The sequence below is a fragment of the Balaenoptera ricei genome, chromosome 8 (assembly GCF_028023285.1).
Source record: "Balaenoptera ricei isolate mBalRic1 chromosome 8, mBalRic1.hap2, whole genome shotgun sequence".
NCBI classification, from domain to species: Eukaryota; Metazoa; Chordata; class Mammalia; order Artiodactyla; family Balaenopteridae; genus Balaenoptera; species Balaenoptera ricei.
Genome location: NC_082646.1, coordinates 63,977,322 through 64,049,204, shown reverse-complemented (window position 1 = coordinate 64,049,204; position 71,883 = coordinate 63,977,322). Strand labels below are relative to the sequence as shown.

Below are 71,883 nucleotides of genomic sequence, written 5' to 3'. Positions count from 1 at the left end.
GTGCAGGATAATAGAAACAAACTGAAGCTGATGACACCAAAAGAAGCTCATAGAACAAAAGTGTGTTTGGGTTCTTAACCAGGGAGAAAGCGTGATAGATCAAGGTTTTTCTTGGTTAACTTTCACCCGAGTGGAGCCAGTTCTAAATCAGCAGTCTAAAAAATACTGCCAGATATGAAGTAATACATAAATTATGATATGATGCAATGGGTTAGAGACAGAGGATCTAATACAAATACACAAATGAGGATGCAATGGGGAACTAAAACCTGCGTTACTCTCTGAGCAAATAACAATAATATATTGGAAAATGAAATTCTTTCATAATGGCTTACTTAAATTACTATATAGATTTAAGGCATATCTTCATAGATACTCAGACATAGATCTCTGAGAAGAAACACATAGAACTGAAAAAAAAAGCCTATATTTGATTCTCTCCCTCAAGTGAAATTGTTGAATGAATTACCCTTTTCAATTTATAAAAACAAAATCAACAAATCATCTCTAAGATCTAAGAGACTTTATACTGCTCTGCTCATGTGTATTTGTGTGTGTGTGTGTGTGTGTGTGTGTGTGTGTGCGCACATATGAAACAATGATAAATCTATCAATGTTTTCTCCTATGAATAATTTCTGATCTCAAAACTTTCTTAAGTTTCACAATAAATTTAATGAAGTAGAATGAATGTACTGAATTATTTTTATTGTGGTTTTTTTTTAGTTTGGTTTATATGTAGTTTATATATTATGATATATATGCAGATTATATAAAATTTGCCATTTTAACAGTTTTTGAGTGTACAATTCCATGAACCTAATTACATTCACGATGCTGTTCAACCATTGCCCCTATTTCCAAAACGTTTTCATTATCCCAAGCAGAAACTCTGTATCCATTAATCCACAACTCCCCATTCTACCCTCCTCCCAAGCCCTGGTTACCTCTAATCTGTTTTGTGTCTCTATGAATTGGCCTATTCTATATATTTCATATGAATGGGATCATACAATATTCTCTTGTGTCTGACTTATTTCGCTTAGCATGACCTTTCCAAGTTTCCTCCGTGTTGAAGCACGTATCATGACTTCATTCCTTTTACGGCTGAATAATATTCTGTTGTATGTACATATTACATTTAAAAATCGATTTCTCTGTTATAGGCATACTATTACTTCCAGATTGTTTATTTTTGGCAGCTGGCTAGCCAGGTGCCTTCCCCCTCCCTCACCCCCCCCCCCCTCAACTTGCCTCCTCCCCAAACTCCCCAGCTGGGCAGTAGGAAGGAAGGAAGGAAATACCGATGGAGTTACTAGACTAAGATGGGTGGAGCCTCCATATGGGGGGAGTGTTGAAGGGGGTCTCTTGATTGAAGGTGGGTGCCCCCACCTTGCAGAGAGAAGGTATCTGGGTACCTCTCCCAGCTTCCCTTTTCCCCGGTAATGTCCCCTGAGATAATGGCTAATAGTAAAGCAAGGGATAGTAAAACATCACCTTGCATTTTCAAAATGTCACAGACCTTCAAAATGATTTTAGATATTAATCTGTCTTTATTTATTCCAGGATTTCAGAAAGGACAATATTACCTTCAGTTTAACGTAATGGAAAGAGCTTTTTCAAGAGGTACACAAATATTGAATCTCTTTCCTCACCCCTCTGTTCCTCTTTCCCTCTCTCCCTCTCCACCACAGCTTCCCTCACCCCATATATCAGAAGTATATTCTGCAAAGATTCACACCAGACTGCTAAGGCTGGTTTCCTTTAGGGAGAGGAATGAGATTAGGAAGGTAGGGTTGCATAAGAACTTTCAATTTTTAATTTTTATGCATTTGTATTGCTAGAGTATTCTATAAATGAAATTATTTTCTAGCTATACAATGCTTAAATATTTTATTGCATATTCTGAGTTATACTTTACTCACTTGGAAAAGGGGGATAAATGCTTGCTGCATAGTTTATTAATGACTCAGTGAGATATTGCATGTAAAGTTCAGATCAGTAAATGATATGCTGAAGGTGCTTAAAATATATATATTAAAAGGTAATATTTATAAGGTTCTTACTTTATGCTAGTCACTATAATAAGTATGTCGATGCATTAGATAATTAAGGTCTAATTTAAACACTAGATGGGAGACACTATTATACCAGTTTCATGCTGAAGATCTCTGGACTCATACAAGTTAATTAAATTTCTCAATGTCATATGTATGTTTCAAAGACTGAACTCAAACTGCAGTTTGTCTAATTTTGGATAATGCCCTCCTACACATTACACTCTTCTGATATTTTGAAAATTATTATTCTGTGGTTATTATGAGGATATTAAAACACAAAGAAGGCAGGGTTTACTCCCCCCAAAGCATCTCAAAGTTAAGCTAAGCCATTAACAGAGATTTGCAAGGTAGTCTGGGGACCACAGGGGGGCAGCAGAGTTGTACTTCCACTTTAGTTCAACCCTGAACACACATATCAACACACACACACACACACACACACACACACGGAGACCTGAGCACTTACATGCTATTCTACATGCTAAGCTTTTTGCTTACATTTATGAATGAATGAATATGATAGATGATAGATAGATAGATGAATAGATGAATGGGTAGATGAAGTAAATGCTTCCCTTCCTGATTGTCTCCTTACCCTGTTTAAAAAGCCCAGGTCTCACACTTACCTGGCAAGGGAGATACCATGATCACAAAGGTGGTTTTCCGAGGGCAAGGCTTATCCATTGCACTCTGGATGTGCTGACCCCTGCAATTTCCCCAAATGTGGGAAACTCGACTGCATAATTTGTGCTAATGGGGGCAGGACAGGAGGAAAGCCCCAGGTCTCAGATCTGAGATACCGGCCTTATTTAATTCATCAGTGCCTAGGTTAAATTCTGATGTCAAAGAAAATCAAAAGATTTGGAAAAAAAAAACAATTTCTGACCGACAACTCATGCTTCATAGATGATTGAACTAAAAAGTTTCAGGAGCATTTAATAAGTAACGAATGGTATGAGATCACTTGTATGTGGAATCTAAAAAAATAATTCAAATGAGTGTATATGCAAAACAAAAAGAGACTCACAGATATAGAAAACAAACCAGAGGTTACCAAAGGGAAGAGGGAAGGGGGCACAAATTAGGAATACAGGATTAAGAGATACAAACTACTATGTATGAAATAGATAAGCAACAAGGACATACAGAACAGCAGAGGGAATTACACCCATTATCTTGTAATAACTTTGAATGTAGTATAATCCACAAAAATACTGAATCACTATGCTGTACATCTGAAACTAATATAATCTTAGAAATCAACTATGGTTCAATAAAAAAAAAAAAAGAAAAAAATAGGGCATGAATTCTAACGACTCTTCTTTCCCTGAATCTGAGATCCCAGGTTCTCAACACTTTCAGTCTCTCTCCTACTGTGTCAGCCGCGGAAGTAGACAGGAGAGTTGAACCTGGTAGACAAAGAACAGTATGTCAACCCCCAAAGTCACAGTCCTAAACTCTTCAAGTCTTTCCTCACCCTGAAGGTGGGCCAGGGTCACTCTCTGCTGACTTTAAAGGACAGGAAAAGGACTTGTTTGCACTTTTTGTATGAGAAAAAATATTACCTCCAGGCAGTGGTTTTTTGGGGACCACTAATTCTTCACAGAGATTCCTACCTGAGGATGGCTAAACAGGAACTACAGGACCTCAGACTACTCATTCCATCCAGTCCTCACTGTTAGAAAGACCCAAGCTCCTGTTTTTGACTTAAGCTCTTTTTGATTATTAACAATTAAATTCTGACCTCCATCCCGACCCTGCTCTAGTCACTTTTTTTGGAACATTAACTATGTATTGTCTACTGGTTACTATCCTATAGTCAGGGTCAGGAGGTTGTCACTGGAAAACTCTGCAATGCCTTTCCTTGATTTTTTGCCTTGTGTCAGGCACTGGATTAGGTGCTATATATACATTATCACATAACTGTGTTCGTTTTATAATATTTATATTATTGATAAAAAAACTAAGGCCTAGTGATGATAGCTTTTATTTTCTGAACTTGTACGGCTTTCTCTTTTATTCACCATAACGTAACTTTCCCAGACACTAACAATTAAAAGCTATTGTGAATTTACACAAACACAACAAAGTTGTTGTGAAACTAAATCTATTGTCAATTTATGGGGAAAAATTTATGCACTTTCCCCACTAAGTCACTGAAGCAAGAGAAACAAGAAAAAATTGAAATAGTAAATTTTTCAGTGATTCCTTTACTATCATGTAAAGACAAGCATGTGGACCTGGGAGGAAAGGTATGGTCCATGTCGGGTGTGGGGTGAGACAAGGGTTTGTATGGTATGGCATATAGTGCAAAGACCTCACCATCGCTCTGAGAGCAGAGAGCTCTTTAAGGGCTAAGGCACACAAAAAGGGATGCAAGGTATATACAGACCTCTGCGTGTCATTCCTTTTCTTAGGGGGAGAAGAGTCATAGCCTGAGTTTGTGGACTATGAGCCCTTTCTCCTCTCTCCCACTTAGCATCCAGGTCAGAATGATACGGCTTGTCCTGCCCCTGTGCTAGGCTGACTCACTTCAAGGCCCAGGCACGGGAGGGGCTCTATGAGGTCTCCGATAACACTATCTGTAGGGCCAGGACCCAGGACAGGGCAGCTTCTCCCTCCCAGCCCCTGAGCAGGGTTTGCTTATTTCTGTATTCAAATGCCATATTTAATTTTAAGGAGCTAACCAGGAGCCCACCCAGCCTGGTTGTGGCATGGAAACTACCTAAGATATTTTAGATTCCATCTGTTCATTCTCTCAGAAAGACCACAGTTCAAGGCAAAAGGGCTCAGGGAAAGTGCATTGGAGAGCAAGTCAGGAGCTTCGAGTCCTAGCCTGGGCATTTCTATGACAAATTATATCATACTGAGAAAGTCCTCATCTTTCTCTGTGCTTCAGATTTCTCTTTTGTAAACAACAGGCTAGAGTAAATGGCCCTTCTGCCAGGAGAGAATTTCTGTTGATTAAATTCAGAAGTTCCCTCAACTCTTAACCCAGTACTTCTTTGAACCCAATACTAGCAAAACATCCTCAGGTCCTCTCATCCTTCTTTAACCAGGCCCACTGGTTACTAGCTGTGTGTGTGCTGGCTCACTTGTGCATGTGGAGAAGAGAGAATGCCCTTCTTCCCTCTCTTCTCATACCTTTAGGAAAGAACATGACACCCTTCCCACTTAACCATCATCACTAACTCATTTCAGAGATTCAACCCTTTACTGGAGGGAAGTCTTAGGCGGTAGAGAGCAGTGGTTAAGAGAACAGACTGTGGAGCCAGATGGCCTGAGTGGCTGAATTCAGCAGCTCTTTGTATCTATATGACTCAGTTCTCTCACCTGTAAAATGGGGTTTTAACATCCTCATAAGATTGTTCTGACATTGAGAGAGTTAATATATGCAAAGTAGTGGCTTATATATGCTAAGTACTCTTAGAGACCTTTGCTATTTTTTTTTTTAATTTATTAATTTATTTATTTATGGCTGTGTTGGGTCTTCATTTCTGTGCGAGGGCCTTCTCCAGTTGCGGCAAGCGGGGGCCACTCTTCACCGCGGTGCGCGGGCCTCTCACTATCGCGGCCTCTCCCGTTGCGGAGCACAGGCTCCAGACGCGCAGGCTCAGCAACTGTGGCTCACGGGCCCAGCCGCTCTGCGGCATGTGGGATCTTCCCAGACCAGGGCTCGAACCCGTGTCCCCTGCATTGGCAGGCAGACTCTCAACCACTGCGCCACCAGGGAAGCCCGACCTTTGCTATTTTTATTGTGCCGAACGTGCTACAGCAGACCACTATTTTATTCTGCCCTTTACATCAGTTCATTTATAACAGTAATAATAAAATAACTGACGTTTATTGAAGGCTTACTAATGTGCCAGACATTGCAGTAAGGATTTTGCATAACATATCATTTAACTTATTTCTCTGAGGTCAGGGAAGAGTATACCAAGTAGAGAAAGGGTGGTGATTATGATTATTGTCTTCGTTTAAGTAGTTGGCTTTGTGAAGTCAAGGATGTGACTCTCTGGTTCACTGTTATGTCACCAGCACATGTTGCAAAGCATGCAATTTGGGTTTAACAAATGTATGAATACTCCAATATGGAAGGGTTATCTTCTGAAACAGGGATTTGAGTTATACTATGTGACAAAGGGTTAAAGGATTTTCATTTGCATAAGAACTTTGTAAATATTATGTTGTCTAACAAAAACAGGGGCTCAGTGGAAAAGCCATGAGTGGCTCCTCATGTTAGAAAGTGCTTCACCCATGATAGTATGAAACAGGGATGTTTCAGAGGGGATTCCTGCCCTAAGCAGAAGGTAGTTCTTGATGAATGCCTAGACTCACATAGCTCTGTGAAGGCCTATGCCATTACATTTTATTCTGTTTCCCCATCATATACACGATGATGGATGCACATGAGAAAAGGCTCTCCCCACGCTTCTTTTTTTTTTCACAAATTTATTTATTTATTCAGTTATTTAATTTTTGGCTGCATTGGGTCTTCGCTGCTGCACATGGGTTTTCTTTAGTTGCTGAGAGCGGGGGCTACTCTTTGTTGCGGTGCGTGGGCTTCTCATTGCGGTGGCTTCTCTTGTTGCAGAGCACAGGCTCTAGGTGCACGAGCTTCAGTAGTTGTGGCATGCAGGCTTCAGTAGCTGTGGCTCGTGGGCTCCAGAGCGCAGGCTTAGTAGTTGTGGCACATGGGCTTAGTTGCTCCGCAGCATGTGGGATCTTCCCGGACCAGGGCTGGAACCTGTGTCCCCTGCATTGGCAGGAGGATTCTTAACCACTGCGCCACCAGGGAAGTCCTCCCCACACTTCTTGATTGGATGAATCAAACTATCAAGGGGATGTCTTGAGGCAAATTGGGAACCAGAGTTAGAAAGAGTTCCAAGTGAAGTGAAAACCACAACATTCTCTCCCCCTTCAGGGCTCCAGCAGATGGGAAATTAGGGCTTTGTGAAGCCTGGCTGAAAATCAGGAACCCCATAGGACATGCATAGGAAAGAGACCCAGTGCCCACATGGAGCTGGTTTCCTTCATGTGACAGGGAGCCCCCTGCTCCAAACCTCCAGAGCCCTTCTCTTCAATCTGTCCTATCAGAATGTCCTCACCTCCATCCAGAAACTGTTTTTCCCAGTCTGTGCCCCTCTTAGTTGAAGGAGTTTCCCATGAGGAGACCCTCCCAGCATCCAGAGACTGGTCCTCAGCTTCCTACTCTCAGTTTCCCGAATCCAGTTGCCCAGGGTTCCTTCCTTGGCTCCTGCTGTTGACCTTGATCCTCCCTCCTGCTCCTGAACCCTGCTGAGATGATCCATTGGATGAGTATGGCTCCTTCAAGAAATATTTCACTTGTTAACGGCTTATCCCCAAATCCCATTCTAAATATCCAACATCACTATAAGTAAGAGAGAATGAAGAGGAATATGGGGGAATAAGGAGAGAGAGAGTGAATAGGAGAGTGTGGGAGAAACTGGACAGGATTAATGGATGATAAAATCTACTACTATTTATTAAGAACTTTTCTAAAGTCTAATTAAATAAGCTACTGCTTCACAGTGTGTCATATTTCTTTCCAACCTCATACTAACTCCATAAGATGGATACAATTATTATCCCTGTTTTTAGATGACAAGACTAAGCTCAGAGGAATCAAAGAATTTGCCTAAGGTCAGACATGTAAGAGACAATGCTAGTTCTTGGACCCAAAGTCAGACACTGGATCTACTGCTCACAAGCCCTTTGCTGCACTGTTGAGGAGCATTAGATGGATAGGCCAAGGAAAGCAGGGAATGGGGCTCTGGTTGAAGGAAGCAGGCATGGAGAAGTCCGTGACTATAACTTTGGGAGCAGGAGTTTCTTAGGGCTTGAACTTCAGCGAACTTTGACTCAGCAAACCCGAGGTCCTCATGGGGACACTGGGAGCTGGGGTGCAAGATGTGTCTATCAGAGGTCACAGAGAGGGCAGGGCCAAGGCTAGCTGCCAGCTATCAGAGTCCAGAAGGGCTACAGGTCTGTGGGCTCAGATAGGTGGTTAGGGCAGGTTGGCGGCTCTGGGTGGAGCCCTGAGTCTCAGGGCAGATAGACTGAGTACAGAAGCGAGCACGGGAAAGGGGAGGGAGGCACAGCATAGCAGCAATTTACATTTTACCACCACGTGAGACTCCCCATCCCCTCAACTAGGGGCAAAGAACTTAGTCCTGACATCTGTAAAATAAGAGTAATAATTACATCCATCTTATGGGGTTATGGAGGATCAAAAGAGATACACACTGTCTGGACCAATAACAGCAATTCAGGCCAGAGCTATGGGTTCCCTAGGGACCAGATGTCTCAAAGCAGCAGGTAAGTTCTAGAAAATAACACCAATCACTTTTAAATATGTAGAGACTCTCAAAGCCCAATATATCATTTAACAATGGCCTGAGATGTCGTGTGAGAGGAGCCTTCCCCTCCCTCAGGAGGGCTGTCTTCCCAGGTACTGTGGTCAAAGTCCAGAGCTTAGCTTTAAGGCTGAAACACCTGAAGCCACAGGTGCAGATGAAGGCAGCTGACAGCAAGTTTGCACTTTAAGAAAACCTCACTTCACATAGAGCACGTACAACCCTAGATTCTGAAGCGTAAGAGATCCACTAAGAACCTGACCAGAAACTGAACAGGAAACAAGATGATTAAGGAACTAGAGACTACAAGAAAAATATTTGAAAAAACAGAGGAGATTTAGACTAGAGAAAAATTAAAAGAGGATGGGAATTAATACTTACTGAAATCTTTCTATATGTCAGGTACCATTCTAGGGTATTTAAATAGTCTCATTTAATATGGTAATTCTGTGAAGTATATGTCATGAAACATGTTGTAATTCATGCTAATGATAAGTGATGTTTCTTGAGTATTTAGTATATACTAAGATATAATTTAAGTTCATTATATGAATTAGTTTATCCTCATACCAATATTCAGAAGTCCATTAATGTTTCTCAACTGATGAGGAAACCAAGGTGCAGAAAATGTAAGACAATTTCTTGAATAAGTAGCCAATTTGTGATCTAAACCCAGGTGGTCCAGGTTCTCCTACTGTCTACATTACACTGTCTTTTTAAGTGTGGGGGACTTGAGGGTCAAAGAGATGAAATAACCTGTCCAAGCTCATAGAGCTAGTAAGTAGTGAGGTTAAGATGTAGGCCCAGTTCTGCTGCTGCTAAAGACTGTGCTCTTCCTACAACAAAACACCAACACGGACATCTACTGTGGACCCAAGAAATAGAAGCAGATTAAACTGCCCCTATTCCCCACTTTTATACCTTGGATATTGGAGATTAGGGTTCAAGTCGTAATTGCAGACCATACATCCTCAACATGGGTGTGTCTCCATACGAAAGTCTGAAAGAGAATGAATTAAAGAAAAAAATTGGAAACAAGTTCAGAATAAAAAGAGGCTCTGGCTTGGACTACAGAGATTGTTGGATTGTAGGTTATGTATAGGTCCCCGAGAACACTGGAGGTCTATAGGGGCCCAAATGACCTCTTGACCCTTGGCCAAGCCGCAAGTTTGGTTAAGGAAGAGAGAGTATTATATTCTTTAGTTATTCTTCAGACCTAACCCCCTGCTTCTCTCTTTACCCTGCACTGGCTTAGAAACTCACTGCACCTAAAACATATGCGTATCTGTTTATTTAGGTCTGTGTGACATCTTAATTAGTGCCAAGCACTGGGGACACTAAACCATGCCACGGGCAGTGCTGTGGTGATGAGTTAAGAATATAAAAAATGAGAAGAAGGTCTGCAAGTTCCCTGCACCTCCCTTTGCAGAGCTTGACAATGAGAGTCCTCGCAAATGTTACCAGTGCAGGACCCTGCTTTATAAGTTAACTTCTCCAAGATCAGTTTGGGTTTCATGCTGTCTTTCTCCTCTACAAGGAGAATAGAAGACAGATAATTAAATTGGCTATCGTAATCACTTTGCTATGTATATGTATTTCAAATCATCATGTTATACACTTTACACATGTATGACTTTTATTTAAAAAAGAAAAAAATAAAAAAGAAATGATTCAAAATATCTGTATTTCCAATCATCCTTTGGACATACGATGTGACTCTAATAGTTATATGTAAATACTTATTATAATACTATAACAACAGATAATACATAGTGAGCATATATTGTATCTCTATCTCTTTATGCAATAAACTAAATTAATTGTCATGATTTATCCTATGAGCTAAGTCATGTTACCATCATATATTTCAGAGACGTGGAGACATTAAGAAACTTGCCCAAAGTTACATAAGAAGTAGGTGGTGTTGGGATCACTGAGCCTCTCCCAATTCCTCATGGCAACAATTGGCTAAAGCATTGTCAGCCCTATTTGATCAGGAATGGGCTTGTATTCATTGAAGACCCTGACACCCTATTCCTTTCTGTGATTTTCCTGACCTCAATAGACTTATGAAACCTCTGATGTAGAAGAGAGGAGGAAGGGAGAGTTTATTGTGGTGAGTGATGAAGTCTCTTTCTGTGACCATGCACAAGGGGGGCTCCTCTCTGAGGCTAAATCACTTTGTCTCACTGTATTCTAGCTAGTTCTATACACCTTGTCTAAAGAGCATTGGAGAACAGGTAGTCTCCATTATGAAAAATCCATTCATCTCTCAAGACCCAGCTTACATTTCTTTAATCCTGTAAGACCTTTTGGTACATTATTTACTCCCTAAAAAGATCCCAGACTTAAGAGAGTCATAAGTTTCCCCTCCCGCATATATCTCTATTAAGTATGGAAAATATTGTAATATTGTATATAATTAACTATTGTTTTTGATTAGGACTCCTGGAAGGCGAGATACATGTCTTATTCTTATTTATGATTCAAACACTTAAATTAATGTCTAGCACATAGCAGCAACTCCAAAAACATTTACTAGATGACTATCTTGCCTACAAGCCCAGGCCCCTCTATCCCCTTCAGCCACATTATCTCCAATTAAATAAGCTCCAATTTCCCCTTAATTCATATTTCATTTTTGTCTAAGCCTCCGCTGCTGCCTTCCCATAGTCTAAGCATAGACATTTATGCCCGGGCCCCGTTCTGAGTCAATGCCCTGCTCCCTATCTTCTTGGTCTGCATAGCCTTATAGGCCAGGATCTGGCCCCAACACAACCATGCTGAGTCATGCTGAGTCATGCTGAGGCTTAGGGTGTATGGCCAGATGTTCTCAGCCCTGCGTGATGACTGCTATCTGGGTCCCCAGCAGGAGGCTTACAGGACAGATGACAAGAAAGGAGAAGTTGACTGCCTGACTGTAACTTCAACCAGCATAATGAAGAGAGAGGGATGCCGAGGCAGAATGTGACACGTCCTGGAATATATTCCCTTTGGATTTAAAAGTGTATTTCTGGCCATCCCATAAATGCCATAGAATGATCAGTTGTTGTTCATCTAATAATCATCTTGCAGGTAGTCTCTCACACCAAGAAGCAGGAAAAAAAAAACCCTTATAAGTACATGTGTATGGATTTTTAATTCACAAAACATATAGTCATTAATCAAATGCGATCAGAGTAATTAGAAGCATAAGACCTTTGCTTGTGAGATCGCTGACCCTTTCTTATGCACCGTATAACTCAGGACAGAACCTTTATATACAGTTTCCTCGTGTATATAAAGATGCGGCAGAGCTGGATGACTAAATAATTTTTCCAGGTCTCACCTTTTTAAGATTCCAGATACTGCACACCTACTTTGCAGTGTCCTGTAGGTAAGGACTGAGATATGAGGATGAAAGAGGGAGGCATGAAACAGAGGAAAAGGAAAACATTGTTCAGCATTTTAGGGCACCCCCAGGCATCTGCTGACAAAGGCTCTGTGCTCTTAGCCCACGCTCACATGCTGGTCATGACTAGGGATGCCACTTGGGAACCCTCAACCTAAGGAAGCATCTCAGGCCAGTCTTGGTGCTACCACTGTCATGGGAAAATGTCTTACCTTATAAGCCTCTGCTCAGCACCCAAGAGATGCTCGCAGTCTTCACGGCACTTTGGGTAAAGTTCTGATGTGTGAGATATTTTCTGATTTTCCTACTTACCCTTCCACCATCTTCATTTTAAAGCAAGAATTCTGAGGCAGTTAGTGTGCTGAACAAAGGAACTGACAAAACTCAACATAAAGACTCTCCTTGTTCAGCTTCCAAATCCTCACACTGACATATACTCACATTCAGAAATTAGCATGTACAAGAGCATGGGCATACACGTGTGCACACACACACAAAAGCACCTCCCAAATTCCACATCCTGTTAGAAAATCCATTTGGTGTTACTTTAAACATTTATTTACAGGCTGACCCCTTGCTACCACCTGCATTGCTACCACCCTGGTGTAAGGCACTATAATCTCTACCTGAACTCTTACTGCAGACTCCTAATTGATCTGTTTACTTCTACAACTGCCACCGGACAGTGTCTTCCCAACACTGAAGCCAAAGCGCACTTGTAAAAGTGTAAATCATGTATGATAACCTCTTTGTCCAAAGGTCTCTGATAGTTTCCTGCATCAATCATAATAAAGCCAAATTTCCTACCATAACAATTTTGTACAATAACAACCGTTGCCAATGTTTGTTGGCACATACACACATATATGTGTGTGTATATATGTGCATGTATATATGTGTATCTGTAAATATAGGTGTATATGTGTGTATATATATAACATATGTGCAGATATAATACATATACATATGTTTATAAATATATATATATATATATGCTTTTTCTTACAACTCTATGATACAGGTATTATTATTGTCACAAATTTTATAGATTAGCACCTCCACAACCAGCACTTCTACTCTCCCTCTCAGTCTGCTCCTATATTGGCCTTATTTTCAATCCCTGAAAATTCTAAGCATCCTCCCACTTTAGATACTTATATTTGTAATTCCCTATGTCTTAAACATTTAATCCATATGCAGTGGCTATTTATCACCTGTCGGTGTCTTCTCAAGTGTCCCCTTATAGTGAAGAAATCCCTACCACACATTTTAAAGTAGTAATACCCTTCCACCCTTGTCCCCATCAAACTCTATCCTCCATTCCAGTGTTCTTTTCCTCCATAGCACTTAACATCATTTGGCATATACCATATATTTTATTTGTTTATTTACTTATTGTTTCACTTCTCTTACTATCAACTCCATGAAAATGCTTTGTTTTGTTTTGCTTCTGTATTCTTAGAACTTTTGCAGTATTGAATGAACAACTGAAGAGCCAAACACATACATCTATCATTACAAAGACATATACACATACACCCACCGCTACACACATACCAGGATATACAGTGTCGTAATGCCAAAAGAGGTAATGCCAACTAGATCTATTTAGACCTCAGCAACCAGGACCTTGATCAAATTACTTAGTTCCAGGATGTGGCCCATTTATTCTGTGGGCTGAGATTGACTCTTGAAGTCTTATTCTTGTTAAAATGAAAGGCACCTAAAAATAGAAACCTGTGTACTTATTTATCCATTTACATTGAGATTTATAACTTGAATACTCATGTCTTTGTGAGCAATACATTCTTTCCTTATATCAATCAAGTAAAAGTAGAGGAAACAAACTGTTCCAAAGCAAGCAGCTGGATGCAATCATGCTAAGTAAGCATCTTGCCACTAGGGTCAGACATGGCTTGTTCATCCATCTTCATGGGAAGGATAAGTTTGGCCTGGACATAAATGTTACGTGAGGTTCAAAACATCTCTAGATTCTGAGCCAACAGAGCAATATTCCTTTTCCTATACTTTCCTTGTTGGCCAACTCTCTATTGATTAATACACTTCTCTTTATACATCAGAACATTCCATAGATTATAGTTAAGAGCTTCTGGCCTGGGAGTCATTCTGTTTCTTTCAGGTGACTTTGAGTCTCTCTTTTTTATCACTAAATTTATTTTTAATCGCAATTGAAATTAGGGTGAGATTTGTTCCCCTGTCTTTTGAGGTCTTGCATATTATCTAGTCACTGTTGCCTTCATATTTTGATAATACTCACATATTTGTAAACACGCACACACACGCACTCAAATATATTTTACACAGAGATATTTATCAGGCATTTCTAAACAGTTAACCATGCAAGACCCCCAAACACTAACCCAAAATCTCTTTCACTTGTCTACTTGTATAAAAACCAAGAACAGAGTCTTTGAAGCCAGTAAGAGAAGCACTTTGGCTTTCACTTCTTTAGCTAGTCCTCTTCTTTGCCACAGCTCTGTGTAGTCCTGAGCCCCTATCTAAGCTCACAGTTTCTGACCCCACCCAGCTATCACCAGCCCAAGTCCCCAGAAGGAGAAAAACACTGGATCTGTCTACCTCTGTTAATTAAAGAGAAACCAAAATAAAATAAATGCCCCCCCAACCCCCAGAAAACAGATGAATACACAGAAGAAGAAGAAGAAGAGGGAAGAGGAGGAGGGGGAGGGGGGGAAGGGAGAGGGAGGGGAAGGAAGAGGAGGAGGAGAAGGAGAAGAAGAAGGAGGAGAAGGAGAAGGAGAACAGGAGGAGGAAGAAGAAGAAGAGGAAGGGGAAAGGGAAGGGAAAGAAAAACAAACAAACAAACAAAAAACAAAACAGGTGCAGGAAATAACTGGTGACATTAATGCCTAAATGGGGCTGCAGTCGAGAGAAGGGCTACAGTAGCTTGTTGGTCTAGTAATCTAAGAGGTTTTCCTTTCCCTCAGAGATGCCTCAGACTCAGTAAGATAGGGGTTGTGAAAATTTGGTTTCAGATGGAGCCCTTCTGGGGCTAGAATTAGCAAAGGCTGAAAGGGGTTTGGGAGAGGAGTGATCATTAACTGCCCTCACTAGGTCAAAGGATCCTAGTTTCTCATAATTCCTCATGGTAGATGATCTTGTTAATGGGTGGGATCTAACCATACTGCTTCCATTTAAGGCCTGCATAGTTACCAAACCTCAAATTTATACTGTTTGATAGATGCAGATTTTTTATTCAAGAAACATGCTATGCTATAGCTTCAGTATTGAGTATCCAAAGTACTGAAGATAACGTGACTAGGCAAAAAAAAAAAAAAAAAAAAATAGTCATTAACTTTTGAAATTCAAAGTCATCAAGTCAAGGACTTCCCAATCTTGGGACAGAGAATTCTAAGCCCTATACCTAGAAGAATCTCATTTGAATCAATCGTAGGTAGAAATTTAAATATTGAGTTTATGTGTGCTTCAGAGCTACTACATATGAACAAAGTTTGTAAATTACTACTTGACTAAAGTCTTGAGTAAGATCCATGAGATATGGACCAATGAGCTATAGTAGTGCGGTAGAGGGAAGGAAGATTAGCAAGCACTGGCTCTAATGATAGTGTCATTCCTTCTAACTATTCAGAGCTGTCTTAGTTCATAGAATACACTAGGCAACACTATTTAAACTGAACCTAAAAAACCAGGAGTTTCTCAAAAATTTAATCATAAAAATAAATGAAGACAACTTTGCTTAAGGTCAAAAAGCATCAAGGAAGCCAAGAAAGTGAAGTTATAAAATGGGAATATGGGAAGTTTCTGACTTTTCTAAGTTGCCAGATTCCAGCTTTAACCTTCAAGGTTCATCGTGTAGACTAGTGTACAATAACTGGCTGGTTCTGCCTTTCCATTCCCTCTTCCCAGTGAAGATTCCTCTTGCTTAATTAACACTCACATGCACCTCTGGCTATGCCTTAGTCACAGTGGTCCCAGAGGTCAGTCAAACCATCGATGTCTGTGCTATAAGCCTCCAACAAAAGAAATCCCTCTGAGAATGAGACCCAGCTTGGGTTCACTGTCACCTGCAACCTTTGTGAGACATGATGCAGAGGCCCAGTGATTACAAAGCAGTAGTGTTGCTTGACCAGTGGTCGTGGTCTATTCTCACATTCTTTGCAATCATAACAGAAGATATTCATTGGCTCCCTGCATGACAGCCATTAGAATTTCCTGCTACTCGTGGTACCCAATTTATTCTAGACTAATGCAACACTTAATAGGACTTTTATCCCATCTATTTCTGCTATAAGAAGATAAATTGAGGCTTCCCTGGTGGCGCAGTGGTTGAGAATCTGCCTGCCAATTCAGGGGACACGGGTTCGAGCCCTGGTCTGGGAAGATCCCACATGCCGCGGAGCAGCTGGGCCCGTGAACCACAACTACTGAGCCTGCGCGTCTGGAGCCTGTGCTCCGCAACAAGAGAGGCCGCGATAGTGAGAGGCCCGCGCACTGCGATGAAGAGTGGCCCCCGCTCGCTGCAACTAGAGAAAGCCCTCGCACAGAAACGAAGACCCAACACAGCCAAAAATTAAATAAATAAATAAATAAAAAAGAAGATAAATTGAGATGCATAATGAAAGCAGACTAACTTATAGCTTCACTAATCAAGAATACTAAGCAGCTTATTTTGTACCTTCAGTGGTTTATAAACCCAGTGCATAATTTTCCAATTTTAAAATTAAAAATAGAAAAAAACTCATTTGTGGTAAAGAATAACTTTTGAAGTATTTTTTCTCAGCTAATATTATGAAAAAATGTAGTGGGATCAAAGACCTATTTTATCTATTAACAATGTAATTTATACAATCCTCCATACTAATAGCACCTAAAGATAATACAGTATTTGACTCACAGGATTAGTATATATGTCATAAATTAGCTAGCAAGATTTAAGAAACTATTTTATTTTTCCTTGCTAAAAAGAGGCATCTTACATCTTTCTTAAAATCCTGTGCAGAGTTTACCAAAGTACAAATGCCACAGGATACCCTAAGAGGTAGGAGTTAATCTTTAACAAATTTTTAAGTTTCTTTTAAAACTTTTCAATTAAATACCTTAAGATATAACATTTTTATTTTATTAATTTTAATTTATAGGCAATAAATGGTCTTAGTTTTTTTTTTTTTCTGACCATTTAATCTTTCTGATGTATCATGGATAATCATGTCATTTATCTCTCTAAACTTTGGGTTTTTCATCTAGGAAAAAGAGACAATAATCATGTTATTGCACAGGAGAAATAAATAAAATACTTCAAAATGAGCAGCTGAGATAATTGAGCTTGAATCAACAAGCACCTAAGCAAAAATGAAACTATATTCAGCTTAAGTGACTTCAGAATCAGAATCCATAAGCCTTGAACTGAGCTACAGACATGCTGCCTTTCAACCCTGTAACATTTCTTGAAACCTTTTTCCACAACCTTTAGTAATAAGAAAGCAAGGAATGGGCCAGATCCTTGGAGGCAAGCCAGTTCTTTTCCCAAAGGCTGTTACTAGAGAAGGATATATATGAGCCCTGAAATGGGTATAAGGGAGGAGAAGGGAGATCAACCCCACACTCTGAATTTAAGAGAAGCCTGGTGTCCACACTCTGAATTGGAAGGAGAATGGAACATGCTCATACTGTCTGCTTCAGGTGAGGTTTGTTTCCCAAACTCTTGGTCTTGTGCAGCCTGGTCCTTATTCCCTGGGCTTTGACAATGTCTGATCCTCATACCCAAGGTCTAAGGGAAGGCTCACTGTACTCACACTGAGGATCCATAGAAATTTGCCTTGGAAACCTAGAGCCCTATCTCTACTGATTAAAAAATCATCCATAATTTAAAAAGACACATGCACCCCTATGTTTGTAGCAGCACTATGTACAACAGCCAAGACATGGAAGCAACCTTCATGCCCATTGACAGATGAATGGATAAAGAGATGTGGTACTTACATACAATGGAATATTACTCAGCCATAAAATAGAATGAAATAATGCCATTTGCAGCAACGTGGATGCACTTAAAGATTATCATATTAAGTGAAGTAAGCCAGACAGAGAAAGACAAATATCATATGACATCGCTTATATGTGGAATCTAAAAAAAAATGATACAAATGAACTTATATACAAAACAGAAATAGACCTACAGACATGGAAAACAAACTTATGGTTACAAGAGTTTGGGATTAACATAAACACACTACTATATGTCAAATAGATAAACAACAAGGACCTACCATATAGCACAGGGAACAATACTCAATATTTTATAATAGCCTATAACGGAAAAGAATCTGAAAAAATATATATATATAAAACTGAATCACTCTGCTGTACACCTGAAACTAACACAACATTGTAAATCAACTATACTTAAAAATAAATAAATAAATAAATAAATAAAACTCTTATTCATACAAGGGCTATTCTTCACTGAGTAGCCAGATACTTCTTGTCCTTTCATTGGTCCTCTACTTCAGTGATCAAATGTCTTCTCTCATCCTAGAATTCTGTCATCCTAGGTTATATAGTCTAGCCCAGGGAGTCTTTCCTATCTTTCTTAAGGGGGGAATAAGCTAAGAAACCCTTGTGAAGGTCACAGCCCAGGAAAACTGGTCCACTGAAGGCTGATTTTTGTTTTAATTTATTTATTTTTGGCTGCATTGGGTCTTCTTTGCTGTGTGTGGGCTTTATTTTTAGTTGCGGTGAGCAGGGGCTACTCTTCATTGCCGAGCGTGGGCCTCTCATTGTGGTGGCCTCTCTCGTCTTGGAGCACCGGCTCTAGGTGCGCGGGCTCTAGAGTGCAGGCTCAGTAGTTGCGGCTCACGGGCCTAGCTGGTCTGCAGCATGTGGGATCTTCCTGAACCAGGGCTCGAACCCATGTCCCCTGCATTAGCAGGCAGATTCCTAACCACTGCGCCACCAGGGAAGCCCCAAGGCTGGTTTTTAATTATACAATTATAGATGGCTTCTCCTCCACCATTCCTTACCACTATATCAACAGGACTCCAGTATAATAACAGAGGATTGCAGCTGGAAAAGTTGCAAGGTACATAATCTATTTCATGATGATGTGTTCTTAGGGAAGCCCAGAGCCAACAGGGACATCAAAACACAAAAGAAAACCAAAAATAAGGACACTAGAGAAACTTGAAGTCTCCTGCACTGATGGCTTCAACAAACATTAAACATACTCCAACTGCTAGCCTATCATTTCAATTCATCTATTCCTCAGTTTGATCACAAGTCCTGGTTTTAAATAATTTCAGACTCCTTAGCAGCCTCACTGCTATAAGTAAGTACAGAAAATCAAGAAGAGCACTCAGGGCAATGTCTCCAGAGTAGACAGTTTCCCTTGTTGTCATAGAGAAATGGACAGAGAGAGAGTTCCCTGGAAGCACAGGATGTAAGCTTATTCTACCTGTTCTCTCTATGAAATAATCTTTGGTTATTTTACTTTGGGATTGAGGTCTTAGTTCTATTGTAGATCCCTTGCATCTCCGTTCAGCTTTCTGAAGTAACCATGTATGTATTTTGTCTCCCTTAGAAAACTAAAATCCAGAGCTTGGCTATAATCCACTCCTCAAGAGAGTTAGAACTGGCTGAGGTTCTGTGTCAACAATTGTATTTTTTTTTTCTTGACTGTGTTTTTGTCCCTGTCACCATCTCACCATCCTTATCCCAAATATTAAACCTGGTTTGACTGGAACTCTTTCTTTATCTTGGGCTTAGCTGCACTCTATGGGTGTTTCTGGGATAAGGAGAATGGGAGAGATGGATGTCATCGTGGAGGATGACATGGGGAGGGAAGAGGGTGAAAAGAGAGAATGAATGAAAAATTGTGTTGAGGATGGAGGAGGAGCCAACAAAAGAAGGATGTTTCAGGAACCAACACATTATCACAGACTCAACATACATCTTCCTTGCTGACCATTTCCTGACCTAACTCCACCCCTGAGGGACACAGCTCAGCCTTGACCAATGACTTTAAAGGATTAGGGGGAACAAAGGGCCAGAAGTTCAGCAGTAAAGAATAAAAGGCCACACCTTCCAGCAGCAGCACAGACTTGCTTCTGACACTTCTGTGATCACCAGTAAGCTCCAAGACCTGACATCATGGTGCATTTTACTGCTGAGGAGAAGGCTGCTATCACTAGCCTGTGGGGCAAAGTGAATGTGGAAGAGGCTGGAGGCGAGGCTCTGGGCAGGTAGCAACTGGACTTCATGGGGGAGGATGGTGAATACGAGCCTGGCAAATTGACCAGGAAATTCTTCAAACTTTTCGAGTCACTGATTTTCCATCTGCTATGGTCTCATCTCATAGGCTCCTGGTTGTCTACCCCTGGACCCAGAGGTTCTTTGACAGCTTTGGCAACCTGTCCTCTCCCTCTGCCATAATGGGGAACCCCAAGGTCAAGGCCCATGGCAAGAAGGTGCTGACATCCTTCGGAGATGCTGTTAAGAACATGGACAACCTCAAGGGCGCCTTTGCTAAGCTGAGTGAGCTGCACTGTGACAAACTGCACGTGGATCCTGAGAACTTCAGGGTGAGTTCAGAAATGTTCACGTGTTTTTTTATGCTTTTTACTTTGGAATAATAATGGAAGTTGAGTCTTTGGTTGCAAAGACTAGCAAAGATCTCAGAAATCATAGATCAAAGTTGGTGTTAAGAGGGCAGAATTCCAGTGGACATACCAAGAGCACCTTGATTCAGGACTCGTGACAGTAAAGGGCTACTAGCCCTTTTAAGCCTGAGTTTGCTTAAAACTTTTCAGGGACTTTTGTTAGAACTGGATTTGTTTACCCTAGAGAATATCAAAGAATAACAGACTTGTTCAAGGAGGAATGGAATCTGGTTTCTGGTAGATGAAAACCTGTCTCAAGGAAAGAGAAATGTCTTGTTTTATGTGGCTCCTGATGATTGAAGTTTAGGAAGATATTTGGGAGAATAATTTTTAGGCAGATTGTCTCAAAGAAATATCAATCAATTCTCTAAATATATTAAATTACCCATCAGTATTGGGACTAAGTGGAGGCTTATTCCTGCCTTGATTGGAGACTTTACTAAACTCACTCTAAGAACTTATGCAGCCCTGAAATCCTATGATGACAAGGATTAGACAATAGATAAATGTGAGAGGGAGGGAGAGAGGCAAATAAAAATGGTGAAATGGGAGAGAGTGAGGGGATATAGGTAGACAGAATGTTGAATGGAGGGCTCATAGAATTTAAATAAAATTTAAGAACTAGCTTATCAGAGTTTATTGCACAGATACAAACCATGGAGCAGTTTATGATGTGGAGTTGGGAGTGAGTGTAGGTATTAAGCCATTATTTTCTGCAACTCTTTTAGGAAAATTCTTCTCAACATATCTAATTGTCATTTTGTCTCTCACCTAACAGCTCCTGGGCAATGTGATGGTGATTATTCTGGCTTCTCACTTTGGCAGAGAATTCACCCCTGAGTTGCAGGCTGCTTGGCAGAAGCTGGTGGCTGGGGTTGCCACTGCTCTGGCCCACAAGTACCACTGAATTCTCTTTTCAGTTCACCATTTTTTGTCCCCAATGCCTTCCTTCTGCACATGGGGACTGGGGTTTGGCCTTGAGAGCCCAGCTTCTGTTTAATAAAGTACATTCTATTCAGTGATCAAAAATTAATATTGTATCTTCTCCATCATTTACTCTTGTGTTAAAGGAGAAAAGGTTCATTGGCTGAGGGGTGGGGGGAGACATAGGAAGAAGAGCCCTTTGAGAAGTGTGTGTGGACTCATCAACAGAAGATAGATGTCCTGGGAGGATTCAGGATGATTGAGAGGATGCCAAGATGCAGAAAGGAGTTTTCTGGGGTGGGAAATGGTTAGTTAAGTGGGCAGGGACTTACAGGGCAGTGTGGCAAAACTTATTGTAGGGGGAAGAAAGGAGGTAGTAAGCAGTGCCTGAGAAAAGCCAAGGCTAAGACACTTGAAGTCATTGTGCATCATATTCTGATTGAATGTAACATGCACTAAAATAAAGCTAGAATTAGGATAGTATGTGAATGGGGGGCGGGTGATGACCAAGACTTAGTGTAGGAGATAAGATAAGATACTAACAAAGGTGCATAGTCTAAGACTAGCAAGCCTGGGCTTGGCAACATGCATCAAAGTGACTCTCTGGAAGTAAAGGAGAGAGGAAGATGTAGGTAGAGGGTTAGGAAAGACTAGATAATGCAAGGCCTTGAATATTAAAATAAAAGCTATTACTATGATAGTGGCAAGAGTAAACAATAAATATTCTTAGAACTTTAAATGACCCAAGGGATAGGATTTAGGGGGAGAGTAATCTGCTTAATGCACACAAAATGAATTAAGAATTGCAGAGACTAGACATGGATGTTAATTGAGGAGAACAGACTTAATGACCTCCACCCAAGAACAGCAGGGAGGTCCGCAAAAAGTGAAAGATGAACAAGGGGAGAGTGAGGAGGACATGTTTTCTGATTGGCTGGGGTGGATGAGGAGGAAGGAAGTGATGGGAGATGATTGAAAGCTCTCAGCCTGGATCTATCGAGAAAAGGCCTGCAATGACTTGGGAACTTTCATGTAAGAATGGCATTAACTGAATCATTCTTGAGGGAGTTATTGCCAGGTTGGTCAGGGAATCATGACCTTCAGGCTTTGAGTCAAACTGTCCTATCGAAGGTTAAGATCTTCACACTTTACAAGTTAGAGTATCATTTCTTGGCAAATTTAACTCTATTAGGCATTTCATTGCTCCCACACATTGATCACAACATGTTCTGTGAATTACCTTCTAATTTGGCCTTTTGTCTCCACAATGGGGATGAGAGACCAGTGATTATATTGTTGCAGGTTGTCAATAGCACTGGTCTCTCTGGGTCCCATAGACTCTCATTTTTCCCCTAAACAGAGTAAACAGAGGCTCTTCATGGCACTAAACCATTTAACCCAACCAGTCAGTCAGTCAACAAATGAGAGCGATATACATTTTTAATCAATCAGTTTCTTTCCGTCTTTCTTGCCCCTCAACTATTATTCTGACTATGAATGTCAAAGGGTCAGGGATGGTGATGACGTAATGGTGAGCAGAAGATTCATTCTTTATCCCTTAGGGATATAAATTTAGATCTAGATTTTGTCAGTTCAAGACAGCTTAATGGAAAACAAATTCATAATTAACACACACACATGCGTACACATATGCATACAGTAGATGTTCAGAAAGGATGTCTAATTATTGTTGTTAGGCAATAAAAGCCACCTGAGCAAAACAATGTGATAAACAGAATATGCTTGGAATGTTAATTTAGCTAAGAGTCATAGGGTTTACAGAGTATGTCATTACCAGGATTAAAATCCCACAGTGTCTTCTTACTCTCTACCACTGAAGAGAAGTTCTAAGTTATTAGGTTTATGCTTTCTCTGCAACAATATTTTTTACCATTCTCATTTTTACTATTTACATAAGAGCCACACTAGCCCATTTTTCCTATCTCTAGCATACCAAAGGTTTGCTTCCTCAGAGATTTGGATTCACTATTCCATCTTTCAGAATCTCTAACCCAATACTTTCCCATGGCAAATTCCTTCTTTCCATTCTGACCCCAGCTCAACTACTACCTCCTTAGAGAGACTATCCCTGACGTAATTGTGTTCCTCTCTCATTAATTCCAGATATTAATTTTCTTCATAGCAAATGATAATAAGGGGAATTATTTTGTTGATTGGTTTCCTTATTCATTTTCTGTATCTTCCACCCCCAAATTATAAATCTTAAGAGGAAAGTTTTCTTCTTCTTTGTCTATCTTAAATCTCCAGTACATAGAACAATTATGATCACAGTCATTCAACAAATAGTTACTGAATGAACATTTGAGAACCCATGGGAATGAATGTTTGACAAAACATTATAGTTAATTTTATTTAATGTAAGAAACATAGTTTTTGGTCAGCTGTACTGAGATGAAATGTGTTTCTCAGAGCACAAGTCAAGGACCCTTGCCTGGCCTTTCCCCAGTATTGTCAATTATACTAATGGAGAGCCATGCCTAAGACCTAAGAACTCACTGCCTTGGTTTAAATCTGAGCATCCTGCTAACTCTATGACCTGAGATACATTACTAAATACATTAAACCCTCATTCGCTGATCGTGTTTATCGAAGACTGTTTTATGAGAATTAAATAAATTAATAGATCTCACATCTGTAGTTCACTACTTGGAACATAAGCTCTCTTTATCTCTTTCTCTAAAAAAAGATAATTAACTTCCCGTATAATTTCTATCTTTTAGTGGTAGCATTTATGTCCTCTATAAACTCTACCTATCTACATTATATACGTATATGTATTCATAAATACATGTGATCTTTTGTTCTGAATGATAATGCTTTTTTAAAGTTTAGCTATAAAGATAGTTATCATTATTGAAACCGATTGACCTTTGGTGGAAATAAAAGGTTAGTTTGTGAGAAAATGGCAAATTCAAAGCCTGAATTTGGGGAATCAGCATGACAGGTCTGCATGAAAGAGAATAGATGAGTCTTTTGAAAACAGAGGGGTGATATAATCAAATTTGGAAAGCAACCAAGGATAGCTATGGGAGGTGAAACACTTGGAGATATTGATGCTGAAAGGAAAGAAACTCCAGAGGACCAGACTAAGACAAAGAGGTAATGTATTTGGGCCTAAAGAGTGCTCTTAGAAGTCTAGAGGGACCTGTTTGGACTCTATTGGCTTTTAGAAGAGGCTTGTATAGAGATGAGGAAAGTGTCTATTGGAAAGCATAATTGTATGAAAGGAACTTTGCCTTTACTTGTTATTTTTCACTTTTTCCCCTCCTGGAGGCAGAAAAAAATAGCCAAGGAGAAATGTCTATGCAAGCATATGCTGGCTCTGTATAAGGGAGGAACCTACGGTTCACAAATATATTGCTAAGGCTATTCATACATTGGCTGGACATTTGTACAGAATTGCTTCTAGAGACCCATTTCAAACTTATGTCCTATAAATCCAGAAGTGGGGCGAAGTGTCTCTGAGGGAGGGATACAGCTGGTACATGTGGGCTGGAGTAGAAAGCTAGGAGTTTTTATTTTTAAGCCCACTAAATATGAAGTTGGTGGTGCTAAGAATGTAGAAAGAGTGAAATCATGGTCAAGTACTAGTCTATCAAGGAGAACAAACTAGCTGTGTTTAGTGACTAGGCAAGGCCCCAGGCTTTGCGAAAAGTTGACATCACTGGGTTCTAAGTGGAAGTTGAGACGCCAGCCTGGAGCTCTCCGCTCACTGTGCGCACCTGTTGTCTCTCTCCACTTCCTCAGCTCCTGGAACGCATGCTAGTGATCGGCTTGGCAAACCATTTTTACATGGGATTCACCCCCCAGGTGCAGGCCGCCTGGAGGAAGACGGTGACTGGACTGGCGAACTCTCTGGCCCACATGTATCACGGAGGGCCCCGCCCAATAGTGTAGCATCACCAAGTAATAGCTTTATTTTTCAAATAATAATAATAACAGTAGTAGTAGTAGTAGTAGCAATGCTCTGCTAAGATTTCTTCTGTAATTGTCTTCAGTTCTGCTTTTCGCATGTGCTTTTAAATATGTGAAAACCTTAGGGATTATATGTTGAGGTGTGTGGGTGTGTGTGTGGGTGTGTGTGTGTATGTGTGTGAGCTCCCCATTAAATTTTTGTATGAAGTAGAGATTTTAACAAGAAAATAAAAAACAGAGCAATAAAAGGATATGCTTGGGATATACACTTGGCAGAAACATACACTTGTGAGTTTTTCCAGTTAAAGTTAAAGATATGGGAGAGTTCTGGTGAGAGGGGAAGTGTGTCATGAGACAAGAACTCCTCAGGACCAGATGATTAAGTGGGTCTGAGAGAAGACTTCTGTGAAGGAAAAGGATCTGGATGGAGGTAGAGTACCAAAGTGGAGATTCTTTAGAGGAAAATTAAGCCAGGTCTTAAGATGGCAAAGTCCAGGCAAGGATTGTCATTCCATTCTAATGATAAGAACACATCTTCTAAAAGCAGCTGGTTTGTCACAGACCTCGTGAGGATAGACTAGGGATGGGAGGGGTTGGACGTCAGAGCAAGGGATAACTCTTTTTAAAGTCAACTCCAAAGAACTGGTTGTGGGATTTACTGAAGAACTGTCTGGTTAAAGTGATGAAAGCTGCCTAAGACTGTTAAATTGATTGCTGTTATCAGGAGAGGAACGTGTGCAGATTGGCTACAGCATTTATGAAGAGAGATCATTGTAAACTGCTCAGAGACAGCGATTGTCTAAAAAGGGTGAGAGAAAAACAGGAGTTAGAGGTAACTTCCAGAATTGTTGCCTGGTTTGCTGGAAAGATGGGCGGTTATTCCGTGACATTCAGAGCTGCAGATGCCCCTGCGTCTGGGGGCTTGCAGGGTGCACGTACTCTGCTGAAGACGGGGGTCAGGGCCACCAAACAGCAAGTACCTGGATCCACCCTGGCAGGCCAAACCCACACCTGAGTGTGGCTGGGATTCCTAGCTGTAGTCATAGGTTCCTCTTCTTTATTTTATTTCATTGACCTCTTATTTTGAAGCAAATTCTTTCAGCATTAATTCAAACTCTTTTCTTCATATCTCTGTAGCAAAGTGCTCACATTAACACAGCTTGGGATGGAGAGCTCACAGATAATCATGTCTGTCATGGTAAACCAGCTTCCAGAAACTTAGTAATTCTTATCCACATTTTACATTTAAGTGTTTTCCAAGCTGAAAAGATAAAAGCCTCTTGCTATATCAAAGAGACAGAAAGGATTTATTTTCTAGTAGTAGAAATTCACCTATAATATACTGAATATATTGGGTTGAACTCTTTAAATTTTAGAGTACCTCTGTAAATACACATGGAGATTATTTATTATTATTATTATATGTATATATATTTGTAAGATTGATCTCAGGGAGAAACAAACAAACCAGCTTTCTGGAGGTCAAAATGTAGGAAAACAAATTTTGAAATAAAGAAACAAAATGAACCATTCCCTCTCCCACTACAAGTGTGCCTTTTCTAGTCCTGTAAATGCTTATTTGGATGCATGAGACCAAAGTACCTTAGATCACAGTGGCAGTGGCATGTGGAGTACTGTCAGTGAAGATTGCCTCTGCCTGATTAGATATGAAGAAAAGTTACACACAGCCAGAGAGTGTGGATTCAGCACACAAGAGACAACTCCATTCTTCCATAGCCATTGCCAAGGAGAATTCTAATACTCTCTTCACTGAACTCAGGAACACCTGTTTCCCCAACAGCCAATTGTGTATTCTCTGATACAAATGCATAGATACATGCATTGGCCAGAGACACTTGTCCATATAATCAGAGTGAAAAAAATTTATTCAGGCAAGTGCATATATTATTGGTAGGACTCAATAACAATGGGGTGATGCTCAATTTTTCTCTAAATTACCCGGTTCTTACCTATCTTTTTTCTAAACAGATTCTGGATTGGGGTCTTTTTTCTTGGTTACAAGAACTATAAAATTATGAGCCCCGTATAAGCTTTAGAAGCACTGGTAACCAAGAAGAGCTGTGACTTCTTCTATACCCTGGCTGAAGAGAAGAACAATGTCTTGTAAACACCTGATGCAATGCTCAACAGAGTTCTAACTGTTACTCTTCCTAATTCTATTTATGCCTTATGGTCAATGCAGGGAGGGTAGCAGGGAGCTTGAGATATGAATTGCACGGTACATGGTAGGAGAGAGGACAGCAGAATCCCCCTGATAGAGCCACCCAACACTATCAGAGACACAAATGTCCATCTAGCTGACCTTCCCTTGCCCAAGTCCCATCCCTGGTGGTGACAACCCACCTTTGAACAATAGTCTCATTTTATTGGGAGAAGTAAGGGCCTGGGGACAAGAGATGAGGAGTAAAAGGCCATGCAGAGAAGCAGCAGCACAGACTTGCTTCTGGCCCGTTAGTGATCACCAGTAAGCTCCCAGACACCATGGTGCATTTTACTGCTGAGGAGAAGAAGGTGGTTGCTAGCCTGTGGGCCAAGATGAATGTAGAGGTGGCTGGAGGTGAGAGCTTGGGAAGGTAAGTGCTGGACACAGGTAGGACAGGGGGCAGAAAGGCAGAAATTGTTCCAGAAAGACGGATTGGTCAGGTTTCTTACATACTCTGACTTCCCATCTGCTCTGTGACTATGATCATCCCATAGGTTCCCAGTTGTCTACCCATGGACCCAGAGGTTCTTTTACAATTTTGCTAACTTTGAGTCTGCGATAATGGGCAACCCTAAGGTCAAGGCCCATGGCAGGAAGGTGCTGACCTCCTTTGGAAATGCCATTAAACACATGGACGACCTCAAGGGCACCTTTGCACATTTAAGTGAGCTGCACTTTGACAAGCTGCATGTGGATTCTGAGAACTTCAGGGTGAGTTCTGGGCATGCTTGTGCTTTGTTCTTTCATCCAGGTATCTGTGCTGTGGTTACAGTAGGGAACACAGTCTTATCCTATAGAGGTATTTTGGGGAGGTAATATTTCAGGAAAAAGCTTGATTTTGGTAGTTAGGTTGTTCCTAAGGTCAAAGGTAAGACCAAGTAGAGTAATTAATTACGCTATGACCAGTGGAGGCCACTGGCCATCTGATATTTCTTAAAAAAAAATGTCGTGAAGAATACTGGCCAAAAGTGAGCTAAATAGTTTGGCCTGGAGAATACAAATTGAGCCAGGGAGAAGAACACCTTGCCTTTGATAACTGAAATTTTCTATAAAAATCGATGAACACATTCCTGCATGGTTCTTGAGCTTTGAACCAGGAGTAAGCAGGGCAAAGTAAGAGCGACGTTTTCATGGTTTGCCCCTTCTCCTCTCAACTCCAGCAATGATGAAATGCTCTTGTATACAAAGCACTGGATTCTTTGTCAAATGGGTGTCCAAACAATTTGAATGTATGCAATATCTGAAGACTTAGACTATGCGTATCAAGCCCCAGCACTATAATCCTACTTCTAAAAAAGTAGAGAAGCAATCCATAGCAATGCTCTGGGGTTGGAAGTTGGCAGGGAAAATGAGAGAAGGATAGAACACAATGGGGGTTCAGGGCTGGGAGTCACTGAAGCCAATGTCAAGCATATAATGATGCACTTTTGTGGGAGCATGACAATGAAAGTTGCTCAACCTCTTATCAAGAAGGAAATGGATGTTGTATCTATTTGCTGTAAGGGCAGCTTGAGACATTCTGTTCACTATGCACTATCTTCTTTTTATCCCCACCTCCTAGGCAACATGATATTGATTGTCTTGCAACCCACTTCAGCGAGGAATTTACCCGAAAGATGCAGGCTGCCTGACAGAAGCTGGCAGAAGCTGTGGCTAATGCTGTGGCCAAAAAGTACCAGTAGTTGCCTGGCCAGCCATGTTGGTTCCTACCTGAGGGTCCTGGGTCCCAACAGTCCATCTCCTGAAGGTGGAGGGAGAGATCCCTGCCTCCAGACTTAACTCCTATATAATACAAATAAAATAAAAGTCATGCTCTATAAGGAATATCCTTGTATTTTCTCTCTGTCTTTATCTTTTATAAGTTGATTCGGCTAAAAGAAAGCACTCCTATTGGAATGAGAATATTGGAGATTGAGAGTTTGGGGATGATAGAGAAGGGACCCTTATAAGATTCTACAGGATAAGAGTGGCTTCAATGGGTAATTACTCTTAGGATGGGAAACTAGACTCTTGAGTTGGACAAGGTCTTTAGAAAAAGGAAGGAAATGGAACTACTCTTGAGAGATGCAAAATGATTATTGATGGTGAGTTGTTAGGACACAAAGTAGGGGACCTGTATAGGCTGTTATTTGTATAAACTCAAGATAGAGTTCTTTTTGGACTATAGCTCACTTCTATTTAATATAAGAAACATATTTTTAGCAGCTATAATACAGTGAAAATGGTACTTTTTAGAGACCCAGTTAAGGACTCTGCTCTCAACTTTTTCCTAGCATCTTCAATGGTACTAATGAAGGCAACATCCCTAAAGCATATGAACTGACAGCTTTGGTTTGAATCTGTCATCACCTGGTAGCTCTGTGACCTGAAACACATTTCTAATTCTATTAAGCCTTTGGTAGAGATAAAGACCATTTATGAGGGAAAATAACAAATTCAAGAATAAGCATGCCAGGTCTAATTGACAGAGGAGAAACTGGCCCATTAAAAGCAGTGGGGTGGGGCTTCCCTGGTGGCGCAGTGGTTGAGAATCCGCCTGCCAATGCAGGGGACACGGGTTCGAGCCCTGGTCCGGGAAGATCCCACATGCCGCGGAGCAACTGGGCCCGTGAGCCACAACTACTGAGCCTGCGCGTCTGGAGCCTGTGCTCCGCAACAAGAGAGGCCGCGACAGTGAGAGGCCCGCGCACTGCGATGAAGAGTGGCCCCCGCTTGCCACAACTAGAGAAAGCCCTCGCACAGAAACGAAGACCCAACACAGCCATAAATAAATAAATAAATAAATAAATAAATAAATAAATAAAACCCAAAAGTTTAAAAAAAAAAATTGTTTAAAAAAAAAAAAAAAAAAAAAAAGCAGTGGGGTGGGGCTTCCCTGGTGGCGCAGTGGTTGAGAATCTGCCTGCCAATGCAGGGAACACGGATTCGAGCCCTGGTCTGGGAAGATCCCACATGCCGCGGAGCAACTGGGCCCGTGAGCCACAATTACTGAGCCTGTGCGTCTGGAGCCTGTGCTCTTCAACAAGAGAGGCCGCGATAGTGAGAGGCCTGCACACCGCGATGAAGAGTGGCCCCCGCTTGCCACAACTACAGAAAGCCCTCGCACAGAAACGAAGACCCAACACAGCCATAAATAAATAAATAAAAAATTAAAAAAAAAAAAAAGCAGTGGGGTGGTATAAAATTAGAGAATCTGCTAGAGAGACCAGAAAAAGCAAGAAAAGAAGCTATTGTTGCAAACAAAATTACCAGTGAGGTTTCTTGCACAGCAGAGTGAAATAATGAATAGGGTATTTTAGGGAAATTGATCCATGTGTGGGCATAGACTTGACAAGGCAGAATCTACCCTGAATCTGGGCATAGGAATTTGCTGTGAGTGTAATGAAGTGATAGGTAAAAGACTAAACTTGACAGGAGCAGTGGAACTAAGAAAAAAATCAAATAAAGGACCACTGTGGCCAAGATGCTGCAGGACTTGAAACATAGTGAAATAGAGAGTGGAGAAGTCATGGATGATAGCCAGGTTCCCTGTCTAGTGAATGAAAAGAGGAAATCTATTGACAGAAGAAGAAAAAACCTAGATGTCTCTTACTTAGAGCTGGCAACGGGCATAGCCACCTTTGTAAAAATCACTTCAAATTTCTGTACTGAAGTCCCTGGCATAAGGTGAAAAGCCAGGGCTTTGGGATTAACAGACAAGGTCAAATTATTGCCCCAATGGCTTGAAACATTTAGTTAACATTTTTCAGAATTAATTTCCTTGTTTGTAAATGGGATAATTATCCCTACCCCACAAATACATTCCAAGGTTTCAAGGAGATATTTGTAAAGTGCATTGTCTGTCATTTTTGAAAAGGTAGTGGTAGTGGTTTACATGATGCATTATGATCTGTTCCTCTGTGCCCTGTTTCATTGTATATTCTTGAACTGATTGCATTATTTCTGAGCTTCAGAACTAGATATCTAACTATTTGCTTAATATCTCATTTTGGATTGCTCAAAACTACAACAAATACAGTATGTCCAAGACTGAACTCCTGATCTTTTCTGAATTTACTCCTGCTAACTGAGGCTTCTTTTTGTGTTCCCCTTCTTAATGACTATCACATCATCAATTGCTCAAGCCTGAAAATAGAGATGCTTTTACTTCCCTCCCTAATACAATATCATCCTATTTGTCTCTCATTTATTTTACCCCCATGTCCACTGAAGCCAAAATAATACAAATCAAATCATGCCACTCCAGTCCTTGAATTTTTCAATAGTTTTATTTGACTTTCAGGTTAAAGAAAAAGAAACTGTCACATAGGGTAAAGATCGTTCATAGCAACTTCCTATCATATAACATTCCCCCCTTGTCATCTGAATCACAGTCACACTGTCCATCTTTCTATATATAAATCATATAATTTGAATTATTGTCCCTGGTAATTTTTAATCAACATTATGTTGTGCAATTAATCTGTATTACAGCATGTGATACAGATTCTTTTCATTGTTGTATGATATTTCATTCTTTTACCATATCATAATTTATCTATTCCACTAAATGAGGAACAATTAAGTTGCTACTGAATTGAGATTCTGAGGCATATTGATGTTACAAGCATTCCTATACATGTCTTTGGATGCACACAAACAAGCATTTCTGTATATCTAAAAGTATAATTGCCAGGTCATGGGTGCTGCATATATTCTGCTTCAGTAGACACCACCAAATATTTTCAAAAGCAATTATACTGTTTTTACACTATCGTTAGCAAAGTATAAAAATTTTCTTTATCTAGAGCCTTGTGAAATTTTGGAATTGTCAATCTCTCCTCTTCTTTATATTCTTTTCCCTCCTCCTTCCCTTCCATTCCCTCCCTTCTTCCCTCCTTCCTTTTTGCCTCCCTCCCTCCCTCCCTCCTTCCTTCCTTCCTTCCTTCCTTCCTTCTTCCTTCCCTTCCTTCCTTCCTTCTTTCCAGCTATGCTCGTGGGTATATATTTGTATATCATTGTAGTATTATTTTGAATTGAGAAAAGAGTGAAATTCGCTTTGAATCTTCATTCCTGGGTCCAACTCCACTTTTTTTCTTGAGGACCCAGCTGTGGAAATTTCTGCACTTGGCGTTTTCCCAGAAACCCTCTCAGACTTTAGCAGGCTGAATAAGATAAATCTTGTTTGTAATTCCTTTGCATTCTCTCTTTAGTCACATCATACATTTAAATACTTATGCAATAGGTATCAGATATTTTTCTTTATTTCTCATTAAATTGTTCCCATTATAATCCATGCTCGCCAAACCTATTTCAGTAGGTGGTAGAGAGACAATATTTATTATTTTTCTTTCACTTAATGGACATTTATTTCAATGAAGGGATGGGAAAAAAAAGAATTTTGTGACCCAAAGTATTATACAAAGGAGAAAGAAAGTTAAATCTATGGCAAAATATTTATCCATTCCAACCACTTATAAACATATCTAGAAACAAAGTGAAGCTCCATATAGAGTCAACTTGATAAAATTTTTGCTTTCTAGGTCTTAGTTTTCTTATGTATGAATTGAAAGAGTTGGATGGGTTAAACTGTAAGATACATTCCACAATGTTGACTAAAACATTTATCATAAATGAGACTGGCAGTATATTTGTAGAAGCTACTGATGAAGAAAATGAAGCTGGGAGGTAAGTACAGGGAGAGCAGGGTTTCTGAGTCCTGACACACTGGATCAGCCAATCACAGATGAAGGGAACTGAGGAACAAGAGTGCATCTCACTTTCCCCCAAACCAATGAACTTGTGTTGTGCCCTGGGCCAATCTGCTCTCAGAAGCAAGGAGGGCAGGAAGCTGGGTGGGGCTTACAAGGAAGAGCAGGGCTAGCTGCTGCTTACACTTGCTTCTGACACAACCGTGTTCACTAGCAACTACACGAACAGACACCATGGTGCATCTGACTGCTGAGGAGAAGTCTGCCGTCACTGCCCTATGGGCCAAGGTGAACGTGGAGGAAGTTGGTGGTGAGGCCCTGGGCAGGTAGGTATCCAGCTTACAAGGCAGGCTTAAGGAGAGTGAATGGCAGCTGGGCACGTGGGGACAGAGCAATCCCCTGAGATTCTGACAGGTGCTGACTCCCTCTGTCCTTTTGCTGTTTTCACCCCTTAGGCTGCTGGTTGTCTACCCCTGGACTCAGAGGTTCTTTGAGGCCTTTGGGGACCTGTCCACCGCTGATGCTGTTATGAAAAACCCTAAGGTGAAGGCCCATGGCAAGAAGGTGCTAGCCTCCTTTAGTGACGGCCTGAAGCATCTCGACGACCTCAAGGGCACGTTTGCTACGCTGAGCGAGCTGCACTGTGACAAGCTGCACGTGGATCCTGAGAACTTCAGGGTGAGTCTATGGGACCCTCAATGTTCTCCTTCTTCTTCTTTTCTATGGTCAAGCTCGCGTCATGGGGAGAGAGCTCAATGGCAGGATGCAGTTTAGAATGGAGAAGAGGTATTCTGGTTACAGCACTATGGACTCCTCGGGACCATTTAGTTTATTTTAGTTTATTTTACCCTGTTTGCTCACAGCCATCATCTCCTCTTATTCATTCTTGTTCTCTCCTGTTTGTTCTCTGCAATGCCCTCTCTGTTTTTAATCAAACTTTATTTTGAATGTCTAATTTAAAAATAAACTTTCTTTTTTTATCCACTTAAAAAAATGTTACCTAATAATTTCCCCTTATCTCTTCCTTTCGAAGCAAGGAGGATAAAATGTTGTATTGCTTCTTGAAATGGTTCTAAAGAATAAAAATGAAAACACGTTCTGGATTAAGGCAGAAAGAGAGAAACATTTCTAAATATAAATTCAGGCTGATATGGATGGATTCACATCAGTAGTAACACCTACACTTCAGCTACCTTTCTGCTTATACCCTAGGGGCACAGTTTGGGATGAGACTTTACTCTAAGCTGGGTCCCTCTACTAACCATGCTCTTGCTTTTTATCTCTTCCACACAGCTCCTAGGCAACGTGCTGGTGATTGTGCTGGCTCGCCACTTTGGCAAGGAGTTCACCCCGGAGCTTCAGGCTGCCTACCAGAAGGTCGTGGCTGGTGTGGCTAATGCCTTGGCCCACAAGTACCATTGAGATCCTGGCCTATTTCTTGGTGACCATTGGAAGACCATATTTCCCTAGATTCTATTTTCTGAACTTGGGGAAATAATGTCTACCCTCAAAGGTATGGCTTCTGCCTAATAAAGAACTTTCAGCACAATTTCCTGATTCCTTTTACTCATTTTTTTCCCTAAGGATATGGGAAAGTCCCTGAGGGTCTACAGAGAGGGTACCTTTGTGTCTTATACAAAGAGGTCAAGGGAAATGAGAAAAAAAAGGGGGCCGTACACAGTCAGTAATGGATGAAACTTCTATCTTAAAGTGTAAAAACTGTCAAGAAGGTTTGAAATATAGAGAGGGTACCGGCACGACAGGGGCTGTATGGGAGACCTCAAACCTAAGACAGAAACTTCAGGTTAATGCTCTGATCCATTTCCAGTAATTACTCAAAATGTAATGTGCTCAGTCAGAGACATAATGATTGCTCAAAGTACTGTTATGTCTCCTTTTTTCCTACTTCCCCTGCTTGCATGCTGTAGGCAGCAATGCTATACTATATCAGATGTTCCCGTTCTAAGGCATAACCTCCCTCTCTCACTTGCCCCAAAAGACCTCAAAATTAACCCTACCCTCCCTTTTGAGGTAAAGTTCAGTGCTCACATACCACCTGCTCACATATCTTTTGACCGTAGTCTCAATGAACTCTCCAGTATTGCCTAAGAAAATCTTTCCATACAACCCCCACCTTCACCCACTTTTCACATTTCTTCCTATCAAGCACATCCACCCTCCATGCTGTGTAAGCGTTTCTGCGTGTTTTGTACTATCCTACGTGACTACTGTGCCTTTTATAGTAGGTCCTCCATAGACAGCAAATGTATATTTATTAAATGAAATAATCAATGAATGAATAATTATTTCTTGTCTTAGAATTCCTGGGAGTAGAGGACAATCCAAACAATAGACCATTGCGTAGAGTTTCTTTGTGTTAATGCACAAAGAAAGTCAACCACTGAGGAAGCATATAGGAAAATAAACCACTGATCAGACATTTGCTGTGTCATCATAGGTAGTGAAATATCTTTGAGCATTATTTTTGTCAAATGTAACATTAGAAGGATTTCGAGAACCTTCTAATTCATATGTATTTCTTTAAATCTATATCATTTCCTGTTGATTAATTTTAGGCTTACTTGACTACCTGAAACAGAATATGTTGCTTTCGTCTATAAAAAGTGTTTTTATAATAATTCTGTTTTACTACCAGGTTATAGACAATGCATTACAGTTTACTGTTTCACCACTATATTGTGAATTAACTGAAGGCAGAAGATTTTTTAAGTACTATTTGTTCCTTCTCAGGTCATTGTACACAGTAGGCACTGAGAACGCTTTACATCCCAACAGTATGTTTAAGAACCACCTGGTCACATCCCAGAAGCAGAGGAGCCTCAGGAAAATTTTAGGAAGTTTCCTTTCACACTCCTGAGCACAGAAAAGTCATCATAAGAATCAGACATTAGGAGACAAAGAGATTTTCAAAGGATTAGAAAGAGGGTGGGCTTCCCTGGTGTCGCAGTGGTTAAGAATCCGCCTGCCAATGCAGGGGACACGGGTTCGAGCCCTGGTCTGGGAAGATCCCACATGCCGCGGAGCAACTAAGCCCGTGAGCCACAACTACTGAGCCTGCGCGTCTGGAGCCTGTGCTCCACAGAGGGAGAGGCTGCGACAGTGATAGGCCCGCGCACAGCCGCAGCTGGAGAAAGCCCTCGCACAGAAACGAAGACCCAACACAGCCAAAAATAAATAAATAAATAAATAAATAAATAAATAAATAAATAAATAAATAAATAAAAAAGAAAAGAAAGAGGGTAAGAGAGGCTGTGGGTTTCACAATCTGGAAATGAGGAAACAAAGTACCATTCTTCCCTCTAAATGGTCATAAAAAATAAAAAATATATAAAAACTTACTACTCTCTTTTGTTCCTTCACCTGTGAAACTGGCCAATGAATCTAGACAAGAAGTTGGGCCTGAAAATCTCCAATACTGGAGAATTCAAGAGAACATCACTGGGATAAGACTTGGATCAAGCTCAAACTATTACTATATACTAGGTGTTGGTGTCTCCACATCGGGAGTGAGGAGGTCAAGGGATGGAAGGAGACTTTGGCAGCTTCTTATATGCTTTCATTCCTTGTTAAAGTGGAGCTTCCGTAAAAGTCTAGGAGTAAAATTAGTTCCTTAATATTTGATTTCAATTTTATTTGATAATTTACCCAACGGTTATTTCTATTTTCTGCTACCATGTTGTTTTATAGCCTACGTTCAGTACGTGTTAATGAAGATGGGGTATGTGTGTGGAAGAAAGAGAGATGGAAAGAGAGAGGAGGCAAGGAGAGAGAGACAGAGACAGAGAGTCAGGGAGAGAGGGAAAAGGAGGGGAGAAGAAAGGAGATGAGAGAGAAAGGGAAGTAACTAATACTGTGCATTATGTTCCATAATCATTTTAAAATAAACTAATTTAATGTCAAGGGAATTCAGCATAATATTCTAGATTATCCATCTCTTGAGCCTCAGAGAAGGGCCCTGAAGGTTTAGCTTTAGGATTTAATGCCTTACATATTTGTAAGCGGTTTCCAGACTGAAGCCAAGATTCTGCCTCTAAAGATGTACAGTTCCAAATTTAACTTGGGAAAGTGTCCCTTTGCTCTTGATATGTCAGTACCATAGCCCACTTATGAGGTAAACAAAGCTAATTCTGAATGAAAATCTGAGCCCAATAGAGGAAATATTAATAAGGAAGTTATTAACTGAGACATTACCTGTTCTGTAATAGTTAGAGTATAATTCCTTTATCAAAGTTATGGTTATACTGAATTTATTGTTTTATAGAAAGAAATATGACTTTTTTTTCTTTTTAAATGAGTTAAACCATACTATTCTTAAACTATTCTGTGTGTATGACCTCTGTTTCTATGAGTTCTGCTCTTCATGGAGCATTTTTGCTTTATTTAATTGTATTTATTTAATTTAGTTTTAATTTATTTTGTTATATTTTATTTTACTTTATTATTTTTGGAAGAATGCCAAAACTGTGGTAACTAAGATATTGTGTATCTGGGAGAGAAGAGTAAATAATAACTGCTTTACCCAGAAAAATATAGATTAGATTGCTGAAATGGTCTACTCGGGGAATTAAAATTGAACACTAGAGCATGTACAAAAGAGTTCTAACTGAAAAGTATTTTTTGAAACAAATGATAAAACCACATATCTCTGGATGAATGTCATGATCCTCTTGAAGAAAGTTAATAATCATCCTCTTAATTGTATTCAGACTAGGCCCATCCTGGTATAGAACATTTGGAATTAGTTAAACTTGATCGACTGGAGTAAAGGAAAAAGAAAAAAAAAACTCTCTCTTGGGGACTTGTAGCATGTGTGTGTGTGTGGAGGGGCATGCATGTGTGTGTTTAGTGCTCACTGCGGCTGGAATCAAAGTAGAGAAAACATGCTGTGGATCCCTTCACAGAGTACAAATTAGCTCACAGTGATGAAGGCGTCAGTGGGCCTAAGAAGTGTTCCAGAACCTTTGAGTGCTGACCTGGATTTGAGCTTGAGGCTCTGCACATACACCATTTATCACACTATTCACTCTTCCTTATATTTGCCTGGTATGTCTGAGCTTTTGAAGCCTTATTACAACTTGAAGCCTTATCCCTGCAGGGTTATGGTAATAGAAGGAGAAACCTGTTTCACTCTTTAATCATACCAAGCAGCAACGGTGAAACAAAGCAGCAACTCTTGCCCTGAGACTTGGATGGTGGTGGATGCCACAGCTGTCCATACAAAAGAGTGGCTCATAGGCCATCCATGGCAGAGGACGGTGTAAGAAAGAAGACACAACTCCAATAAAGATGTTAAAAAAAAAAAAAAAGAAAAAGAAGACACAATTGAAGAATTTAGGTGTATATGAATACAATGGAATATTACCCAGCCATAAGAACAACATGGATTGACTTGGAGGGTATTATGTTTGGTTAAATAAGTCAGACAGAGAGAGGCAAATACTGTATGTTGTCACTTTTATGTGGAATCTGAAAAACAAAACAAACAAATTAATATAAAAAAAGAAAAAGAGACTCACAGATATAAAGAGCAAACTATTGGTTAGCAGTGGGAAGAGAGGAGAGGGGAGGGTCAGGAAAGGGGTAGGGAATTAAGAGGTACAAACTACCATGTATAAAATAGATAAGCAACAATGATATATTGTATAGCACTGGAATTATAGCCATTATCTTGTAATAGCTTTTAATGGAGTATAATCTATAAAAGCACTAAATAAATCACTATGCTGTACACCTGAAACTAATATAATAGTGTAGATCAACTATACTTCAATTAAAATTAATTAATTAAGTTAAAATTAGAATCAAAAGAATTTAAGGAAACCACCTCTGAGAACAGGAAATGGTAGGGGAAGTCTTTAAGTAGGTGCTATTTCTGTCAGTTAAGATGGCAAAATTGTAGCCTTGACAATTTGGCTCTTTACAGGAAAATATAGGCATATTCTATACTCTTATTTAGTAAGTTCCATGAGTTTTCCATGACACAGGTTTCCTGAAAAGATATGTCCAAACTTCCCCAGAAGTGGTCCTTTCACGTACATATGCCTGACCTCTGATATCAGAAGTCTGAAATAGGGTCTTGAAAAGAGTACAAATGTAAAACAATGATAAAGCTAACAGAGGTTTCAGTTGAATAAAATGAAACTCAAAACCTAAAGGTCAAACCAAATGTGGGGTTGGTTTTTATGGTTGTTTTTTTTTTTAACATTTAAGACATTTGAAAGACATCTTTCCCCAGAAGTCAACATGTAAAATTTTTTTCCCAAGGATAGAACAATAGTAAGATCCTCTTTGCTTCAAGGTTTTAGAAAAGAATGAATATAAATTGAAAATGTTGAAATTCTATCTTTTTTACCCCTATAATCTTTTTTTTTGGGCATATAATTCTGCCCTAACCTCCAGATAGCAAAACAAGAGCCAAGATTTTCTTACATGTCTGAGAATAATCAGAGTGAATTTGTTCACAAGTGCTTGATGGGTCTTGGGACAGGTCGAAGGGTTGAGGAATCTTTATTTATCTAGAAATGATGGAGAAAATATTTTGGAAAATGGAGCAATGAAAGTGGGAATTTTATGTATTTCTTTGGAACAATTAGAAATAGAGACGTCCTTTTCTTCTAGTTCACTTAAAATTATTTTAGTTGGAGTTTCAGAGCCTTAGAGCTGAAAGGATGAGAGATTTTTGTTAAATATGTGTTGCCAATGATGACAAAGGAGAGAGAAAGGTGATTGTAGACATCAAGGTACCCGAATCAGGAGATTCTAAGGTAGGAGAAACATGGTGAGTAAAAATTGTATGGCCCTTTCCTTACTGAAAGGAAATGAGAATTCAGGAAGCGGGTAAGATGCAGAAGGTAGAGATGAGGAAAAGTAGGGAAAATAACTAATAGGCACTTGAGATCATATGCTGAGCTCAGAAATGCTTGCTGCTTTTGCTTTTTTCATTGAATTTTTTAATAGTAAGAAGCAAAACTCTATACTTATAGAGAAGTTTTTCCTGCCTAAGAAGTTAACAGGATTTATTACATGGAGAAAAAAGAGGAAGAAGGAATATTGGAAGAGCTGTACCTATAGAGGAATAAATTTTAGTAAAAGAAGGAGCAAACAAACAAAAATATATAGAGAAAATAGAATAATGGGTGATGAATTTAAATAAGAGAAATTTTTATAAACACAGCATTCTTAGTGGCCTAGGGGAGGAAAACAAATAATCTGAGCCAAGGTTAGAATGCCTTTCCACATTTTTACCCCTCCTTTTAAATCACGGAGAAGCTTCTCTGTTCTCCCAAACCCTTTCCCACGTCAGTCCAGGAAGAAACAAGTTATATGCCTCTCTTTAGTCTTTGAAAACATTGCTTCCCTCAGGGTTACTAAAACCTTGGAGTTGTGATCAATTTTTTACTTATTTGTGTTTCTTACTACACTGAGTGATCTCTGTTTTCATCTATGGATTCCCAAACCCTAATAGAGGAACTATCTCACAGGACCTCTCGATTCATATTTCTATTTTTCTATCATTATTTATTTGGTCATAAATAAGAAAAAAATGAATGAGTAGATGAATGAATGAATGAATATTTGTTTTCTTACCAGAAGGATTTAATCCCAATCAAGAGAAGAAAAGAGATGCATACTTAGAACTAGGGCAGAGGTTTTATCCATGCTGTCCTTGTAATAATTTTGCATATTCTGAAGGCACAGGATATGATCCATCCATAGAGTCTTAAGTTGAATCACAGTGGGCAAATCCCTTCCACATTCTGGACCTCAGATTCTTCATTTGTGTACTAAGAAAATAGAGGAGGCAGTCTCTAAGAGATTACTACATTGTGATTCTAAAAATTGTACAAGTAAACTTGCCAAGGATGATGATTTTAGTAGCAATTTGTATTGCTGGAATGAGTGGGACCTGGAGATACCCAGAGAGAGGACTGAAGGCCTGGAGTCAGTGCCAGGAATGCCAAGGAGAGGTATGGCTGTCATCATTCAAGCCTCACCCTGTGGAACCACACCCCAGCCTGGGCCAATCTGGTCACAGAAGCAGGGAGGGCAGGAGGCAGGGTTGGGCATAAAAGGAAGAGCAAGGCCAGCGGCTGCTTACACTTGCTTCTGACACAACCGTGTTCACTAGCAACTACACGAACAGACACCATGGTGCATCTGACTGCTGAGGAGAAGTCTGCCGTCACTGCCCTATGGGCCAAGGTGAACGTGGAGGAAGTTGGTGGTGAGGCCCTGGGCAGGTAGGTATCCAGCTTACAAGGCAGGCTTAAGGAGAGTGAATGGCAGCTGGGCACGTGGGGACAGAGCAATCCCCTGAGATTCTGACAGGTGCTGACTCCCTCTGTCCTTTTGCTGTTTTCACCCCTTAGGCTGCTGGTTGTCTACCCCTGGACTCAGAGGTTCTTTGAGGCCTTTGGGGACCTGTCCACCGCTGATGCTGTTATGAAAAACCCTAAGGTGAAGGCCCATGGCAAGAAGGTGCTAGCCTCCTTTAGTGACGGCCTGAAGCATCTCGACGACCTCAAGGGCACGTTTGCTACGCTGAGCGAGCTGCACTGTGACAAGCTGCACGTGGATCCTGAGAACTTCAGGGTGAGTCTATGGGACCCTCAATGTTCTCCTTCTTCTTCTTTTCTATGGTCAAGCTCGCGTCATGGGGAGAGAGCTCAATGGCAGGATGCAGTTTAGAATGGAGAAGAGGTATTCTGGTTACAGCACTATGGACTCCTCGGGACCATTTAGTTTATTTTAGTTTATTTTACCCTGTTTGCTCACAGCCATCATCTCCTCTTATTCATTCTTGTTCTCTCCTGTTTGTTCTCTGCAATGCCCTCTCTGTTTTTAATCAAACTTTATTTTGAATGTCTAATTTAAAAATAAACTTTCTTTTTTTATCCACTTAAAAAAATGTTACCTAATAATTTCCCCTTATCTCTTCCTTTCGAAGCAAGGAGGATAAAATGTTGTATTGCTTCTTGAAATGGTTCTAAAGAATAAAAATGAAAACACGTTCTGGATTAAGGCAGAAAGAGAGAAACATTTCTAAATATAAATTCAGGCTGATATGGATGGATTCACATCAGTAGTAACACCTACACTTCAGCTACCTTTCTGCTTATACCCTAGGGGCACAGTTTGGGATGAGACTTTACTCTAAGCTGGGTCCCTCTACTAACCATGCTCTTGCTTTTTATCTCTTCCACACAGCTCCTAGGCAACGTGCTGGTGATTGTGCTGGCTCGCCACTTTGGCAAGGAGTTCACCCCGGAGCTTCAGGCTGCCTACCAGAAGGTCGTGGCTGGTGTGGCTAATGCCTTGGCCCACAAGTACCATTGAGATCCTGGCCTATTTCTTGGTGACCATTGGAAGACCATATTTCCCTAGATTCTATTTTCTGAACTTGGGGAAATAATGTCTACCCTCAAAGGTATGGCTTCTGCCTAATAAAGAACTTTCAGCACAATTTCCTGATTCCTTTTACTCATTTTTTCCCCTAAGGATATGGGAAAGTCCCTGAGGGTCTACAGAAAGGATGCCTTTGTGTCTTATACAAAGAGGTCAAGGGAAAAGAGAAAAGGAAGGGGGCCATACACAGTCAACAATGGACGAAACTTCTATCTTAAAGTGTAAAAACTGTCAAGAAGGTTTGAAATATAGAGAGGATACCGGCATGAGAGGGGCTGTATGGGAGACCTCAAACCTAAGACAGAAACTTCAGGTTAATGCTCTGATCCATTTCCAGTAATTACTCAGAAAATAATGTGCTCAGTCAGAGACATAATGATTGCTCAAAGTACTGTTATGTCTCCTTTTTTCCTACTTCCGTTGCTTGCATGCTGTAGGCAGCAATGCTATACTATATCAGATGTTCCCATTCTAAGGCCTAACCTCCCTCTCTCACTTGCCCCAAAAGACCTCAAAATTAACCCTACCCTCCCTTTTGAGGTAAAGTTCAGTGCTCACATACCACCTGCTCACATATCTTTTGACCGTAGTCTCAATGAACTCTCCAGTATTGCCTAAGAAAATCTTTCCATACAACCCCCACCTTCACCCACTTTTCACATTTCTTCCTATCAAGCACATCCACCCTCCATGCTGTGTAAGCGTTTCTGCGTGTTTTGTACTATCCTACGTGACTACTGTGCCTTTTATAGTAGGTCCTCCATAGACAGCAAATGTATATTTATTAAATGAAATAATCAATGAATGAATAATTATTTCTTGTCTTAGAATTCCTGGGAGTAGAGGACAATCCAAACAATAGACCATTGCGTAGAGTTTCTTTGTGTTAATGCACAAAGAAAGTCAACCACTGAGGAAGCATATAGGAAAATAAACCACTGATCAGACATTTGCTGTGTCATCATAGGTAGTGAAATATCTTTGAGCATTATTTTTGTCAAATGTAACATTAGAAGGATTTCGAGAACCTTCTAATTCATATGCATTTCTTTAAATCTATATCATGTTCCTGTTGATTAATTTTAGGTTTACTTGACTACCTGAAACAGAACATGTTGCTTCCGTCTATAAAAAGTGTTTTTATAATAATTCTGTTTTACTACCAGCTTATAGACAATGCATTACAGTTTACTGTTTCACCACTATATTGTGAATTAACTGAAGGCAGAAGATTTTTTAAGTACTATTTGTTCCTTCTCAGGTCATTGTACACAGTAGGCACTGAGAACGCTTTACATCCCAACAGTATGTTTAAGAACCACCTGGTCACATCCCAGAAGCAGAGGAGCCTCAGGAAAATTTTAGGAAGTTTCCTTTCACACTCCTGAGCACAGAAAAGTCATCATAAGAATCAGACATTAGGAGACAAAGAGATTTTCACAGGATTAGAAAGAGGGTAAGAGAGGCTGTTGGTTTCACAATCTGGAAATGAGGAAACAAAGTACCATTCTTCCCTCTAAATGGTCATAAAAAAAATATATATATATAAAGACTTACTACACTCCCTTTTGTTCCTTCACCTCTGAAACTGGCCAATGAATCTAGACAAGAAGTTGGGCCTGAAAATCTCCAATACTGGAGAATTCAAGAGAACATCACTGGGATAAGACTTGGATCAAGCTCAAACTATTACTATATACTAGGTGTTGGTGTCTCCACATCGGGAGTGAGGAGGTCAAGGGATGGAAGGAGACTTTGGCAGCTTCTTATATGCTTTCATTCCGTGTTAAAGTGGAGCTTCCGTAAAAGTCTAAAAGTAAAATTAGTTCCTTAATATTTGATTTCAATTTTATTTGATAATTTACCCAATGGTTATTTCTATTTTCTGCTACCATGTTGCTTTATAGCCTATGTTCAGTACGTGTTAATGAAGATGGGGTATGTGTGTGGAAGAAAGAGAGATGGAAAGAGAGAGGAGGCAAGGAGAGAGAGACAGAGACAGAGAGTCAGGGAGAGAGGGAAAGGGAGGGGAGAAGAAAGGAGATGAGAGAGAAAGGGAAGTAACTAATACTGTGCATTATGTTCCATAATCATTTTAAAATAAACTAATTTAATGTTAAGGGAATTCAGCATAATATTCTAGATTATCCATCTCTTGAGCCTCAGAGAAGGGCCCTGAAGGTTTAGCTTTAGGATTTAATGCCTTACATATTTGTAAACGGTTTCCAGACTGAAGCCAAGATTCTGCCTCTAAAGATGTACAGTTCCAAATTTAACTTGGGAAAGTGTCCCTTTGCTCTTGATATGTCAGTACCATAGCCCACTTATGAGGTAAACAAAGCTAATTCTGAATGAAAATCTGAGCCCAATAGAGGAAATATTAATAAGGAAGTTATTAACTGAGACATTACCTGTTCTGTAATAATTAGAATATAATTCCTTTATCAAAGTTATGGTTATACTGAATTTATTGTTTTATAGACAGAAATATGACTTTTTTTCTTTTTAAATGAGTTAAACCATACTATTCTTAAACTATTCTGTGTGTATGACCTCTGTTTTTATGAGTTCTGCTCTTCATGGAGCATTTTTGCTTTATTTAATTGTATTTATTTAATTTAGTTTTAATTTATTTTGTTATATTTTATTTTACTTTATTATTTTTGGAAGAATGCCAAAACTGTGGTAACTAAGATATTGTGTATCTGGGAGAGAAGAGTAAATAATAACTGCTTTACCCAGAAAAATATAGATTAGATTGCTGAAATGGTCTACTCGGGGAATTAAAATTGAACACTAGAGCATGTACAAAAGAGTTCTAACTGAAAAGTAATTTTTGAAACAGATGATAATACCACACATCTCTGGATGAATGTCATGATTATATTATATTCTAGGGGCACAGTTTGGGATGAGAGTGAAATATGCTGAGTCCAAGCTGGGTGCCTCTATAACCATGCCCTTGTTTCTCGACTCTTCCACACAGATCCTGGGCAATGTACTGGTGGTTGAGCTGGCTGAGAACCTTAAAAATGAATTCACCCCGGCGTTGCAGGCTGCCTATCAGAAGGTGGCGCCTGGTGTGGCCAACGCCCTGTCCCACAAATACCACTAAGCCCCCTTTCCTGATTTCCAGGAAAGACCTTTTTGTCCTCAGAGCCCCAAACCTGGATATAGAAAAATAAAGAAGAGTTTTGAGCATCTGGCCTCTGCCTAATAAAAACATTTCTTTTCATTGCACTGGTGTATTTAAATTATTTCACGTCTCTCACTCAGATGTCTCTCACATGGGAGGGCAGGCATTTAAGTCATAAAGAAATAAGGGGCTAGTTGAGACCTCGGGAAAATATATCTGTATCTTGGACTCCATGACTGGAGTTGTTTTAAACAGCTAATATAAGTGGAAAACAGACTCTGCTGCTTGTTCTTACTTTCCCTTAAAGAATTCAAGTTGCAGTTTGATTTGGGAGTTAGATCATTGCTATGTTTTATTTAAATCAATTATTTTATTTAGCCTTCCTTGTAAATGTCTTCTCTCTCTTTAATTGTCCAGAACCTAACAGCCATAATTCCACTAAGTTCTTCTGCCTAAAGACACCACTGTTCTTCTAAGATTTTCCTTATGTATTTTACTGCCCTTATTGCTCCTCCTCCTTTGACCGCTCTTATCCTAGTTTCCTCTGTCGTCTTATAAAGATCCGCATGAAGGACAGAAACCAGGGGGAGGTAGATTTGCTACCTCTTCCCTTGTATTGTAATACTGTGATAAATATAGGACTGAAGACAATGTAAAAAGGGGCTTTTGTGGCTTGATATTCACTGCTGTCTTGTAATTCTTTCATGGGCTTACACCAAATGGAATTCCATTGTCCTCAGGATGGTTTAACATCTACATCCAGGAAGTGATTGGAGGTCTGCTCTCTTCCTTATCCTGTCTCTGATGGTTTCTCTGCCTTTGTAGTTATTAACATAGTGTTACCAGCAGCAACACATGCCAATTTAATTTTATTATTCAATACCCACTTATGTGGATGTTTGATTCTGGAAATAATATATGAATTTCAAGTAATCCTTGTCCCCTGCTGCATCCCAATTCTGAATCTAGTTGGGAAGATTCTGAAGGTAATGCATCTAACACGTGACTATAAATGAGTGTGTACAAGGCTTTATGAGATCAGAGGGTGAAGCTCTTGGTATGAAATGGGTGATAAAGATAAGTAGATACTTGTCCGAAGGAGAAGAGGAAAAAAATCAGAATAGAAAGGGAGGATAACATATGCCAAATCATCGATGAATAATGTGTTTGTGTATTCTGAGAATTTCAAGTAAATAGGAAAGAGAATTGAAGCAAAACTGCCTGGAATGGAATAGAATAGAATAGAATAGAATATACTATGAATATGAATTTGAATATAAGAGTATATGAATTTTGGTGAACGCTGTGGGGGATATATTTAAAATTAAAAATTCACCAACAAGGGCTTCCCTGGTGACGCAGTGGTTGAGAATCCGCCTGCCAATGCAGGGGACACGGGTTCGAGCCCTGGTCTGGGAAGATCCCACATGCCGTGGAGCAACTGGGCCTGTGAGCCACAACTACTGAGCCTGCGTGTCTGGAGCCTGTGCTCCGCAACAAGAGAGGCCGTGATAGCGAGAGGCCCGTGCACCGCGATGAAGAGTGGCCTCCGCTTGCCACAACTAGAGAAAGCCCTCGCACAGAAACGAAGACCCAACACAGCCATAAATAAATAAATAAATTAATTAATTAAAAAAAAATTCACCAACAAGAGGATACAGTCTCATTATTCATGAGATGCTTGCACTGCTAATTGACAAGTAAAGTAAGATAGTATAACAGTTCAGAACATAATTTTGAAATCAGACAGCCTGGATTGAAAAAAATCTCTACTACTTGTTAGCTCTGACCTTGTGAAAAATTAGCTAATTTTGCTGAACTTCATTTTTCTTACCTGTAAAATACTCAAAATGATATCATTCTTATGGTGTGATTGTAAGGATTAAATGAGATAAAGTGCACAAAAATGTTCATTGCAACATCTGGCACTTCACATTGCCTGACACACAGCTCAGCAAATGTAAACGAAATAGTATTTTTGTTATAATTATTATGAATAATATGGGTAGAAGTGGCATCATTGATATCAATGATGATGCCTGAAAGAATTGTCTCATTAAAGAGAAAAAACATAACCAGAAATATTATTTTTTTTAATATTTGTTTATTTATTTTTGGCTGCGTTGGGTCTTCGTTGCTGCACACGGGCTTTCTCTAGTTGCAGCGAGCGGGGGCTACTCTTCATTGTGGTGCACGGGCTTCTCACTCTGGTGGCTTCTCTTGTTGTGGAGCACGGGCTCTAGGTGCATGGGCTTCAGTAGTTGTGGCTTGTGGGCTCTAGAGTGCAGGCTCAGTAGTTGTGGCGCACGGGCTTTGTTGCTCCCGGGCATGTGGGATCCTCCCGGACCAGGGCTCGAGCCCGTGTCCCCTGCACTGGCAGGCGGATTCTTAACCACTGCACCACCAGGGAAGACTAGAAATATTATTTCTTGTCTGGTACAAGCTATGCCCCACTCCCCAACCTCTTACATTCAGGGATGTGTGTGATTTGTTCATTCCTGAATAGCCACAGCTGAATGTACCAGTTGGGGTCCAGCTGGGAGAAAGAAACAACATTGTTAATTATAACAAGAGATTGGAGAACTGGAAGACTGATTACTGAGGAGTAAAGAGGACTCTAAATCGCTAAGAATAGAAGATATAGGAAGCAGGCACTGTTCCTAGTGCTGAGATAGAGCATTCAAGTAAGGAACAATGTGAGAGAGGTCTTTTCCCCGGACCTCTTGAGAGAGAGCATGCCCAAGGCTCAATGCATGGTTGAAAAAAAATTTGAGGCTTCAAAGCTACCTGAAGTGAGGTACATAGGCATCCATCCATTGGGAAGTGCCATGTCAGCAGCATTTATTGAAAATCTATTCCCTGGGGTGCCGGGGCGGCCACCCATATGGAGGAACTGCACCTCAGATGTTCCTATGAAACTGCCTGGGGGTATAACGGGAGAAATGATTCATGAGAAAATTCCAGAAAAGCAACACTGGATTACAAAGTTACTCCTGGGGTGTCAGAGGGAGTCATTCACCAGAGATCCTGCCTTGGCAGTCCACCGCTGCAATGCCATGTGTGTTGCTGGAAGCTGGCCCTGGAGAAGCTGAGCACCTTGCCGAAGCCTGGAGCTGTAGAGACAGAGATGGTTGCAGGATCCTGCCTAGAGAATCACAGCAGAACTAGGAAGAGAGTCCCCTTCCTCCTCCAGTGCCTCTCCAGAACACCTTACTGACAAAACTTAACAGTGTGCCAACTTGAAAAGGAGCGCTTCTGTCAGAGTCTACAGCCATCATCACAGAATGGGCAATTAAGAGTGGATTAAGAATCAAGACACAATTGATAACTGACCCCCCCCCCCCCAACCCCGGGCCTACACTGAGTGCTTGTGTCACTTAGAGTACATAGGGCAATATGTGAGAAAAATGCAATTAGGACTAGCAAATGATAAAGCAGTGCTTAGAGGATTATGAAATTAGTAAAAGAAGTAGGGCAGACTTTATCATTGTTTGGATTAACAATTTCTCCTCTGTATAAATTTGATATATTTTTCAACTTGTTCAGATGCTGGGAAAACAAAAGGAGTATGTATTCTGTACTCCCATATCCAACAGAAAGATTGTATACATTACTTCCACTGTTCTGTTTTTGTTTCAGTGACGAGCATAAAGATGATAATTTTGAAATTCAAGCAGAGTCTTACTTTATAGCAGGTTTTCAACACCACTCTGTAAAAGGTTTAATTTTATTTTTTCTATATATCCTTCATCCTTACACTGTTATCACTTCTAATGTAATTAGAAACTGTTCGTGTATTCTTGTAAAATGCACAATGATTTTATGTAATTTATACAAATTGCATTTTCCTATAAAATACATTTTTGCTTGTTTCACTCAATATATTACATGAAAATTCAGTTGAATTGTTTTGGAAGTTTTAGCCACAGCAACAGACAAGAAAAAGAAATAAAAGGAATCCAAATCAGAAAAGAAGAAGTAAAGCTGTCACTGTTTGAAGATGACATGATACTATACATAGAGAATCCTAAAGATGCTACCAGAAAACTACTAGAACTAATCAATGAATTTGGTAAAGTAGCAGGATACAAAATTAATGCACAGAAATCTCTTGCATTCCTATTATTATGAACTTTCATCAAATTTTTAACTGTGGTCATTTTTAAGTCTTTTGTCATTTACAGACAGTTCTGTGTGTACTCTGATGCTTTTGCAAATATGTTCCTATAAAAGGGTTTCATCTTTAAGAAATTCATGGAAAAGACTCTGACAAGTACAGATTTCTGGTAACTGACTGTACTGCTGAACTGAATGAATAAGCATTTTCAGCACTCTAATGAAAAACTGATGAACTCATAAAAGTGCTAACAAAAGATCAAGATGAAGAAAAAATTAATTACATGGGACTGAGTGAACTGATGAGGATGAGTATAATTTTTGTGACTTTCTGTCTGAATTAAAAAAAAAAAATCCAACAAGGACTCAGAGGCAAAGAATATACAAATCAATTTTCACTGCAAAGTAAAGGAGCTGTTACAGTGGAGGATTACTGGACTGAATGTCAATATTATGACATAGTATGAGTGTGTTTCATGTTTGGTAATTGCAATCATTGTTGCTTTTGCTGTGGTCATCCATGTACAATGCTTGGTGTCAGTCTATTTATCTCTTGTAAAAATAAAATACAGTGTGTGTGTGTGAAAAAAAAAACATACAAGGGATGTATTTCAGTATATAGAAATAAGCAATAGTGACTGTAACAGTTGGCTGTATCCGCATGTTTGTAAGTTGCTTAAGGAAGTGATATTAACTTTTTGTAATTAATAAATCTGTCTTCTGTCTGGGTCTCTTTAAACTATTATACACTGAACTTCTACACTATTTTAATATTATGATATTTGACTAAAGATTTTAATTTAGGTACATAGATTTATGAGTGATAAGACTATGCATTGTGAAAATATTTATGTACACTCTGTGGCCTATTTAATGATAATTTCTACTTTGCTCATCATGTCAGTTGATATAACGAAAAGCAGCTTGAATCAGAATGTTTTCTCTTAGGGTTAGAAATTTAATTATGCAATTAATTGGAAAATAAGTTACAGTGGAAATAATCTTGTGTTATACCCAGTGTTCTATTATTTTTTTATATAAAGGTTCACATTGTGTTTGTAATCTGACATCACAATGATGGTATATTGACCTTCAATAAGTATGTGTCATTAGACAAAACATTGAAAATATATACATCTAGTATTGCACTATTTTCTAAAAATGATATTCCTCTTGAAAATAATAATGCATAAACAAGTATAGGATGACTCCACAATGTGAAAGTGTTTGGGCATTTCCCATAATATAACAGATCAGCTTTAAACAACAGATATAGATGAGCTGGCTTAATTCTAACTCTGTAAATTTGATTAATTCTGGGCACGATTGCAAAGAAAGTACGTGATCATCATTACTAGAACCTGAACATGGGCTTGGAAGGCCTCTTGAGTTCCTCCTAATCTGATCTTCCACTTAGACTAATAGCCCTTCTACAATATCCCTAACAAACATTCACCAGATTGTGGTGAAATTCTTTAGGGATGAGGAACTTCATCAACTAGCTTTGATTGGATCAATCAAATCAACTAGCTTTGATTGGATAACTCTTAATAAAAATATCCTTTCTTATATTGAGCCCCCCCCAAAAAAAGAAATCTCTTGCATTCCTAAACACTAATGATAAAAAATCTGAAAGTGAAATTAAGGAAACACTCCCATTTACCACTGCAACAAAAAGAATAAAATACCTAGGAATAAACCTACCTAAGGAGACAAAAGACCTGTATGCAGAAAACTAGAAGACACTAATGAAAGAAATTAAAGATGATACAAACAGATGGAGAGATATACCATGTTCTTGGATTGGAAGAATCAACATTGTGAAAATGACTATACTACCCAAAGCAATCTACAGATTCAGTGCAATCCCTATCAAACTACCACTGGCATTTTTCACAGAACTAGAACAAAAAATTTCACAATTTGTATGGAAACACAAAAGACCCCGAATAGTCAAAGCAATCTTGAGAAAGAAAAACAAAGCTGGAGGAATCAGGCTCCTGGACTTCAGACTATACTACAAAGCTACAGTCATCAAGACAGTATGGTACTGGCACAAAAACAGAAATATAGATCAATGGAACAGGATAGGAAGCCCAGAGATAAACCCACACACTTATGGTCACCTTATCTTTGACAAAGGAGGCAAGAATATACAATGGAGAAAAGAAAGCCTCTTCAATAAGTGGTGCTGGGAAAACTGGACAGCTACATGTAAAAGAATGAAATTAGAACACTCCCTAACACCATACACAAAAATAAACTCAAAATGGATTAAAGACCTAAATGTAAGGCCAGACACTATCAAACTCTTAGAGGAAAACATAGGCAGAACACTCTATGACATAAATCACAGCAAGATCCTTTTGATCCACCTCCTAGAGAAATGGAAATAAAACAAAAATAAACAAATGGGACCTAATGAAATTTAAAAGCTTTTGCACAGCAAAGGAAGCCATAAACAAGAATAAAAGACAACTGTCAGAATGGGAGAAAATATTTGCCAATGAAGCAACTGACGAAGGATTAATCTGCAAAATATACAAGCAGCTCATGCAGCTCAATATCAAAAAAACAAACAACCCAATCCAAAAATGGGCAGAAGACTGAGATAGACATTTCTCCAAAGAAGATATACAGATTGCCAAAAAACACATGAAAGGATGCTCAACATCATTAATCATTAGAAAAATGAAAATCAAAACCACAATGAGGTATCACCTCACACCAGTCAGAATGGCCATCATCAAAAAATCTAGAAACAATAAATGCTGGAGAGGGTGTGGAGAAAAGGGAACCCTCTTGCACTGTTGGTGGGAATGTAAATTGATACAGTCACTATGGAGAACTGTATGGAGCTTCCTTAAAAAACTTTTTAGAACTACCATATGACCCAGCAATCCCACTACTGGGCACATACCCTGAGAAAACCATAATTCAAGAAGAGTCATGTACCACAATGTTCACTGCAGCACTATTTACAATAGCCAGGGCATGGAAGCAACCTAAGTGTCCATCGCCAGATGAATGTATAAAGAATATGTGGTACATATATAAAATGGAATATTACTCAGCCATAAAAAGAAACAAAACTGAGTTATTTGTAGTGAGGTAATTAGAGTGAAGTAAGTCAGAAAGAGAAAAACAAATACCGTATGCTAACACATATATATGGTACCTAAAAAAAAAAAAAAAGGTTCTGAAGAACCTAGTGGCAGGACAGGAATAAAGACACAGACGTAGAGAATGGACTTGAGGACATGGAGATGGGGAAGTGTAAGCTGGAACGAAGTGAGAGAGTGTCATGGACATATATACACTACCAAATGTAAAATAGATAACTAGCAGGAAGCAGCCACATAGCACAGGGAGATCACCTCGGTGCTCTGTGACCCCCTAGATGGGTGGGATAGGGAGGGTGGGAGGGAGATGTAGGAGGGAGGGGATATGGGGATATATGTATATGTATTTTTGATTCACTTTGTTATAAAGCAGAAACTAACACAGCAATGTAAAGCAATTATACTCCAATAAAGATATTAAAAAATAAAAAACTAAAAAACAAGGACCTACTTTGTAGAACAAGGAACTGTATTCAATATCTTGTAATAACGTATAATGGAAAAGAATCTGAATAACAATATATATATATATATATATATATACACTTATCTTATTATCTGATACCTGACAGAAGAGATAGAAGTATTATGTCTCACCTATATATTAGAAAGTTGTGTGGGTAATGGTAAAAAAAAAAATTCCTAGAGAACAGGAAGATTACTTGTGTAGGAGTTAATAGGTAAAAATCAACATGAAAAAAATTCTAAGCATGTCCCAAAGTATGTAGTTTCAGATATTTTCAAAATGCCACTGAACTGTGAGCTATAATATGTGAAAGGGTAGTATTTAAAGATAACAGTGATCCAGTATGGAATTATCTTATCACCATCAAGGGGGTAAGGAATGTGGATTTTTTTCTAAACACTAAGAAAAGAAATGAATATATAGAACTCTTTTTGTACTATGAAATAATCCCAATAATTTTCCTTCTTTCTTTTTGAAATTTGTATTCTCTTTCATTTGTAACATTACCACAGTCTGTAAATATTCCAGTTTCTTCCTCAACCTAAACAATTTGTTGAAAAACAAGAGGGAGGAATGAAGGAAGGAATGAAGGAAGGAAGAAAGGAAAGAAGAAAAAACGAAAGAAAAAGAAACCTTTTCTTATTAACTCTGCCTCCCTGTTGCATGCTTCTTCTCCTCACGAACCACTTATTGAATGTTTGTCTGTCCTCACATTTCTCTTTAAGGGTTTACACCACTTTAATGGTTCACACTTACAGCAGAAGTCTGGTTTCTTTTTGAGGTTTCAGCCAGCCCTGTCTTCTCATCTGGAGCTCAGGGTCCTCTTCCAGACTCATTCAGGTTGTTGGCAGAAGTGAGTTGCTTGTGGTGTAGGGTTCCGGTCTCCATTTTCTTGCTGGCTGGGGTCTGGGATTGCTCTTAACTCCCAGAGACTACTCTGTTTCAGCCAGGTGGACTTCTCACAACATCACATCTTGCTTCTTCTAATCCAGCAGAAGAATATCTCTGCTGCATTCTCTTCTAAAGGCATACATGATTAAGTTAGGCCCACCCAGCATAATCTTTATTTATTTATTTATTTAAATTAATTAATTGATTGATTGATTAATTAATATTTGGCTGCATTGGGTCTTTGTTGCTACGCGTGGGCTTTCTCTAGATGTGGCGAGCAGCGGCTACTCTTCGTTGCGATGTGCAGGCTTCTCTTGTTGCAGAGCACAGGCTCTATGTACACGAACTTCAGTAGTTGTGGCATATGGGCTCAGTAGTTGTGGCTCGTGGGCTCTAGAGTGCAGGCTCAGTAGTTGTGGTGCACGGGTTTAGTTGCTCCGTGACATGTGAGATCTTCCCGGACCAGGGCTCAAACCCATGTCCCCTGCATTGGCAGGTGGATTCTTAACCACTGTGCCACCAGGGAAGTCCCTAATCTTGCTTTTGATTAACTCAAAGTAAAGTAATCATGGACCTTATTAATTTCTGTAAACTCCCTTTGCCATATAATGTAGTATAATAAGTGATATCCCATCACATTCATAGCTCCACTCAGACTCAAAGGATGGGTTTTATACTGAACAAGTGCATAAGAGGCAGGAATCTTGAGAGTCCTTTTAGAATTCTGCCTTCCATAACTCTCTAGGCCATCTAATTTCCAAACTTTCATAGGTGCAACTTCCACATTATTCTTTGATTGACTATCCTTATCCTCCAGTTCCACCACCAATACTTTACATAACACTCTCATTAGTTTTGCAGGAACTTAGCAATATTCTCATAAGTAATTTCCCTGCCCTGAGTTTCAAGTGTTTCCAAACTTTCTCCATATTGATGCCAAAGTGATCTCTCAAAAATACATCTCCACGTGACCCTTCATACAGAGCTCTTCATTGCCTTCAGCATGAAGTCAAAACTCTATCTCTTTATTACGGCAGCTGAGATCTCCTCAACCTACTTTAACTGCCACCAATCCTCTTCGCTACCCCAGGAACCTTTTGATATAGTCAACCTGGGCTTTTTCTAATTCACCCAACTACCAAATACAGCAAGTTCTTTCACATGGATATGCTTTGCTTAATTCATGTACCTCCCACTCTTCTCTGAATTAGCTTACATTCTTTAGACTCATCATTTGCTCCATTGAACCATTTATAAATTCAACATCTCATTTATTTACATTTAAACGTTAAATAGTTACATTAGAAAACATTTGGTGGCATCACCTTCTCCAAGTCAAGTCAGAAGAAAGTACTTCCTCTAGAGTCACATCCTTTTTAATTTTAACATCTAGAACAGTGGTTATTCCATTGTGAGTTATTTGAAAATGTCTCTCTGACAGAAATTAGCTACTGGCAGGTGGATTATTGCTTATTCATCATTATATTCCCAGTACTTTGTACTATATTTTGCAGTGCAGGAAGAAAATATATGCTTCTTGATATAAATTAAATCCAAGAGTTGTAAACTGACAAAGGGATCTCACTGAACTCTCTTTCATTCCCACAAAACAAGTGTCTCTGTGTGTGTGTGTGTGTGCACATTGGGTTTTTTGATGGAAGACTCTCTCCTAGTACTGTAGGGTAAACTTTTATGTACCTCCTTCCATTTGTTGATAGCAATTCTTGCCTTATATGAAGATAATATTCCAGCCTCACTGTAAGAGCATGCTGCAGGTTCTGGGCTGGAATACCTTGACTCCTCTCTCTCCTCGAATTACAGAAAGTTACTGATATGGTTGTTGGGTCAGGCAAACCTAGGGTCAATTGCTGGCACTAGCAACAACTAGATGAGGTGCCCCAAGTGAGCATTTTACATTAGATTCTTCTCCCGTGAAATTGGTAGCATATCAGTAGCATTAAATTGTAAGGATTAAATAACATAACATTTGTAAAGCATTTAATCTGATAACTAGTACTTGGGAGACATTTAATAATGGTAAATGAGGATGAGGATGAGGATGGTGGTGAGTGGTAGTAGTAGCGCCAGCTGGCCTCGGAGATGGTTTTGAAATGTGGTACAACTAACCAGAAAACTCACAATTGCAAGAACATACTTACAAATCATTCTAAACAGCATGACATATGGCCCATAGACCAATGGAACCCCACCAGTTAGAATATTATGTCCCCAGAAATACAAATTTCCTTAGGCACCATGAGAGCTTTTTGCAGTTAACAAAAATCTTCCTCACTCTTAAAGAAACCAGTGTGGGTAAAATCTGATATTTTTCTCTGAATGTAGCAGTTTTATTACACAGTATGGAGGTGTGTTCGTTCCTGCCCTATTTGCCAGAAAGGGGCCTCAGGAGCTGGGGAGGTTTACTACTCAGGGATTGGCAGCATATATAAGGAGTTATGATGCAGATTGTGTGAAATATCTTAATCAGAAAACTCCTGGTGGACTTTCTGTGGCCCCCAGAGTATGAAGCTTCTCAAGGGTTCGTTCTACCTCAGGGCCGCCTTCCCCTCGTACTTCATTACAGTTATTTTTGTCATTTCTATGCAGGGATTGGAATGGTACTTCCTTGACTTTGTATCTAGGTAAAAGTTTGTTAAAAGTAAATTTGTCAGTAAAAAACCCAAAACAAACCACCTGCTCTATGCACAGGCTCACTCCTAATCCCCATACTACCCCACACCCAGCTGACAAATATATCAGCCTCCAATAACACTTGCATGAATTTTTTACATTTCTAAGAAAAGTTTCCATTTCTTTTTTTAAAATGTCATTAATTCTTTCTTAAAGCACTTTATCTATCACATTCCAGGGTTTTGCACTGGTAATGTACAGAATAGAACTGAGTCACGTCCCTCTAAATGCTCAAAGCCCATTGAAGAAACAGACATAAAACTTGATGATTACAACAGGACATATTTATGATGAGAGCATCAAAGGGCATATATTTATCCTGCAGGAAGGTCAGCACCAAGTTTGTCAGGAGACAAGGGAGAACAGAGTATGGGAAAAACAGAAGTGACTAATACCATATTCAGCATGCCTGGAGCTCTGGGTGCAAGTGGGACAGCAAGTGGCAACTGAAACTGAACATGCAGGCAGGATGCATGTTGCAAAAAACCTTACAGGCATTCTAAAGCATTTGAATTTAAATAATGTAACAGAAACTGCTCAGTATGAAATTGAATCTTTCTCCTTTCCTAGAAAAGCACATTTCTACAGATCCTTGCGAAGCAACTGAAGAATTCAGGCACCTTATTTGAGGCTCCATAATATACAGCAGTTCCCTGCTTGGTGAAGTATCAACCTGAATGATAAGAAAATAACGTTTTTCCTCTAGGCCACAATCTATCAGTTATATAGAAATATCAGTTTAGGAAACATTCTCAAACAGAACCTCAGTGACTCATAGGGTCTCAGCAGAACACTTCGTCACTTACTCTTCCAAATTCTGCATCAGATTAACCAGGCAATTATTTTCAGCATGACTCAGACAATCTTGAACAAGCATTGTTTCATAAGGTCTATAAATAAAAACAAAAGCTGTAAAAAGGTGTAGACCTCTCTCTATTTGATGACAGTGAGTTCACAGGAAAACATAGCTAATAGAAAAGTGAAAAGTATTGCCTGTAAGAATAAAGAAAAGAGAGTATACTTAGGTAGTCTTCTGTGAATTGTATTACATTATAGAGAAAGAAAAGTAATATACTTTAAAATGGATTGTGCTAATGTATGCATGACTATACTATACAAAATTATATGTAACTCACACTTCTTCAGTCACCTTTGTTATTACAGTGTACATTACTGGTGTAGCTTTCTTGAGAACATTCTCTAACACATTTATTTTAAAACACAAGAAGAGATATGGTTGTCCTACCTTTAAATTCTCCATTTTCAAAACTTTTACTGAGCATCCATGAAATTTGAATCATGATATTTGTGCTTTTATTGCTTAGATTTGAATGTGCATTCTGTCTCTTCTGTTAAACAGTATATTTCTAGGAGCTAATTTTTCTCATTGGGCTAAGAGTTTCCTGGGTTGATGATATCCCCTTTATTTCATGCTCTTCCTATAGAAAGAGACCAGCAACTATGACTCCTCTTAATATCTGGTACAATGATGTATACACAGTATCATGAATAAGAAACAACTAGTTAAAATATCATTTCAATTTAGATATGTATAGTCAGATAGTTACTCCTTAAGAATGGAGACAATGTCTTTGTTGTTCACTGTTTCACCCCAGTGCTTCCCACAGTTTTGCCAAAATGAAGATGTTCAAAATATGTTAGAAGAATATATACAAAGTTATACAAAAATAAATTTAATAAGCATATATTAAGTTAGCTATTATTAATAAAGCATTGAGTTTGGGTCTGTGCAAGATGTATCAGTCCCCAAAGTATAAAGTATAATGCCTGTTTTCAAAGAGTTTCAAATCAGGTATAGCCAAGATGGAGGAATAGGAAGACCTTGAGCTCACCTCCTATCCCCCCAGCACCCCCTCCCACCCACGCCAAAATCACAAAAATTTACAAAGTAATTATCAATGAGAACTACCCGAAGACTAGCAGAAAAGATCTTCTACAACTAAAGATATAAAGAAGGAACCATAGGAGTATAGGAGGGGTGGAGATGTGGTATAGTCAGGACCCATACCCCTAGGTAGGTGACCCACAAACAGGAGGAGAATTACAATTGCAGAGATTCTCCCCAAGGAGCAAGGTGTCTGAGCCCCACATCAGGCTCCCCAGGCCAAGGGTCTTACACTGGGAAGATGAGCCCCCAAAATGTTTAGCTTTGAAGGCCAGTGGGACTTACTTGGAGTTCCAGAGGGCTGTGGGAAATAGAGACTCCACTCTTAAAGGGCACACACAAAACCTCACAAGTTCCAAGGGCCAGGATAGAAGCAGTGATTTGAAAGGAGCCTAAGTCAGATCCTCTTGGAGAATCTCCCAGAGAGACAGGAGGCAATTGGGACTCACCCTGGGGACATAGACCCTGGCAGCAGCCATTTTGGGGAGCTCATCCCACCATGAGGACACTGGTTTTGGCAAGAGCCATTTTGGAATCCTCCATCTTAGCTTGTTAATACTGGGACCCAGCCCTGGTCACTAGACCTGGGACACTTCAGGTCAAGCAGCTAGCTGGGAGGGAAACAGCCTCAACAACCAGCAGGCCCCCAGAACCCCCAGCCACCACAGGACCCAGCCCCACAGACCAGTGGGCCAGCACTAGCCCCAGGATCCCTGGGCCCCATAGCCAGCCATCAGATCCCACCTCACCCACCAGGATGCAGGCACCAGCCCCAGGACCATCTGGGCCACTACCCTGCCCACTGCAGGCCAACACCAACTCCAGGACCTCCAGGGCCCTGCTTCCCAAGACACTGAGACCCAGCTACACTCAGCAGTGAGCCAGCAGTAGCCCTGAGACCCAGCCTCACCCACCAGTAGGCAGACACCAGCCCTGGGACCACCTGGTCCACAGCCCCACCCACTAGCAGGTAGACAGCAACCTCAAGATTACCAAGGATCTGCAGCCAGCTGTGTATCCAGCCCACTCACCAGTGGAAAGACACCACCTCCAGGAACCCTAAGCCCCACAGCCTGAGACCCCTGAACCTGGTTCCACTCACCAGTAGGCTGACACTATCGCCAGGACCCAGCATCATCCACCAGTGGGTGGACACCAGCCCCAGGATGCCCTGAGCCCCAGCCCCACCCACCAGATGGTGGACACCAACTCCAGCTTGAGAAAGAAGGACAAAACTGGAAGTGTCATGCTCCCTGATTTCAAACTACACTACAAATCTACAGTAATCAAAATGGCATGGTAGTGGCACAAAACAGACACATAGATCAATGGAACAGAATAGAGAGCTCAGAAATGAACCCACACTTATGTGGGTAATTAATCTATGACAAAGGAGGCAAGAATACACAATGGGGAAAAGACAGTATTTTCAATAAGTGGTGCTGAGAAAACTGGACAGCTACATGCAAAAGAAACAAACTGGACTACTTTCTCACACCCTATACAAAAACAAATTCACAATGAATTAAAGACTTAAATGGAAGACCTGAAGCCATTAAATTTCTACACAAATCATAGGTAGTATACTCTTTGGTGTCGGTCTTAGCAATATTCTTTTGGATAAGGCTCCTCAGGCAATAGAAATATAAGGACAAAATAAACAATTGGTACCACATCAAAATAAAGGCTTTTGCACGGTGAAAAAAAAACTACCAATACAGAAAAACCTCCTACTGAATGGTAGAAGATATTTGCACACTATATTCAACAAGGGTTTAATATCCAAAAAAATATATAATTTATACAACTCACCATCAAAAAAACAAACAACCCAATTAAAAAAATGGGCTGAGGTCCTGTATAGACATTTTTCCAAAGAAGACATACAGACGAACAGTCAAATGAAAAGATGCTCAACATGTCTAATCATCAGGGAAATTCAAATAAAAACCACAGTGAGATATCACCTCAAACTTGTCAAAATGACTATTATCAAAAAGACAACAAATAACAAGTGTTGGAGAGGATGTGGGAAAAAGGAACCCTCATGCCTTGTTGTTGGAATGTGAATCGGTGCAGCCACTATGGAAAAAAATATAGAGATTCATTTTTAAAAATTAAAAATAGAACCAACATATGATCTAGCAATTCCACTCCTGGGTATTTATACAAAGAAAACAAAACACTAATTTGAAAAGGTACATGTACTCCTATATTCATTGCAGCATTATTAATAATAGCCAAGATGTGGAAGCAACTTAAATGTCCATCAATGTTTGAGGGGATAAAGATGTAATATATATAATTGAATGTTATTCAGCCATAAAAAAGAATAAAATCTTACCATTTGCCACACACGGATGGACCCAGAGAATATTATGCTAAGTAAAATAAGTCAGATAGAGAAAGACAAATACAGTATGATTTCATTTACATGTGGATCTAAGAAACAAAGCAAATGAACAAACATAATGAAACAGAAACAGACTCATAGATACAGAACAAACAGGTGGTTGCCAGAGGAAAGCTGTTTGAGGGCTGAGGGGAGGAGAGAAATAGATGAGGGAGATTTCAGGTATAAAATAAATGAGTCACATCTGTGAAATATATAGTGCAAGGAATATAGTCAATAATTATGTAATATCTTTGTATGGTGACAGATGGTAACTAGACTTATCATAGTGATTACTTTGAAATCTATGGAAATATCAAATCACTATGCTGTGTAACAGGAACTAACATAGTGTTATAGGTCAATTCTACTTCAAAAACAAACACTCTCATAGGAAAAGAAATCATATTTGTGGTTACCAGATGTGGGGATGGGGAGAGGGGGAATTGGATGAAGATAGTCAAAAGTATAAACTTCTAGTTATAAGATAAATAAGTACTAGGGTTGTAATACACATCATGATAAATATGTTATCTATGAAAGTTGTTAAGAGTAAATTCTGAGTTCTCATCACAAGGGAAACATTTTTTTTCTATTTCTTTAATGCTGTATCTATATGAGATGATGTTGCTCACTAAGCTTATTGTGGTCATCCTTTCATGATGTATGTGATTATTGTGATGTAACCATTAAACTTACACAGTGCTGTGTGTCAACTATCTCCCAGTAAAACTGGGAGAAAAATAAAATAATTTCAAATCAGTCAGGGAAGAAAGGCCTGACTACCTATAACAAAAAGGAGTCTTAATGGCACCTGGAAGAAGGAAAAAAAAAGCAATACCAGCAAAAAATAATAAAACAAAAAAATATTTTTAAAAGTTCAAATATAAATGAAAGCAGGTGGATATTTCAGTAGGAGAGAGCAAAAATGATTGAAGACTATGGACAAGGGTTAGGGTTATTCAGAAGTGAAAACGTCTTACAAGAGTGTTACTCTAATATGCATGATTACCTCTAGGTAGCTTGTGAAAATGCAAATTCTTGTGCTCCATCTGAAGAGTGCCTAAGTAGTTCTGGGGTGGAGTTGAGGAATCTGCACTTTATAAAAGAATTTCAAGTGGTTTTGATGCCCCGGTGCTGGACCACACCGAGAACAGTGAAGGATGCAAAAGGAAAGTGGAAGTCATATTATAAATGTATCCAGTGGGTAGTATGAAGACAGATTGTGAGGACCCATGGGAACGAAGAGCCTATGGAAGATGAAGAACAAACAAGTTGTGTTTTTAGGTAGTTGTTAAGCAGAAATTATTCTCTTATCTGAAGTTAAAACACAGCAACAACAAAAACCTCATTATTGAGCATTTTTAAAGTACAGGAAAGTAAAAAAAAAGTATACATAAACCAATATTCAGCTATAAAAGATAAGTAATTTTGACATTTGGAAGATGTCTTTCCATACCTTTATAACAAATGTTTTATTTGCATGTACGTGTACACTTGTGTGTATATTCACATGAAATATACACACAACAATAAGTACACTGTATAGTAATCTATCTTTTCTCTTAATATATCACTTTATATCTATATCAATATTTATCTTGTTGCATGACAGTTCACATTTTATTTTACCAATAATCTGAAGTAAATGTTTAAGTAGTTTCTAAATTATCATTGCAATATATAATGATGTGTTGAATATCACAACACATCACTGCATTCTTGCCCACTTTCCCCCATTAGACACATATTTAGAAGACGAATCACCAGACATTAGATACTTAAAATATCAATACATTTACCAAAAGCTCTGAAGAACTCTTTTAAGAATTAGGAAAGTATCCTTTTAATTCATATTTCTTTTTGTTTATTGTACTTATTCATGGTCCTCAGCCATGAATAATCTATTTGGGAGAATAATAATCATTACCAATAACTAAGAATTACTAAAACCTAGACTTTTCTACTGATCTAAATTATATCAGACATGCCTTGATAGTTACATACCCTAGAGGTGATGAGACTTTTTGGACTCCAATTTATGACTTAATTTGTCCATTTTGCAGACATATTTTAACCATGGTCCTATTCTGTGCCAGGTGCAGTATAGGGTTACAGATACATAAGACATAATCCCTGTTCTCAAAGAATTCAATCTAGAACTCTGTAAGTCGTAAATTATTGGATTATCAGAAGAATGAAAGCATATGTAAACATTTATCAGTATATGGTGGTAACTCACATTAGTGAACAATCAAACATCAGTCAGAGAAGACAATGTAAAGAAAGAATACACTGAAAAATGTCCTAAATTAGCTTAGAAAGAAATAGTTTGAGCATGGCCTTGCAAATTTGCATTGTCTTCACACTGTAGATTATGGGATTCATTACAGGAGGGATGAGCAGACAAATATTGGCAATGAGAGTATGCAGAAGGGGAGGGGCATGCTTCCCAAACCTAGGCACCAGTGACAAGCTCATCATGGGGATGTAGAAGATGGCAACAGCACTTATGTGTGATACACAGGTACCAAAGGCCTTTTTCCACTCCTCTGGGGAGGCAATGCTGAGCATGGAATGGATGATCAGGACATAGGAGAGAAGGATCAAGACAGAGTCCAAGGCACCAGTAGAGATGACAATGGCCAGACCAAATGCACTGATGATCTCAGTGTCTGTGCATGAAAGCTTCATCACATCAGGGTGGAAACAATATGGATGGTGAAAACATGACTTCCACAAAAGGACAGACGCTTAAGGAGCAGGAGTAAAGGCACTACAACCGTTGTCACCCTAATAACAATTGCAAAGCCCACTTTGATGATTCTTGAATTGGTTAAGATTGTGCCATATCTCAGTGGGTTACAGATGGCAGTGTAACGGTCAAAGGCCATTGCCAGGAGTAACAAGGACTCCATTAATGTGAAACCATGGATAAAAAACATATGGCCAATGCAGACATCAAAGCTGATTTCTCGAGCATTGAACCAGAAAATACCCACCATGGTGACCAACTTGGAAAGGCACAGCCCTAGGTCCGTGAAGGACAGCATGGAGAGGAAATAGTACATGGGTTCATGGAGGCTCAACTCAGTGCTGATGACAAACAAGATCATGCCATTCCCTGAGATGGCAATGGCAAAGAGACAACAGAGTAGGATGGAGATCCAGGCATGGTAAGTTTCAAAACCAGGGATGCCAGTAAGGAAGAAGACTGCAGAGTGGAAAATGCTCTGGTTGAAGGATGGCATGATGAGTGAAGGAAGCAGACTTCCCTGGGGAAAAGGAACATGTCCTGCAAAAACAGGGCCCACTTGTTATCTCTAGGCTTCAGTATATATCCATATACACATATAAAAAAGATTAGATTAGATAATGGTAAGATATTTTCCACTTCTATGATTCTATGGTCATGGGCAGATAGGGCATTTCTATACAAATCTAGGGCAACACAAAAGGCAATTCATCCTGCTTCTTCACTTCTCACTTTCCAAGGCAAAAACCCTTAAGAGATCCATTAAGAGTTAAAAGTCTTTGCATACCCAATGAAAACAGTATAGTTAGGATACTATTAATATTTTACAGAAGGATACTTCTGTTTAAATAAATATGCAAGAACTATTGATAAAAATGAAATACTAGGAAAGAAGCAATTCAATCTGTGCAAAGAAACTACAGTGTGTGATGGTTGGTAAAGCGTTTATTCAAGTAATACCTGTGAAGCTGGTATCGTTTAAGGGAAATTCTCCTTGAAGAAACAGGGCTTAAGTTAACCTTAATAAGAACAAAAATTCATTGCAAACTAGCAGATAATAATTGGAGCAGAATGATCTAAGTAAGGTTCTTAATATTCCATCATAACAAAAGGACACTGAAAATGAATTGAGGGGTTTGGAGGTGGGGGTGTAGTTCCTCAGAAAGCCTCATTAAGGCTGGGTGTATCTCCATTCAGATGGTGAAGGGACCATCTTCTGAACCATCTTCTCTGTTTGAGGATATGAGCATACACTCAACCCAGATCAAGAAATCTCTAGGATCAAAAAAGTTCCTCCATATTGGTTCTTGTCCTGTGTTTTCTGATGCCCTATTTTTATCTGTAGAAAGAATGTTTGGTTTTTATAGTATGTGTGTATCCTCTTTCTCTCACTCATGCATGCATTCTTTCAATAAATATGTAAATAACTGACAAAATGCCAGTGTGCAATGAACAGAATTAGAATTAGACCTAGTACTCCAAGATGGTCTATACATGACTTGGGGAAAAAAAAACTGAGTGTAAGTTAATCTGATGAGTTTCATTCCAGCCCCTGAATGAACAGGGAGTAGCTTCAACTTGAGTGGGAATAACTGGTTACAGGACTTGTGATGAAGAGGGTGTTTGAGAAGAAAAGAGAAAAACGTTCAATATAGGCAGCCTCTTAAGGACTTACTAAAAATAAATAAATAAATAATGGCTGGAAAATTTGAATTAAGAGGGAATGCAGAAAAAACTAAACTCCATGGGTTTTGATTCGGCCCTTGGACCTCAGTCGGAAAAGAGGCCTCATTTTTTTCACTTTTGACTCACAGGAATTAGAATATGTACTTACCTCTGCATTCCCAACAAAGTGACTCCTGCCCTTTGAGAGTTAAACTGATGCCTGGGTTGAAGTCACAGGAGTGGTGAAAAATATCTTAGAGTAATAAAATCTAAGGGGAAGGAGGCCTGAAAAAAAGGACCTGGGGAACAGCAGTATTTAGGGAAAAGACAGAGTAGAACCTACTAGTGAGACTGCAGAGGCACGGCCACTGAGGTGCAAATGAACCCCAGGAAAAAGCAAGGACCTCATCAGTTTTCCTCAGACATTTGATCTCAGAGCCAGGAAAAATGCCTGGCACAATAGTGTTTAAGAGTATCTGTTGAATAAATGAACTGAATTGCATCTGATAATAGTGACAGACCCTAGACACAATATCAGGCATATATTGTGGTTCCTGATATATAGCCCCTTCGAATTAGAAGTAAAGTTCATGTAAACATACTGGTATATATATATATATATATATTTTTTTTTTTTTTTAAGAAATTCACGTTCTTTTATTTATTTATTTATGACTGTGTTGAGTCTTCGTTTCTGTGCGAGGGCTTTCTCTAGTTGCGGCAAGTGGGGACCACTCTTCATCACGGTGCGCGGGCCTCTCACCATCGCGGCCTCTCTTGTTGCGGAGCACAGGCTCCAGACGCGCAGGCTCAGTAATTGTGGCTCACGGGCCCAGTTGCTCCGTGGCATGTGGGATCTTCCCAGACCAGGGCTCGAACCCGTGTCCCCTGCATTGGCAGGCAGATTCTCAACCACTGCGCCACCAGGGAAGCCCATACTGGTATATATTAATATAGGAGATAAGCTGACAATTTTCTTGTTAATCTGGTGTTTATCTTGGGTACTAGGACTTTGCTCAAATTTAGATCTGATGATAAAAACAAATTTTTCTGGATGAAGTTGTAAGGACCCTTAAATCATATCCTCTTTACTTTTAAGATGAGGAAGTGCAACCGAGCAGGATCATATGGGGCCTTCCCAGGACAGTCCACTCCCGCATATCCTCTGCTTTAGCTCCTCTCTGAAATACCCAGATAACAGTATCGAATGCACATGTCCTGAGTTTTTTTGTTTTTTGTTTTTTTACAGATGCTAAAACCCCCACCAAATGGAAGAACTTAACTACTTGATGACCATGAGCGCATAGCCCCCGGACCTACTGGAGCCTGAGGATTGATAATGTTAACACCTGTGACACTGCCCTGGTCCCTCACCATCAACCAATCAGAGAATTGTGCCCAAGCTGATCACAGACCCTGGGATGCCCGTCCCTCACCTTGCTTTTAAAAATGCTTTCCTGAAACCCATCAGACCTGGGAGTTCGTGTGTTTTGAGCACTAGCTGTCCTGAACTTTTTGCTTGGTGCCCTGCACTAAATGCTGCATTTTCCTTCACAATGTCAGTAGATGGGCTTTACTGCACATGGGCAAGCAGACCCAAGTTTGGTTCCGTAGCAGAAGCAGGCTCTCAAGTTAATGCTCTTTTTATTATAGTAAATAAATTAAGAGACCTCAATGGATTATCCAAGTGTCCAAACTAACCTTCTCCTTAATGAGAGTGATAATATTTCAGTGTCTCCTGTGGGCCAAACAATTTACGCCATTTTATCTCTTTTTCCTAATCATTCTTTCCACTGTTCTGCAAGCTTCTTATGGTATCTTTTTTCAACTGATATAATCAAAGGGAAACATAGTAGGGCTATTCTAATTCATGGAACTCTATTAGTAAAACTTGTGGGCAGGAATAGTTTTCCTTTTTTTAAATTCTGTGATTCTTAAACTACCCTTGGGCATTCTTGCACTAAATCTAATGAGCTAATAGTAAATAACTATTCTTGGAAAGATATATTTAAATATCTCTTCCCCATGGAGAATTCTTTAAGACGAGGGCTATGACTTAAAACATCCTTGTAACCAGGCCACCAAGAACATGTAAATATTGCCCCCATTACAAAGGTTCACATGCATCACTATCACAACATGCATTGGGTATTATTAGCTCCTTTTTACAGATGAGAACTTTGAGGCTAAGATTAGAAAACCAAGGCTCAGAAGAATCATGTTACTTTCTCACATTTATCCACATGGCAAATCTAATAATTGAATTTTGTTCTCTCTGACTTCCCCCTGCTCTCTTCACTTCTTATTCTTAAAATAACTTAATTTTAAAGAAAAATGTGGAATGAACACATACTCATGAATATATAGATATACTCATGTATATCTATAATATACAAATCTCTTGAATATGTACTACTAAGTTCACAAATTTCCTCTGAACTGTTAGTTTTATAAACTATCTGAAGATTATACAGTCCCTGATGTATTCAGAAAATACTTCAATGCACTAAAACACTGACCTCATGCAAAGAAGACTTCTTGAGTCTGGAAAGGGAGGTCATTTGACCCTTTGAAAGTCATCCCAGGCAGCAGCAGAGAGTCTTTTAAAGAGATAGAGAGAGAGAATTATCTCAATCTCATAAAATTACAGGCAGAAATGTCTTCTGTTCTAAGACTGGGGAAACAGTCCCTGATCAGTCTTGCCCCTTTAAACCATCTCCAAAGCAGTTCTCATTTGTCAGGAGAAGTCACTGGCAGTTTTCAGGAATGAGAGAACACTCAGATTTGAGAAAGAAAGACTTTATAAGGAGCCCAGGAGCTGCCTGGTGAGAGCCATTTACCCAGCAGAAAAACAACCAATTCCTAGGAGAGAACTCCATACAGCCGTGTCCTGCTAACCATTTATGCTCCAGACCACTGATTATGGAGGGCAATTTCTTTTCAGTCTAACTTCTCTTCTTTCCCCAAAAGAGAATCCTGGAGATTGATTATGATTATAGTTCTCATTTAAGAGCAATTTTACCCCTGTACAACTTACAAGACAGCAACTCAGCAAAAAAAGCATATGAAAACATGCTCCATATCATAAGTCATCAGGGAAATGAAATTAAGACAATGAGATATCACTACACACCTGTCAGAAACACCAAAATCCTTGACACTGACATCAAATCCTGGTGAGGATTTGGAGCAACAGGAACTCCCATTCATTGTTGGTGGGAATGCAAATTGGTACAGCCACTTTAGAAGACAGTTTGGTGGTTTCTTACAAAAGTAAACATACTCATACCACACAATCCAGCAGTTGTACTCCTTAGTAGGAACCCAAAAGAGTTGAAAACCTATGTCTACACAAAGATTACACATGGATGTTTATAGCAGCTTTATTCATAATTGCCAAAACTTGGAAACAACCAAGAGGCCCTTCAGTAGGTGAATGGATAAATAAACTGATATATGGAAACAATGGAATATTTTCAGTGCTAAAAAGAAATTAGCTGCTAAGCCATAAAAAAACATGAAGAAAACCTAAATGCATATTTACTTAGTGAAAGAAGTCAGTCAGAGGGGAGAGGGGAGGGGAGGATAAATTACTCTAACTGTATGATTCCAACTATATGACATTCTGGAAAAGCTGAACTATTGGAGATAATAAAAAGATCAGTGATTACCAGGGTTTGGGGATAGAAAGGAATTAATAGGTGGAGCATTGAGGATTTTTAGGACAGTGAAAATACTCTGTATGATACTATAATGTTGGATACATGTCATTATACATTTGTCCATAACCATAGACTACAAAACACCGAGTGAACCCCAATGTAAACTATGGACTTCAGGTGATAATGATGTATCAATGTAGGTTCATCAGTTGTAACAAATGAAGGACTCTGTGGGGGGTGGGTGATAATGAAGAGGATACACATGTGTAGGGGCAAGAAATATATGGGAAATCTCTGTACCTTCCTCTCAATTTGCTGTGAACCTAAAATTTTCTAAAGAATAAAGCCTATTTTTTTAAAGAAGAAAACTAAAGAGGACTACAAAACTTTGAGTCCCTTGTGTGTCCCTTGCTAGCTTACAAAGGCACTAGGCTGTTCTGATAACTCGCCTGAAACTGACACCAGTGTAGTTATCTTTGTGGTGGAGATATTAACCATGTTTGACAGACAGCCTCTATCAAAACTGTGAAAACACATAAGTGGCTTTCAGCCTTTGTCCACTTAATACAGTTTTCGACAATTTGTGATGAACTGAGAGGGTTGGTAAGTTTTAAGAACACTAATTAATCAAACACGCTTCTTGGCATAAAAGGGTATGCCAAGTGGACATTACCTTGCAAAGACATCTGCTATATGGAAGAAGAGGATGAGGTAACTATTTCCATTAGGGTTACTGCAGAGCAGAGACCTTACTTATACTGTTTAATGTTTTTCCCTTTGTCACAAGATTCTAGATCCCCAGGAAAGTCTGGAAAGACACGTTTCTTTTCAGGAATTCATCAAGAACCTGATAAAATATGCTGTTGTTTTGGATATCTTCTGGACTAATAGAAGCATTGTTTTCCTCCAGAAAGCGCTTCAGCAGATGGGGGAGACATTTTCACAGCCCTGGATAAGTTTGCCAGGAAATGTTTGAGAAGCTTCCAAGGTATAGAAGCAAAAGGAGATGGCCAGGCTGTTATAGGGATATAAATGGGAAAATCCTGCTGGCCATGCTAAGGATTCCAATCTGGAGAGTGCTGGTCCATAAGCAGGGCTGCAGGAGATGGTACACAGTTAGCAGAACCTCAGGCTCTTCTTGAGCACAAACCCAAGGGATTTAAATTATTCATCAGCCCAGGTCTAATAATCAGTGGATACACAAAGGGTAAAATGACCAGTGTCCCTTCTGACGGGGAGAGTGTCTTTTCTAATTGACCTGTCCCAGGGCTTGAATACTTTGAATAACTTCTCTGCACTCACCTACCCATTTAGAGTTCTATCCTGAAAGCACTGTCTTTCTACTCTTTCTGCTTCAACTCTACTGAACACATCTTCAATTCCCTGAATATGACATGCTTTTCTCGTTCTCCTCTGAGCCTTGTCTCATTCTGTCCTGCAAGGCAGTATTAAGGCGTTTACTTGTACCAAAATTCTGCCTCACATGCAACTCAAAAGAGATTTTATTTTGTATTGACACAAAATTTATTTATTTATTTACTTATTTACTTGATATTCAGATTTCCTTTTAATTTGAAAATTAACTGTAAGTTTAGTCACATGAAAAAGGTATTATTGAATATTAAAAGAAGCACTTTCTGAAGTTACTATTTTTTTCTTTTTTTAATTTATTTTTATTGGAGTATGGTTGCTTTACAATATTGTGTTACTTTCTGCTATACAGCAAAGCGAATCAGTTATACATATACATATATCCACTCTTTTTTAGATATCCTTTCCATTTAGGTGACCACAGAGCACTGAGTGGAGTTCCCTGTGCTATACAGTCGGTTCTCATTAGTTATCTATTTTATACATAGTAGTGTATATATGTCAATCCCAATCTCCCAATTCATCCCACCTCCCCTTCTGCCTTGGTAACCATAAGTTTGTTCTCTATATCTGTGACTCTACCTTTGCTTTGCAAATAAGTTCATCTGTACCATTTTTCTAGATTCCACATATAAGCAATATTATACAATATTTGTTTTTCTCTTTCTGACTTACTTCAGTCTGTATGACAAGGTCTAGGTCTATCCACGTCTCTGTAAATGGCACTAATTTGTTCCTTTTTATAGCTAAGTAATATTCCATTATATATATGTACCACATCTTTTTATCCACTCCTCTGTTGATGGACATTTAGGTTGCTTCCACGTCCTGGCTATTGTAAATAGTGTTGCAGTGAACATCGGGGTGCATGCATCCTTTCGAATTATGGTTTTCTCTGGATATATGCCTAGGAGTGGAATTGCTGGGTCATACAGTAGCTCTATTTTTAGAAAAGGAAACAATAGCCAAAAACTAAAATCTAACAGTTTTGCTTGTTCTTCTTTCTCTAGTTGCTTTAGGTGTAAGGATA

At 39.5% G+C, this 71,883-nt stretch overlaps 5 protein-coding genes and 1 non-coding gene across 6 annotated transcripts; 5 read left to right on the top strand and 1 right to left on the bottom strand.

Annotated features, from left to right (window-relative positions):
- Positions 1–2,676: 2,676 nt before the first annotated feature.
- On the top strand, positions 2,677–2,840 carry LOC132371203 (U1 spliceosomal RNA). Its single transcript, XR_009504822.1, has one exon. It is a non-coding gene; the product is annotated as a U1 spliceosomal RNA (small nuclear RNA).
- A 17,122-nt stretch (positions 2,841–19,962) lies between these two features.
- Positions 19,963–21,387, top strand: LOC132369822 (hemoglobin subunit epsilon-1). The gene is made up of 3 exons (XM_059929506.1): positions 19,963–20,063; positions 20,180–20,402; positions 21,259–21,387. Exons 1-3 carry the CDS (start codon positions 19,972–19,974, stop codon positions 21,385–21,387), a joined length of 444 nt encoding a protein of 147 aa, XP_059785489.1. The 5' UTR covers positions 19,963–19,971.
- A 6,455-nt stretch (positions 21,388–27,842) lies between these two features.
- On the top strand, positions 27,843–29,195 carry LOC132369821 (hemoglobin subunit epsilon-2-like). The gene is made up of 3 exons (XM_059929505.1): positions 27,843–27,934; positions 28,059–28,286; positions 29,126–29,195. The coding sequence occupies exons 1-3, from the start codon at positions 27,843–27,845 to the stop codon at positions 29,193–29,195; spliced, it is 390 nt and encodes a 129-aa protein (XP_059785488.1).
- Positions 29,196–33,423: 4,228 nt separating this feature from the next.
- LOC132370611 (hemoglobin subunit beta) lies at positions 33,424–34,803 on the top strand. The gene is made up of 3 exons (XM_059930945.1): positions 33,424–33,580; positions 33,710–33,932; positions 34,548–34,803. Exons 1-3 carry the CDS (start codon positions 33,489–33,491, stop codon positions 34,674–34,676), a joined length of 444 nt encoding a protein of 147 aa, XP_059786928.1. The 5' UTR covers positions 33,424–33,488; the 3' UTR covers positions 34,677–34,803.
- A 6,556-nt stretch (positions 34,804–41,359) lies between these two features.
- Positions 41,360–42,738, top strand: LOC132370610 (hemoglobin subunit beta). The gene is made up of 3 exons (XM_059930944.1): positions 41,360–41,515; positions 41,645–41,867; positions 42,483–42,738. The coding sequence occupies exons 1-3, from the start codon at positions 41,424–41,426 to the stop codon at positions 42,609–42,611; spliced, it is 444 nt and encodes a 147-aa protein (XP_059786927.1). The 5' UTR covers positions 41,360–41,423; the 3' UTR covers positions 42,612–42,738.
- Positions 42,739–63,707: 20,969 nt separating this feature from the next.
- On the bottom strand, positions 63,708–64,651 carry LOC132369820 (olfactory receptor 51F1-like). The gene is given in 2 exon segments (XM_059929504.1): positions 63,708–64,126; positions 64,129–64,651. Coding segments are annotated over 2 exon segments (942 nt in total).
- Positions 64,652–71,883: the final 7,232 nt, after the last annotated feature.

Bases quoted from the DNA above. Each gene is read 5' to 3' on its own strand.
- LOC132369822 (XM_059929506.1), top strand. From the start codon at position 19,972: ATGGTGCATTTTACTGCTGAGGAGAAGGCTGCTATCACTAGCCTGTGG. The intron at 20,064-20,179 runs GTAGCAACTGGA...CTCATCTCATAG, and splicing joins GGAGGCGAGGCTCTGGGCAG to GCTCCTGGTTGTCTACCCCT. The intron at 20,403-21,258 runs GTGAGTTCAGAA...CTCACCTAACAG, and splicing joins TGGATCCTGAGAACTTCAGG to CTCCTGGGCAATGTGATGGT.
- LOC132370611 (XM_059930945.1), top strand. From the start codon at position 33,489: ATGGTGCATCTGACTGCTGAGGAGAAGTCTGCCGTCACTGCCCTATGG. The intron at 33,581-33,709 runs GTAGGTATCCAG...TTCACCCCTTAG, and splicing joins GGTGGTGAGGCCCTGGGCAG to GCTGCTGGTTGTCTACCCCT. The intron at 33,933-34,547 runs GTGAGTCTATGG...TCTTCCACACAG, and splicing joins TGGATCCTGAGAACTTCAGG to CTCCTAGGCAACGTGCTGGT.
- LOC132369821 (XM_059929505.1), top strand. From the start codon at position 27,843: ATGGTGCATTTTACTGCTGAGGAGAAGAAGGTGGTTGCTAGCCTGTGG. The intron at 27,935-28,058 runs GTAAGTGCTGGA...ATCATCCCATAG, and splicing joins GGAGGTGAGAGCTTGGGAAG to GTTCCCAGTTGTCTACCCAT. The intron at 28,287-29,125 runs GCATGCTTGTGC...CCCACCTCCTAG, and splicing joins AACTTCAGGGTGAGTTCTGG to GCAACATGATATTGATTGTC.
- LOC132370610 (XM_059930944.1), top strand. From the start codon at position 41,424: ATGGTGCATCTGACTGCTGAGGAGAAGTCTGCCGTCACTGCCCTATGG. The intron at 41,516-41,644 runs GTAGGTATCCAG...TTCACCCCTTAG, and splicing joins GGTGGTGAGGCCCTGGGCAG to GCTGCTGGTTGTCTACCCCT. The intron at 41,868-42,482 runs GTGAGTCTATGG...TCTTCCACACAG, and splicing joins TGGATCCTGAGAACTTCAGG to CTCCTAGGCAACGTGCTGGT.